The sequence below is a fragment of the Lissotriton helveticus genome, chromosome 7 (assembly GCF_964261635.1).
Source record: "Lissotriton helveticus chromosome 7, aLisHel1.1, whole genome shotgun sequence".
Taxonomy (NCBI): domain Eukaryota; kingdom Metazoa; phylum Chordata; class Amphibia; order Caudata; family Salamandridae; genus Lissotriton; species Lissotriton helveticus.
This window is the reverse complement of record NC_136068.1, coordinates 1,465,728,975-1,465,801,063: the sequence shown is the minus strand read 5'-3', so window position 1 is coordinate 1,465,801,063 and position 72,089 is coordinate 1,465,728,975. Positions and strand designations below refer to the sequence as shown.

General features: G+C 42.9%; 1 protein-coding gene across 3 annotated transcripts; it reads right to left on the bottom strand.

Annotated features, from left to right (window-relative positions):
• Positions 1-23,940: 23,940 nt before the first annotated feature.
• Positions 23,941-56,578, bottom strand: LOC144767475 (toll-like receptor 12). 3 transcript variants are annotated; one of them, XM_078650892.1, is made up of 4 exons: positions 56,489-56,556; positions 30,927-31,044; positions 30,721-30,800; positions 23,941-28,105 (listed from the first exon to the last, which is right to left on the bottom strand). In XM_078650892.1, exon 4 carries the CDS (start codon positions 27,737-27,739, stop codon positions 25,232-25,234), a length of 2,508 nt encoding a protein of 835 aa, XP_078507018.1. In that variant the 5' UTR covers positions 27,740-28,105; positions 30,721-30,800; positions 30,927-31,044; positions 56,489-56,556; the 3' UTR covers positions 23,941-25,231. The 3 variants fall into 3 exon arrangements, with proteins under 3 accessions (XP_078507018.1, XP_078507019.1, XP_078507020.1); XM_078650893.1 differs by lacking the exon at positions 56,489-56,556 and adding an exon at positions 46,364-46,453; XM_078650894.1 differs by lacking the exons at positions 30,721-30,800; positions 30,927-31,044 and having other exon boundaries at positions 56,489-56,578.
• Positions 56,579-72,089: the final 15,511 nt, after the last annotated feature.

Below are 72,089 nucleotides of genomic sequence, written 5' to 3'. Positions count from 1 at the left end.
ACTGCTGTTTATCTGTAAGAGTATTACCCGTAATACCAGGGTGTTCCATGAGAAGTTAACGGACACCGCAGCTAGTATGGGAATAGATATTGGGAAAACAAAGGCGTTGCAAAAACCATACAGAGCAGAGTTTTCAGACAAAGATTTAGAAAATATGAATGTGTCAGGAAAGAAGCTACAGATCAAGGAATTGTTGAACCTGTTGCAAAAATGGGGAGAATTAGAAAAGTGGAATGCCAGGTGGGCAAAGAAAAAGGAAGAGATTAGATCCAAACAGATGACTTCTGAGTTTGTTTTAAAAGAAGCAGACAAACCAGAGCAATTATACCCTATGTGAGAAGTGCCAGGTGGAAAGTATGTGCACGTTCCATGGTCCAGACAGGATATTGTGTCTTTTACTAATGACTTCCCGAAATTACGAGAAAAGCCCGTAGATTGGTACAGACAGGTAGAAAGATTTGTAAAGGTACAAAAATGCCTTTGGAAAGATCTGGATGGGTTTTTCGATATTGTAGTTCCCGTAGATTTGTGGACAAAATGTAAAATTGCTGTTGATTGGCCTAATAAGGAATATCCGAGGGACCCTGTTACAGGAGCTCCTTCTGATGATGTAATGAACAAATACAATCAGGTAATGTTACATCTGAAGGGAAAAGTGCCTGCAAAGGAAACTGATTGGACCAGAATAGATAGAACTACCCAGGAAAGAGATGAGACTGTGCATTCCTTTTATGAAAGACTGTTACAGGTGTTCAAAACATACAGCGGTATAGATAACATTGAGATGAAGGACATGACACACTTCATTTACAGGTTTGTAAATGGTTTAAGACCCGAAATTTGCCAGTGGATCAAAGACAATAAAATCTGTTGGAAGTCGAAGAAAATGAATGAAGTGTTAAGGTATGCCAAGTATTGCGAAGATGAGATGGCTGATAAGCGAAAGGCTGTAAAGGAAAAGGTCATGTGGGCACAAGTCAAACTAGCTGAACAGCAGGAAAAGCAATTGAGTAAAATGAACAATAATCCCCAAAATCAAGGTTCTGGGGGTGGAGGGAAGCCCAAAGTAAAAATGACCCGAGAGGAAGCTAAAAAGAAGTTCCCTTGTCACGGGTGCGGACAGATAGGGCACTGGAGAGATGAGTGTCCGTACGCACAAAATAATAACCCCCAAACTCATGATTTAAATCCACAGACGCAGAATGAAAAACCAAGAAAGACCCAGCAACAGGTAAAACAGAGTCCGCTGCCCCATGCACCTAGACCGAATTTTAAGGAAAAGACACAGCAGGGTGAAGACATAGAAATTTGGGGAGGAAAGGAGGATAGAAATGCAGCAACTTCAAATTTTTTGTTGAGTGATACCTTCCTCTGTGATGAACAATACTGACGGGGCCTGAGGGGGGAGGATGAGGAGTGCCTACTTGGCGCCTCCTTGCCGGTAGACCAGTCAGGGCCATACATTGAAGGAAAGGTTGAAGGGAATGATGTCACCTTTCTGTTGGACACTGGGGCTACCTGTTCTACTGTAAGAACAGCAGACGTTCCAAACCTACCCCTCTCGGGAGAAGCAATCCAAGTAGTGGGCGTATCTAATCAATTGATTAGTACCCCAGTTACTGAGCCCATGGAGATTACAATAGGAAACTTCAAAGAAATGCATAGATTTGTTGTTTGTGATTCCAGTCCGGTAAACCTATTGGAACGTGATTTGTTGTGGTCAAAATGAATTGTAACATCTTTTGCTCACCAAAGGGCGTCGAAATTCAAACCCCAGACGAAGATGGAATATACAAACTAATGTTAATAAGACCTGACTCAGTAATTAAAAGACTGACAATACAAGACTTACCTGAAGAACTCCAACAGACAGTGAAACCAGAAGTATGGGATTTTACTGGAAAAGATGTAGGATTAATGGCAAATGTAGACCCAATTAAAATAGCCTTAAAGGAAGATGCAGTTTACCCAAATACTAAACCATACAAAATGAGTGCAGAAGTGAAAGCAGGAGTTGCTATTGAAATAAAAAGATTGCTAGAAGCAAATATCATACAAGAAGTGTTGAGTAGTCCATGTAACTCACCCATAATCGGAATCAAGAAACCTAGTGGTAAGTACAGAGTAGTGCAGGACCTAAGAAAGGTAAATAAAATCGTTGTTCCTTGCTGTCCTATTGTTCCAAACCCAGCAGTGATCTTGTATCAAATCCCATGGAATGCTGAATGGTTTACCGTTATTGACTTATGTCACGCATTCTTTTCGATCCCATTGCATCCAGACAGCAAATTTCTATTCTCATTTGAATTCGACAGTCACGTGTTCGTCTGGAATCGCGTCCCTCAAGGGTATACAGAAAGCCCCTCGATTTTCAATCAGATTCTGAAAAAGTGCCTTGAATCTTTGGTCTTACCTGGAGAATCAGTTTTGGTGCAATATATAGATGACCTCTTGGTGGCGTCTAAAAGTCAGAAAGACTGTGTGACTGACACCATTGCCTTACTGAACCATTTAGGTGAAGGCGGACATAAAGTATCCCCTGACAAACTACAGTTCTGTACCAATTCAGTAAAATATTTGGGGCACCAGATAGAAAAGGGAGTCAGAAAAGTTACTTCAGAAATAATTAGAATAATTCGAAACATGCAATTACCCAATACTCAGAAAGAAGTCAGAATGTTCCTTGGAGTCGTAGGTTACTGCAGGCAATGGATTGTGGGATTTGCAGTCCTAGCAAAACCTTTGATAAAAATGACAAAGAAAGGAGCAAAGGACCCAGTGGAATGGGATGAGGAAAGCTTGACAGCATTTACGAAATTACGAGAGTGTCTGTGTACAGCCCCTGCTTTGGGAATGCCTGATTATTCGAAAGAATTTGCACTGTTTTGTGACACACGAGACAATTGTGCACTGTCGGTCCTAACTCAAGAGCATGGTTTGACTAGACGTCCAGTAGCATATTTCTCTGCTACCTTGGATCCAGTGGCTGCTGGATTACCTGGATGTCTGAAAGCAGTAGCTGCAACTTGCATGAGTCTTGAGCAGAGTGAATCCATCATTATGGGACATCCTGTAACTGTGTATGTTCCACATGCAGTTGTGATCTTATTGACCCGAACCAAAACTCAGTATCTCACACCTAGTCGGCTGACTAAATATGAGAGGATTCTTGTAGGTGCTGCAAATGTAATCATTACCCGGTGTAACATATTGAATCCAGCTACCCTGTTACCGGAGTCACTAATTGCAGAAGCAAAGGGAGAGGTCGAGCATGACTGCATTGACCTAACTGAGTTCAGTACCAAACCACGCCCAGATATCAAGGAAATGCCCCTGCCTGTAGAAGATTACGAGCTGTTTGTAGATGGCTCATGTCTGAGACACGAAAATGGAGGCCTAAGTGCTGCTTATGCTGTAGTCACGGTAGCACGCACTATAGAAGCATCATATCTATATGGAGTAAAGTCTGCACAAGTAGCCGAATTGGTTGCATTGGCAAGAGCCTGTAAAATTGGGAAAAATAAAAGAGTAACCGTATATACTGACAGTCAATATGGTTACGGAGTTGTGCATGACTTCGGCCAATTGTGGCTGCAAAGAGAGTTTCTGACTTCTTCAGGTACTCCTATCAGAAATGGAAAAGTGGTTCAGAAATTACTGGAAGCAATCCAGTTACCAAAAGAATTGGCAGTGGTCGAGTGTGCTGCTCACAAATCTGGCGATGACAATGTGACAGTAGGTAATCGATATGCTGACCAAGTGGCCCAACATTGTGCAAGACATCAAATGTCTGTCAATATCAAATTGGGGGGATACGGAAACAGCTGCCAACTTATGGTGTTTGAGAATGTACCGACATGGGAGGAACTGAGAGATTTACAGAGTGCAGCAGGACCAAAGGAGAAGAGAAGATGGAGAAAGTTTGGTTGTCAACTGAGAAACGAGGATGGTGTCATTGTTGGCCCTGATGGTATGCCTGTGTTGCCTGACACCTTGCTTGCTTCTATGGCCAGGTTAATACATGGAGATGCACACATTGGTAGGGATGCCATGGTTCGTGTTTTCAAACAGACATGGTTCAACTCGAAGTTCAGGAAGATAGCAGAGTCACTCTGCCAGAGGTGCTTGACATGTCAGCAATACAATGCTGGGAAGAAAACAGCAGTCGCACTAGGTAAAATTGGGAAAGCCGGAGGTCCATTTACAAGATTACAAATTGACTTCATTCAGTTACCCCTTTGTAAAGGAATGAGATACGTCCTTGTCATTGTTTGCCTATTTTCAAAATGGGTAGAGGCTTACCCGGCAAAGAAAAATGATGCCATCACTGTAGCCAAATTGTTACTGCGAGAACTAATACCAAGGTACGGGGTTCCAGTCACAATTGAATCAGACAGAGGTGGGCATTTTCAGAATGAAATAATTGGTCAGATCTGTGAAGCATTCAAAATTACACAAAAGCTGCACTGTGCATATCGTCCAGAGGCTTCTGAAGTGGTGGAACAACTGAATGGCACTATCAAGTCGAGACTAGGAAAGATGTGTGAATCTACTGGCATGAACTGGATAGAGGCTTTACCTCTTGTTCTGATGGGAATCCGAAGTATTCCAGACCAAAATACAGGCCTGAACCCCCATGAGATCCTGATGGGAAGAGTAATGAGACAAGCATGGGTACCAGGACACAAACTGATAAGCATTTCTGATGATTTGGTACTTGAGTACTGCAAGCAACTGGGTGACCAAGTGCGTTCTATCTCTCACCAGATTGGGGAAGATGCCGTCGCCATTCCAGCAACTCCAGTCCATAATTTTAATCCAGGTGCTTGGATGGTACTCAAGAAACACACTCGTTCAAGTTGCCTTGCACCGAAGTGGGGAAAACCAAGACAAGTGATTCTGGTGACCACAACAGCGGTGAAGTGTGCCGGTGTGCCAAAGTGGATCCATGCCAGCCATACCAAGAAGGTAACGGAAGACGAAGAAACTGACACTGAAGGTTGTCCAGCTGAGGGTTCTCCAGATGTTGGTCCTGAAGTAGCTGATGATGAACAACCGAGCACCAGTCAAGATGAGTGGATACCTATAATCGACCTGACATTTGATCCCATAAGAACCAGAAGCCAAACACACGCAGACAGAGAGTGGAATAGTGAGGAAGAGACAGGAATAGAAGGAGACAATCAGATTATCGAAATCCATGTCAAATCTGATGAAGAAGAAGAGCATATAGGGACAGAACAGGTGATCGACACACCTCCAAGAACTCCTGAAATTGAAAAGGGACAGATAGAAATTAGGGCTAAAGTTCAAGCGGAAGAAAATCAAAGGTTCGAAGTGCTTGAACAGGATCAGATAGAAATAGACGAAGGTGTTCAGGACACAGAAATTGAAAAGCCCACAAGTCAAATCCAGTCTACACCTGAACAAGGTCAGCTTAGCAACCAGGCAGAAGAAACTGAAATAAGACCTGGAACTAGTCAGATAGAAAGGGAGGAAGCAGAAGCAGAAGTGCCACAATCAAACGAGAATAAAAGAGCATTAGAAGAAAGCCAAACCACAGTGCCAGTTAAAAGATTCAAGAAAAGGAATAGAGAACCTAGATACAACAAAAGACTGAGATTGAGATTAAAAACAGTGGAAGAAAAACTTGAGCAAAGAAAACAAGGTTCCAGTAAAACTGAGCAAAATGGAGAGAACTCCAAGCGAAGAAGTGAACGAATAAAAAGACTGAACGAAAAGTATCAGGATCCTGAATGGACTTACCTGGTGTTGGAAGAATTTGAGGATCTTGATATAACTGACGAAAGTGACAAAGAACTGACTGCTGACCAGTCTGCCGAAGAAGAAGAACCAACCTGAAGTTGCCCAGTGTAAGCAACTTGTGCAAAGTTACAAAGAGGGGTTGGAAAGCTTCTTTTGAGCGAAAATGTCTGATTCCAATGTGAATGGAAGACCTAGACGTAATTGTTGTAAAACATGCTGTAAAGTATGTGTATGTAGTGTAGCCTTAGTTAATATTATGGATAGGACTAACCATTACTATTCCTTATATGATAAGTAAAGGTACTAATACTGACACTACAGAGACTGTGACGAAAAATACAGAAGAAGTGACACCACAAAGTGTAGAAGGACATGAGAAAGCACTTAGCATTAGACAAACTAAAATGGACTTAGAAGCACCAGATGAGGAAGGACTGCATTACCACTGAATCAAGAACAGGACTCATTTAAACATATTCGCTAACCTTTTAGTGCATTATGTAGAAACCATGGAAATAGAAGACTGTTATCTTTGCATGAAGCTACCTACTTCTGTAGCTGAGGGAGTGACATACCATCACTTGCCACTAACATATGGAATTTCCTGTAGTATTTTAGCTAGTTTATTTTACAAAAGAGGACCGTTACAGTACTATTACTCTAACTCAGACGTGATATTTTCGGAACTTCCTATACGTGGAAATCTGAACCCTGTACATACCAAAAGTGACGTAACACGTTATATGGGAGAATATTTTCTGACTATAGGTACCATAGATTTAGGTGAAGCACATAGAGATAACTTGACCTGTTCATTACATGAACAAGAGAAAATGTTTCTAAACATGGCGGAGAAAAGAAGAGAAAGTTTCCAAAGAAAAGCGAATAATAAAAGGCAGAAAACTCCTAAGTGGGCTGAAAACATGGGAAGCACCTCAAATGGTGGGGCTAGTCCTGCTTTGTTGCTGGATTTCGAAAGAAAAGGGAAACTTTGTCTTTACAGAGAAAAGACTAGTTATTATAATAACATTTTCATTGGTTCCAGTCAATGTGAACACAATTACAAGGTAATTGTAGGTTGGGGTTTCAAAAATGGGTCAGAACCTGTGTTTCCCGGAATTTATTACATATGTGGAAACAAGGCTTATTTCAAATTGCCGGATCACTGGTATGGAAGCTGCTATTTTGGAATTGTCTTCCCGAAAATATACCATGTGAATGAAATTGCTGGAAGCAATGAATACACTAACAGTTTAGTGCGTAGTAAATTTGGAAAAGGAACTCAAACCACTGGAGGTTGATAGTGCCTGGAAGAGGCTTACTGATGGTCTCTCCGCTGTAGGTCATTGGTTTTCTAATTTAGGTAAAGGTTTTTTGTTAAAAGTACTGATGCCAATTGCAGTAATAGGTTTTATCATATTCCTTATATTTGTCTGTTGCAAATGTCGCAAACACCAAAAGAAATATACTGTGAATAGGAGAGGTGTGAAACGGAATGTAGATGAACTTGAATTAGAGGAACTGAATGATCAGATTTATAAAAGGGTGACGAATTCTCACCCTAACAAAGAAGTTAAAGAAAAGTTGAATCGAATGTTGGAAGAAATTGAAATGGGCCAAGTGTGAAAAAGTTGGCATCTGATTCCATTGTTTTTGTGATGATAGTAAATATCATCAAAGAGGGGATTGATGGAGCAAGGATTCGCACGTTACGCGACTTGCTTGTACTAATGAACCTCGAGTAACTATAATAGATTAACCCAACCTGTTTGTCTTACTAATTTCCCCTTTATTTTGACACTGGGTATGTCCAAGAGAAGCTTGCTTATGTGTTTATTAACATTAACAATGCTTGTCATTAAAATGGCCGCTGCTTGGCGGGATTTTCTACAGCGCATGCGTTGGTCACACTCACGTGACGTGACATACTCGCAGTTCTGGTGGGAAATGTTTGCTCCTGCGCAGTATAGCTAAAATGGCCGCTTTGTTTCTCATATGCTCCGTGCTTGCAGAGCTGCTTTCGCAAAGTCGTTTGTTCCGCACTAACCATAACCCTATAGATATTATAAAGTAAGGGGTATAGAGTAGCTAATTATGGTATACAGTGTATTCATTTTTTCTATATTTCTAAATTGTTTTCGCTTACTTTACATGTATCGTACTCTATGGGGCCTGAGGGACACGCGTGATTCCATATTGAACAGCCTTTCTGCGCATGACAGTCTTCTGCCGGTGGCATTGAAAGCCTGCCAACTGGAGGTCCCAGCCAAGATGTGCCTGGGAAGATGCACCTTCGCCTAGCAGAAGAAGCTGAACTGTTCTCAATGTATCATAATTCATAGATACTCTATTGTAATGTAGAAACTTAGGTCATGGGAACCCCAAATCCAATAGGCGGTCCCATAATATATAAATATAGGCTTGTAGAAATGAAATATGATTGGTGTGTTGACCTATCCTACTTGGGGACCAATCGAAATTGGGGATTCTGACACAACATTTGGGGGGTGGTACACTGACTCGAAAACAGTATAACTAGCCTAGGTTTAGCTAGAGAAATTGTCCGACTTGTCCGACTTGTCCGAATAGCTGACCTGTCACTGCCCCAACACACTCAATAGGTGACTGATACAGAGGGCTGCGGAGCACTCTGTCCGTAATTTCCATAGACTCAAGGGATTTTGTTGAGAAACCTTAAGTGCTGGCGGAGCACTTTGCTGGGGAAATCGATAACCCAATCGGGGTTCTGACTGATAGCTGCAGATAGGGTGGAGCGCAGGCGTTGCTTCCGAACTGCGGTTGCTGGTCTTACCTTGGTGGGCCTCTCCTGATCCTAATCTGGGTTTCCTGTCCCGTCCTGGGGTGTCCATTCTGCACCTGCTGTCCTATTGGCGACTGTCCTTCCTTGGGGTTTTTCCTGTCCTTAACTGACCCGTGGCCAGGGTTGGTCTTCACACCATACTAGGTAAATATAGTGCTGAAAAGTCTATTCTGCACCTTCTATTTTTCTGTCTTTTGCTTTAATAAAGACATACCTTTGCATATATTGATTTTCCATGCTTTTCGCAAACTACTAAATGAAAATTCATACAATTATTTTTCTTAGCATGTTCCTATGTTTCCCTTCCTTTAAGCACAATTCTCCATACCGTTCATGAAATATAAATGTGTTTTATAATTTTCTCCTATTAAGCTGACTGAAATGATGTTTCTAGAATTTTACCGTGTCCCATTTTTACCTTCCCTATAGATGTATAGTAATACAAAATTTTCACAATATAAACTAAAGTTCCTTTCCCTACCCATCACTCCGTAGTGTTGTTCTAGTAGTGGAACTCTAGTGTGTTTCGTAATTTGCCCTGTCTATAGTTATTCAATTTGAAGTTCAATCCCTGAAAATTCTGATTAGCATGTTCCCTGTTCTTACCTTCCTTTAGACTCGTAAATGGTTAGCTTTATCTATTTCCTTTATGGTTACGTGCTCTTTATTATCTTGGTTATTAATTGCTTACTTGTTGTAAATCTTATGCTTTCCGAATCTGAACTTTAGATAAAGGTTTTAAAACTTCTTGAGTTTGTGTTTATTACCTGAGTGCAAATATAGAAAGTATTTTGGTATCTGCCTTTCTTTTACAGCTAGCTCCCTGATCCGTCGTGATCATAAGTACCCATAACGGTGGATTGGTAAGTCGGGTACAGTAGAAATAAATAGGAAGGAACAAGGGTTGCTGGTAGTAGAGTGTAAGGTCGCCTGATTAATAAACATGGTGTATTGAAATATATGAGCCCGATACGTGTATGGTAAAATGGTTAGTCGGGTGACCTGCGCGCTCTATCACCACTACAGAGCCTGTGTGTGCAGTTTTGCACTGCCATGTCAACCTGGATAGACACCTCTCTTGCCATGCACAAACCGCCCCTTTTTATGCATATAAGTCACCTGTAAGGTAAGCCTTGTATAAACCACAGGGCAGGGTGCAATGTGTTTAAAAAGCAGGACATGTGCTTCTACGTTTTACATGTCTTGGTAGTGAAATATCACTACTGCAAGGCCTATCTCTCTCATTGGATAACATTGGGATTACCTTATTATATATTTTCATTGTAATTCTGAAGTGTGAAGAGATGGACTTTTGAAATTTGGTGTCACTGGACTCAGGATTTAAAATCATAATTTATGGTGAAGTTGGATTTTAAATTACAGTTTGGTTAATTCAACTTTTAGAAATGGGGCATTTAATTACTTTAGCTATTTGGTGCCTGCTGCCTGCCTCTGTTTAGTCAGGGTTGGGTGGTAACTGGGCTTTGTTGATTTCCTCTAGAGAGCCACACACAAAGGGAGCTTTAGATGTGTCTTGATGGGCGATCCTGGTAGATGGGAGGGAAGAGCTGGGTACTTCCTCACACTTACACCTGAATTGGCTGTGTCTGCCCCTGTAAAGAGTCTGGGACCAGGACAGGAAGGGCGTAACTCTATGCACTTCAATGCTTTCTTTGAAGTCTCTCCACTTCAAAGTACTAAAATGTTGACACTGTGATGCCCTGCTGCCTTTCTGCCTGGGTGAGACGGACTGGACCTTAGGGACACAAAAGATTTACAACCCTCCCATTCCAAACCTTGGGATTAACTGTTTTTGAGTCTCTCCTGCCAAGTTGTGCCATTTCAGTCCTGGACCCTAGAAGGTGGACCTAGGGATTTGCTACAGCAGAGCTGATGCATCCTCTGCTGGAAGGGCAGAATCAGCGCAACACAGCTATTGCAAGAACCAGAACGGCACATTGAGGGGCATATTTACAAGCCCCTATCACCACAGGAACATAACGTTTCGTGACTTTCCTGTGGTATTAAGCCCTTCGCCTTATTTACAAGGCAGCATTAACCCTCTTACCATGGCTTAGCACTGCCTTGTAAATAAGACCCTCTATCATGCTACACTTAGCTTGAAAGGGGTGGGCAACGGGTATTGCGGTGGGCGGTCCGCCACCACACCCATTGATTTTGACACTGCCCCCTTTCTACAAGGGTGACATAAATCGGAAGAAGTACCAAAATTAATCATTTCTCCTTGTTTTTGTTATTTCTGTGTGCTGCTTTGTGCAGCACACATAGAAACAGCAAATCGCCATGAATGATTGTTTATGTGCAAGAAGGTGTCCCTTATTGGAAATAAACTATCATTTAAAAAAATGCTAATTTGCTACTTTTATGTGTTCTGCACAGTGTAGCACACATAGGAGTTACAAATCGGCTTTCTGGATTGTTTATGTACAGGAAGGGACACCTTCCTGCACATACACAATAATTCCCCCAAAAGCAGGCACCCTTGCACTATTGTGCAAGGGTGCTTGCCTTGGCGCTAAGCAGCTAGATTTATGCCAGAGCTAGGGAAAATGCAGGAGTGCACCAAATTCTTGTGAATACTTCGCATCCCTGCATTTCCAGAATGTCGGAGTATTGCATTAGCAATTTTTGCTTAACACCATGCTTCTCTATTCTGTTATAAACATGCCCCTTTAAAAATGTGTTTCTTGACTTCTATTCATTTAAATTTTTGTCGTTTGGCCTTGATTTGTTTATTAAGTTAAGTTCTACATTGCTAAATTGGCGTAGATTCTTTTTGGATGGTGTTTTCACTGTTTTACTGTTTAAATGTTGCACAAATACTTTATACATTGCCTCTAAAGTTAAGTCTAATTTCTCAATGCCAAGCTAGTAGAAGGGTGAGCACAGGACAATTTAGGTTGTGTAGTGTGGATTGTGGTGCCTGCTTGGACAGGGTGCATACCCCTACCAACCAGAAACCCAATTCATAACACCTGCCCACAAAATCGCATTAAAAATTGTCACCATTGGAGGTGTGGCCTGCAGCCGAAGGAAATGACTGCACACTAACGCGTCTCCGGAGTCCCCACACCCAATATCCTGCAAAATCCAAACAAATATCTAGGAATAAAGCAATAGAAAGATTATGTCTTTGAAATTACGCCACAGACACCAGCCTGAAACCTTAAGCGACACAAGACCATTGAAGAAATTCGCTGAATGGTGCGAGGTGAAGTGGCAGCGGTAAAGGGGAAAATGGCAGCTCCCTGATGGTCGCTCTGAAGCCAGAAGAACAACTGCGTTACTGAGGTTAGAGTGACGGGGTTAAACAGAAAATAAGGAGTACAGATCAAGCAGTGGGTACTCACTACGAAGATCCAACTCCCTGCTGAGAGAAAGAGGCACAGGAGTAGCCCGGCTGGAGCAAGAGCACCTGCCAGCGAGCAAAGACAGAGAGCACTGATTCTGAATCTTGCAACCCAGCACAGTGCCTTCCACAACACGAGTCCAAAAGAACTGGCTTCCAGTGGTAACCAGCAAACCAAAGGTGAAAAGTGGCATAACAGACAAGGAGACACGTGCGGGAAACCCAACAGGTCAAACAGGGCAAATTGCTCCGAAGCAGGTGGCAGAGACCACTAAGCACACTCAACAGACCAAAAGAAACCACATTCACGTAGAGCCATGGTGGGAGGGAAAAGTGAACGGGCGGCATTACAGGCTAAACTGGACAAATATGCTTGGCAAAAAGGAGGAAGGCCCACAAAAATGCAATTAATGTCACCCAAATGTCAGGCCCAGGCTCCCATCGAGCAAACAGACCTCACCATCCAATACATTATGTCATCAATAAATAATTTGCACACCTCACCAGGGTCGAGACTAGACTCTGTTAATATGGAACGCTCCTTGGTCAGGACCGACCTCTGCAACATGAACACTAGAGTAAAGGAAATGGGGGAGAAGACCGACTTAATGTCTACTGATACAACCCGTCTAAAGCAACAAGTACAAGCGCTGCTGACTAAAAACAAACTCATAGAAGCACAACTAGATGATTACGAGGGTGGAGCTCATCGCAACAATGTACATATCTTAAGAGTGCCAGAATGCTCAGAAGGACCAGCGATAGACATTTTCGTCGAAGGATTTATCACTAAACATCTCCAACCAGAAGGCCTCACACTATTTTTCGATAGAAAGATCCCATAGAGTTCCAGGAAGAAGACCAAAACCACAGGCTCCCCCTAGACGCTTACTTGCATGAGTCTTCAATTTCCATGACAGAGATGTCATCCTACAAATGGCTCGAAGACCCCCACCAACCAAGAATGAACACTGAAATATAACATTCTTCCCTGATTTTACGATCAGAGTGCAAAGACAAAGCTTCTTGGAAGTTAAAAAGTACTCAGAGAAAAAATCATTAAATACGCCATGTTATTCCCAGTAATATTAAGAGTAGAGGCAGAAGGCAAAACCTAGTTTTTCTCAACATCTGAAGAGACATGGGAATGGATGGATGGATGGATAGAGTCAAGTAAGAAATTGGAATCTATGACATAATATCGACAGACAGAATATCTACATACAAAAATATCGACACAAAAATATCGAAATCAAAAATATCGGAGTCATATCTTCATAAAGGTAAGTACAAAAATATCGAAAAATTAATATCGTAGTACAAAAATATCGAAATTAAAAATATCGTTTTTTTAAATGTATTAATAATAAAGTAAAAATAATTTCAAAATACATATAATTTTACAAATATTAAATAAAACATTAAAACATAATTACAAAATTTAAACTAATACATATACATTTAAAATAAATTAAAAACTCTACATATAAATTAACGCAAAAACTATTAAAACGCATGTATTTACAACGCATGTTTTTACAACGCAGGTACCTTTACAACGCATACCATTACAACGTAAGTATTGGAAAGTATATATTACTTTTTTTAATTTAAAAAAATTGAAAATAATATAATTTAATTTAATATAATTGAATGTAATTTAATTTTTTTTTATTTCATTTAATTCATTTAATTTAAATTTAATTTTATTTTATTTTTATCCTGTACCGCTGTACCCCAAAAACCCAAAACTGACCCTGAAACCTAAAAATTCCCCTGTACCCCAAAAACCCAAAACTGACCCTGAACCCTAAAAATACCCCTTTACCCAAAAACCCCAAACTGACCCTGAACCCTAAAAATACCCCTTTTCCCAAAAACTGAAAACTGACCCTGAACCCTAAAAATACCCCTTTTCCCAAAAACTGAAAACTGACCCTGAACCCTGAAAATACCCCTTTACCCAAAAACCCAAAACTGACCCTGAACCCTAAAAATACCCCTTTTCCCAAAAACTGAAAACTGACCCTGAACCCTGAAAATACCAAAAACCCAAAACTGACCCTGAACCCTAAAAATACCCCTTTACCCAAAAACTGAAAACTGGCCCTGAACCCTAAAAATACCCCTTTACCCAAAAACTGAATACTGACCCTGAACCCTAAAAATACCCCTTTACCCAAAAACTGAAAACTGACCCTGAACCCTAAAAATACCCCTTTACCCAAAAACTGAAAACTGACCCTGAACCCTAAAAATACCCCTTTACCCAAAAACTGAAAACTGACCCTGAACCCTAAAAATACCCCTTTACCCAAAAACTGAAAACTGACCCTGAACCCTAAAAATACCCCTTTACCCAAAAACTGAAAACTGACCCTGAACACTAAAAATACCCTTTTACCCAAAAACTGAAAACTGACCCTGAACCCTAAAAATACCCCTTTAAAAAACTAAAACATATAAAATTTTAAATATAACTATATACTTACCTATACTTACGTTATAATGGTATGCGTTGTAAAGGTACCTGCGTTGTAAAAACATGCGTTGTAAACACATGCGTTGTAATGGTTTTTGCGTTGTAAAAATGTCGTTGTAATGGTAGTGCATTGTAAAAGTTGCATTGTAAAGGTTGTTTCCCCGTTGGATAGCGTAGGGGTAAAAATTACTATTCCCACTCCAGAGGGTGCAACAGTAGGGAAAGCGTTGGATAGCGTAAGGGTTTAAATTACTATTCCCACTCCAGAGGGTGCAACAGTAGGGAAAGCGTTGGATAGCATGGGGGTAAAAATTAATTCCCACACTACTCCCCCTTTAACACACAACACATATAAAAAAGACAATTAATATAAATTTCAATTAATCAATTAATAACAATTAATATTACTAAATTGATGTAATTATAAATGAAATAAATAACACATATTAATTACTAATTAATTAACAATAAATACCAAAAAAATACAATCTCTTTAATTAATTACATTTAATTATATCACACCCTATCCCCTATAAACACACAACCCACTACACATAAATAAATCATATCATTTAATCACTTAATAATTATTAATTACCAATTAATTATTATTTAACAATAACAAAAAATTAAATATATTAGCACATTAACTCTAAATAATGTAATTACATAATTAATATTATTTAATTACCAATTAATTATTAATTAACAATAACAACACATTAAATATATTAGCACATTAACTCTAAATAATTTAATTACATAATTAATATTATTTAATTGCCAATTAATTATTAATTAACAATAACAATAAAGTAAATATATTAGCACATTAGCTGTAATTAATTTAATTTACTAATTAATAATATTTTATCCCAATTAATTAATTAACAATGACAAAAAATTATATATATAAAAAATTACTCTAATTAATGTAATTAACAAATTCATATAAATTAATTACCAATTAATTATTAATTAAAAATATGTACAAAATTATATTAATTAATTAACTAATTAATATTAATTAATTACCAATTAATTATTACTTAAAAATATTTACAAACATATATTAATTAATTAATTATTATTAAATTACTTCCCACCCTATTCCCCTATAAACCCACAACCCGCTCTGATACTAAAACGCAAAAAGTAAACAAATTTACAAATTTTCAAACATACATTACAAAACATGTTTAACAAACAAATAAACAACATAATAAAATACATAACACTAAACAAAATTTCGATATTAGTAAAATTCGATATTAGTAAGATACATACCTTAAAAAAACGATATTCTGTCTGTCGATAATTGGACATCGATATTCTATACTATCGAAATTAAAACATCGATATTATTGTATGTCGATATTTTAATTTCGATATTTTGTCTCACTACCAAGAAATTGAACTAAGGACGGATGTCTGAAGCAGAAATGGAGCCGTCAAAAATAACCTCAAAAAGCTACAAATGACTCAGACCCAGTGGAAAATGAAACAGAAAAGGCCCAAAATAACCATTGAGACTTTTGCTGTGATAAATGGCCGACCTGACATCATATCGACAACCTGGTAATATAATACACACTGACCCTGAATTAACTACTATGAATCAGGGGTTGAATAAATCCAATCCATGCCAGAACTGGAGTATATGCCAAGGCAGGTAATGGGAAATGAGTAAGCAGTACTGGTGGGAGGGAAGCCCAAGCAGGCCATTAGTGCCAAAGTTGCTTAAACTGTTAGTTAACTACATGAAGGGATGGGAGAGGGACCGTTGTGACCACAAACCCTTGATTTTCCGGGGGAAGGGCGACAGGCACTCTGCAATGTTTGGGAGGAGGGTAGTTCACAGACCGCCTTGCTGGGAAGCAGGGAGGGGGGATATGTTGGGGTTGGGAAGGGAAAGTTCTAAGTTGAGTTGTGTTTCCGTCCACAGGCCAGCGACAATGGAAGAGGAGAATTTACAAACACATATGCACCCCACCACACATAGGCTAATAATGAAGGCCATATATGGGGACATCACTGAGCCACCAAGGACAGCAACAGATGTATGACAAACACTTCTATAATGCAAGACCACAATGGGGGGAGATTGAACATAGATAAAGCTTATATAACCCACAATGACCGGAATGGTTGAGAACGCACTTAGAATTCTCACATGGAACGTAAATGGACTGGTAACACATGCGGAAGAAGAGGCAACATGGGAAGGAAAACCTGTGAACCTAATATCAGCCTACATCTCCCCGGCGCTCTACAAAACACGTCTCACTGATCTAAGTAAGCTCATCTTGGAATTACCACTTGGTGCCCTAGTGCTGGAAGATCTCTGCATGACCAAATAAATAGGCGGCCTTCTCGAGCGCACACCCGAGGTAACACACTCTTGTCTGACTTTCTCGCTGCACTGGACCTGGGGCATATATGCCATTACCTCAATTCCCAAACATTATAATACACATTCCAATCTGGGGACCATGACAGCCTGTCTCGTATAGATTATATACCTGCACTGCCAACTAAAGGTGGTAAATTCAGAGAAGCCCGATGTCTAGCGCAAGGAATCACTGATCACTCCCCGTTTTGAGGTAACTTCACCTTTGTCTTACACCGTCAAATGGACAAACATAACTCTAAACCCATGGTTCTTCAAAATCCCAAACATTAGGAAAATAAAGTAGACCACACAGATAACTACTTTAAAAAAATGCGGATTCAGTCGAATCCGCCCAAACACTTAGGGAAGCCTTCAAAATAGTGATAAAGGGGCAAGCACTCTCACTCATGGTGGGGCACAATCAAGAGCGAAGAGAAAGAATCGACAATCTGGAAATGGAAATAATAAAGGGGGAGGAAGTGAGCTTCAGAGCCCCAAATGAGTCAAACAGATGCACCCTAGACATTAAAAGACTTGAATATAAACCACTAGTGAAGGAGGCAGCCAAGGCTAAACATAAGGCTGTGCAATTCCAAATATTTTAAATGAGGGACAAAGCGGGCAAACTCCTGGCCTGGCTCGTAAAATGCAAACAAGCCCAGCGCTGGGTTTCGCTGCTAAAGGTAGACAAAGACACAATAACAAAAGACCCACAAGAGATAACAGAGGCCTTTGCAGACCACTTGGAACGGCTATATACACCAGCCACCAAAACCACAGCCGATTAATCCTGAGAGCTATTGGTTGACATCTCCCTTTTGGAAATGATGAAAGAAAATGCATTGATACTCTGCCTAAACGCGCAGAAGGCATTCAATACAATAGAGTGGCCATATCTCTTCGCCATTCTCGAACAAATGGGCTTTGGCCCCAAATTACATAAATGGGGCAAGCTACTGTACAAAGACCTTAGGGGACAGGTAATAGTGAATAACCTCATGGATGTTTCCATTGAGGAAAGGAACATAGCCAGGCTGTCTGCCATCTCCGTTAATCTTCTCCCTGATACTGGAACCCCTCACAACCTGGGTGAGAGGACCCCGTCTAATCTGAGGGTTAAAATGGGCAGAAGGCCATGAAGATTTAATATCCCTATATGCAGATAATATTTTCTATACCTGACGTCGCCATCAAAGTCAGTCAACAGAGTGCTCCAAATATACACTAACTAACTAACTAACTGTTTTACCATCAATTGGTCCAAATCCATAGTATACACTCTTTATGGCTCACTACCAAAACTACCACCAGATTATGCGGCAGAGTAATATCCCAGCTGAATGTGTGACTTTATCCCAGTCTGGCGCAACCAGATAATCCAAGTAGGTGCTTATTGCCTCTATCCTCTATTTTACAGCTTATTCTTTAAACATTCATATTGTAAGTTCTCCTTATTGGATCTTTGTTGTTTTGGTATTCTTTTATTTATAAAAAATTAAGCTCTATTTTTTAAATTTTCCTTGCCAACCGTACGTTCCAAATCTTCTCTACCACGGCTAATTCCAATTTTCACTCTTCACCGTATGGGGTACCCCAGGGCTCTGTTCTCAGTCCCTTGCTTTTTAATTTGTACGTTAGGCCTCTAGCGCACATTGCCGAACAAGCCGGCCTAACCCTATTCACTTACGCCGACAACTCCCAGATCACCTTTTCCCTTTCAAGCACTGATCCCGGCTCCACCTCTCTCCTTCAATCAGGCTTAGGGAAAATTGCTACATGGATGAATGACAACCTTCCAAAATTGAATAGCGGAAAGACCGAAGTCCTGATTCTTGGTAAAAGGAAAGACCTTTGGGGCCCGTCACACTGGCCTGCAGAGATGGGCGCCCTCCCGCTGCCCTCCAGCAACGCCCATAATCTGGGAATTACTATTGACGATGCCTTAACCATGCACCAACAGGCAGTCAAGGTCTCAGCCGTCTGCTTTACCATCTTGCGTTGGCTTAGGAAAACCATCTGGATACTGCCAAGTGATACCCAAAAATCTGTGGTCCATGCCCTTGTAACATCCCGGCTGGACTATGGAAATGTCCTTTATTTGGGTTCTAACAAGGCAGTAACCAGACGACTGTAGCTGGTACAAAATTCTGCCGCAAGATTACTGTGCAGAATTCCCAAAACCACCCAAATCTCCGGACATCGACGCAACCTACATTAGCTCAGGGTAGAGAGTCGTATCAAATTCAAAACCCTGAGCTACATGTTTAAAATCAAAATGGCACGGCTCCTCAATACCTACAATCCCTTGTAGGTCCCTACACTCCCACTCGCAATCGACAACTCACGGAAACTTTACTGTACCTACTTTCCAGGATGGGTGGGTGATCTTTCTCATACCTGGGTCCCACACTGTGAAATTCTCTCCCCCCTGACATCCGCAAAGAAACCATCTACACATGTTTTCGCAGAGCCCTTAAGACCTGGCTATTCAACCAATAACTCTGTCTATCTGTTTTAATTTACTATTACTTGCACCCTGCTCGTCCAGCGCCATGAAACCCTTTTTGGGTAGCTGTCGCGCTCTACAAGCTCAATAAATAAATAAATAAACCTGTTGTAGATTCTTTTTGTCCGTTATTTTCACTGTTTTTCTTTATGAAGTGTTACACAAATACTTTACACATTGCCTCCAAAGTTAAGCCTGACTGCTCTGTTCCAAGATACCTGGGGCCTCATTTATGAGGCCTTGCGTCAGTTTTGCGCTGCTGATGCGTCACTTTTTGTGACGCATCGGCAGCGTAAAACATGCGCCTTGTTGCCCCATATTTAAAAAGTGATGCATCTAGGTAGATGCGTCACTTTTTAAACCCCTGCGCCACATTATACCTGCGTCAGGTATAATGTATGCAGAGGGGGCGTTCCCCCGCAAAAAGCCTCGTAATAGTGACGCAGTCAAATCTATGAGATTTCACTGCGTCACTTTTAGGATGCTGTTGCGTCAAAATCTTGCGCCTGCCTCACAGCAGGCGTAAGACTGACGCAAGCCCATTCACATGGGGCTTTCCCCATGTGAAAGGAAGCATTGCTAGAGTTGCGTCACTTTTGTGACACACTCCAGCAATGCGTCACTTTTGCGCCTACAGATATGTCAGAAATACTGACGTATCTGTAACTCCTTGCGACATGATGCGTCATATTATAAATATGACGCATCAATCATGTCGCAGGGAGAGCGCAGTGAAAAGTGACGCATCGCTGTTTTCACGCAGCGATGCGTCACTTTTCATAAATGAGGCCCCAGAGGTTGAGCACAGGTTAATTTAGTGAGTGCTTGTGCTTACCACTTACTAGGATTGTGGTAGCTTCTTGACTAGGGCTCACACCCCAATCAACCAGTAAGCCTCCCACTGGCTAGAACATGCAGTCATAGATTTGGAGGAGTCAGGAGTTAAGTTAACTCTAGGCTGGAACTAGGAATTTGTCTCCTCCATGGTCACCCAGCAATGGCCCTTGCCTCGAATAGGCCTGCTATTACCTTTAGATTGGGGAGGAGCAAAAGCTCATTGATAATTACACATTTTTCCTCTTGAAAGAGGGCGAATTGGGGTGATATGATTTTCTGTTTTCTATATAATGTTACACCGTGTCCTCCAATTGGTGACCAAAGATTTTGGAACCCTTGGAGGGCAAATTTTTAAGGATACATTTTTGGGAGGCATTCACTTTTCAAACGCCTGATGCCTCTAAATATGGCGTCAGGCAGCAATGGATACCTGTGATGCCATTGAAACTGCACAGAAGTTGTCAACAGAAAGATCAGAAGGAAAGTGGGCATGAAGTTCCATCAAAGATAACTGGGATGAAGTTGGGCCAGAGCCTGACATTCTTTCAGGAGGGATTCTACCATATAAGTGGTGTAGGTGGTTGTCATCGTCAAAAAATTAGAAGCAGAATAAGACCTCTTAATTACTCCCTCCACCTTTTTATCTATCTGGTCCAAAGGTAGAGCATCTTCAAAGATGACTATGCCCTGTGAAGATATGCCAGCCATAAGTACAGGGGGAAATTCCTCTGAAAACCCCTCCACAGGGTACAGTTGAGAGAAAAAAATAGGAACGGCTGACTTCTTAATGTCTTTACACTAATGTTAAAGCACTTTGCGCACTGCACAGTGTAGGGGCAAAAAGTCTGGGGCAAAATGTAAATCACATCCTCCATTGGAAAAGAAAAAAAAAGAGTTCTCTCTGATGGGCCCGACTCAAAGACAAAATCCTAAATGTACCACCATTTTGGTATTCACAGAAGGCACTTACTCATTTTGGTACTCACAGAAGGCAATTACTCATTTCGGTATTCACAGAAGTTAGGAGTCCTAACTTTAGGACTCCTAAATGCCTTCTGTGAATACCAAAAGTCTCAAAGTTTGGATTTTTCTCCGTTTAGGAGTAATAAAGTTAGGACTCCTAACTTCTGTGATTACCAAAATTAGTATGTGCCTTCTGTGAATACCAAAATGGTAGTAAGTTTAGTATTTTGGCTTAAGTTAGTTCTGTGAATCGGGCCCACAGTGCCTAAATAGATGAGCTTGCAGGGCTTTAAATGCTGCTTCCACAGTCTCATTAATCAAGAGGTGCAGATCATACAGAATCAGGACCTCTGCTGCACCTGAGGATGTATCAGCAGTCTCTGTAAGGATAGACAATGGAAAATTCAACAGCGTGCACTTCCTGACTCCAACTCATTTTTTTAGAAAATATATAATGTGGCTGCCAAAATCTTGGAGGAGCTGACATGTTGGATGAAGGAAATGTCCTACACACTGGACGATAATGGGACAGGAATATGATTTGCACTTCCATGCAGAACTCTGCTAGAACAAAAGCCGCACAAAGCCACCCTGAGTCACTTTAAGTGACCCCATAAATCATGAGTAAGGCAACGCAGCACAAATCGCTGCATCGTCTTACTCTGCACCCAGGAGGCATTCCATGGACATTGCAGTGGGTTTTCACATGCAACACTCATGGAATTTGTTGCTGCCCCAGATTTTCTTAAGTGATATAAACCTGGGGTAGCACCAAATCCACAAGCCTCCCCAGGTGAGGATTAAATATGAGAAATGTGTTTATTTCTGATATGACAAATGAACATTTAAAATATTTAAAACAGAAAACGCTTAATTTGACATACCAGGTAAGCTATCCTGCAGCGCAGAAAAAGGAACCAGATCTTCTCATAACTTGTTGCCCCTTTATGCATGATGGGTAATCAGGAGCCATCTTTGGGGAATCTTTTGACTTAGCTAGGTAATTGGTTTCTGTGGAGCAGGAGAATTACTCATGGAGTAAGGATTGCTACAGGAAGATGGATGAGGTGGTAACGAGGGTGACTTTCAACAACCAAGGCGCTAGGGCATGTTCCCAGTCCTTTTATGACTTTTTCCAAGAGAAGTTTCAAGCAACTACCTATGTATTGCCACAGAATATGGGACCAGATGTGTCAAAGGGTTTTGCCCATTCTGTGTCTATGGGGAAATGTGTTGATACATATGGCCCACGGTGTATATGTTTCTCTTTCCATGGCCTGTATACCCCTTTCGACTGGTGTAATGAGATGCACGATGCATGCTGTGTCCGGACTGTACTGAGGCACTGAGGTTGCAATGCTGTACCAGGCAGGGAATACATGGGCTAGGTGTCATTGGGTCTATGGTGCTATTCAAAATTGAAACTCTATATCCCTTTTTAGGCTTTTTTTGTTTGTGACTCACACTTTTACAACTAAGACTCTCTCCTAAACAGGGTATGAACAAATTTCATAGATAATTAGATGTTGAACAATTTTCTGAGGCTAAACCCTGAGCAGAATGTATTCCATTACATTGCTAACACAACCCCCAATATTTACTAAGCATGACTATTGCATCTTCACAATGAACACTTTACCCCAAATGTTAGCCCTGGGATCAAATTGCTGGTATTCTGGTTAGATCCATACAGGTCCATGTGATCTCACATTGAGCCCACATAACATCTGCGAGGTCAACTCTTCACCCCTAAACATTTTTAAAGCATTGCTTCTACAAGTTGACTTTTTCAACATGATGATTTCAAGAAATCATCCTATCAAGACTGGAATATGGAAACAACCTACCTATAGGTATTTAAGTGCCTGCTGTGTCTCCGGTTAAATCCTTGATAAACCCTGTAGTCAGACCAGCTTCAGGACCTAAAAAAGATGCCTAACGTTTACACAGCACAAGAGTCCCCCAAACACTCTCATCTACTGTGCCTTCATTTTCACCCAGAGATATTTCAAGGTCATCGTTAACCATAGGGGGACTGTTGTTTTAAACAAATAAACTACAGTATTTGTAAAATGTAAAAAGAATGGACATGTCAGTCCTGATAGATCCCTTCCACTTCAACCCATGTCCAGAGGTTCTTTCAGATGAGTGGAGGGGGACGATGGCAAGGAGGAGACCACCAGGGCAGCTCTCAGAGCCAGAACCGTATACTGTGAGCCCCAGAGAAGTCATAGTAATATCCCAGGTGAAAGAGGAAAAGAGAAATATCTAAGAAAATTGCTGAAGTGATGGCTCAGAAGGGGGGCACTATGTGGTGGCTAATGCTTTCATTTACACATGGACAGGGACAGCTCGCTCAATGGATGCCCTGAGGAAAGATGGGAGATATGGGGGCTCATTATTTTAAAGGTCTACCACTGCAATTAGTGCAGCAGGTGCAGCATCTCTGTGGCCAGAGGTATGATCACTACACCCAAAGTATGTCTGTATTAGTAGAAAAAGGGGTTTGGGGTACATTTTCCTTACTTACATAAGGGCAAAGGTCACCTTTGCTGCGCAGGGAACAGGATCCAAGCAATGGAGGGCAAAATATTGGGTTTTTCTCGATGTCTTTTCTACATTGACAAAGGAGTAGGTGGCCTGCTTTGTGCCTCAGGCCTAGGAGTGATGGGCAAGTGTACATGCAAGTGTGGTACTACTGGCAATTGCTTAATGGAAACATACAATATAAAACCAGGTATTGCAATAATGGCGAGAGAGAGGAAAAAAAATCACACATGGGATTTTCAAAAATTAATCCAATTTATATTTTTCAAAAACTTTCTAGCAATGCATACATATGATAAGAAGTTTGTATCACGGTTGGATAACAGTGTGCATTGAAAAGTGTTCATAGAAATACTCATGTGCAACTTGATAAGGAAAAGAAGAGTAATGGTTGTCAAAGAATACTTTTATACAATTAACAACAATGGCTAAAGCACCTCAAATTAGCTAATGTAATATGCCTGTTGGAAGACTAATCTTCTGCTCAAAGGCAATAGCTCAGAGTTAAGAACTGGTGGTAACTGAATCCTAATACACCATTCATGAGGATCTCTGTATTCAATCCAGGTTTGAAAATCAATGTCGACGTTTCGACCAAATTGTTGCATGAGGTGAAATAAACCCATCAGGACAGTGGTGAAGAATAATATGGCACCCTAGAGTAGCACAAAAACAAGGTAGGTAACTGGGCCCTACTCGGATACAGCCGTAGAGAGGGCACAAGGCTCCTCATCCACAAATTGACCACGCGGTGAAGACTCCTCACAGTCGTAAGGATACTACTCCTTAAATTCCTTTGTGAATAGCAACAAATATAAACTTACTCTAAAGAGCAAGTTTACCTTTGTTAAACTAGCCCCTAGACAGTAGGTTATCAGCACTGAGTAAAGTAAAGTAAAGTCCACATTTGTAAAGCGCACAATCACCCGTAAGGGTCTCTAGGCGGTGGGGGCCGTCGGGAAGATTAAGCGAGCTATTGCCCAGAGTCACATGGTGCTGGGCTAACCTGCCGCCGGAGCCGGGGATCGAACCGTGGTCCCCAGATTCCAGCGTCAGTCGCCCTGGCCGTGGCGCCACACCTCTTCCAGTGTGGCAAACAACGACCCTGTGAAATATTTATGGCAGTGGAGAAAATGATCCTTGCTCCAGACACAAATACCATCGTACTCTGTGGAGCAGGCAGGGATGGCCTTGTGTGTTAGGGACAGCTTCTAGAGTACTGGTAAAAATATTTGATGCCTCGCAGTGTAGTAGAGGAAAATGCAGCTGAGGCCTGGTTAGCAGGCCTCTGCACATAACAGAGGTAGAGTCCGGATTGTTCAAAAGGCTGGAAAAAATGTCATAGGACACGAAGTAGGCATGTATTTCTTACTGTCTAATCTTTGCTAACCCTGAGCCAAGGTTAGTAATGTCTCTTCTGTATCATAGAGTAGGCAGTCTACCCAATTCAACAGTTCCTAATCAAGTGCCAGGATTGCGGATTATTAAAGTCAAACCAATTATTGTACCCATCTGCTAACTCACTGGGGGAGGGTGTACTGTACTTGTTAAGAATTCACTATGTCTTCAACTTTATTCTTCTCAATGGCCTTCCTCATATTCTCCCAAAATACCATCTGCTTGTCCTCATTTCTATCAGGCCATGCTATGTATGTCTTTTTCTTCACCATCTTGGCCAGCCTGTGATAGGCAGACAGCTGGTACTTTGAAACATGCTCCAAGAAGACCAAGATGAGGACATCCTCCTGCTCTGCAAGCAGCCGATAGGTCGCCATTCGCATCTCCAGAGAGCCCCATTCACTCCTCAGATAATTGTGGCTGATCACACAGATGGTCTTCCTGCTCCTGTAAATACTGTCTGCTATGTTATCCACAATGTCTTTCCCCACCTCGAAATCCCTGTTGTGTAGGCACAGTTTAAAGAATGGTGGCCCTTTCTCCTCCAGGTTCGGAATGAGATGCTGCAAAATCCAGCCTTGGTCACTGCTGCTGTAGGACACAAAAGCATCAAACTCATATTTTACAGGCTTGCCTTTTCTTCCCCTTATTCGGTTCAGCCATGCATAGAATATATACATCAAACTCAAGAAATGAGAGCTACATATTTTGTATAATGAAGTGACAGATATGAAAAAAAGAAGAAATATGAATGTCAAAAGGAATAACATAAACTCTATTTCTTGCTCACAGCTTTTACGTAAGAAAATCAAAAAGTTAAGCTTTGTACGCTCCTGAATGCAGATCAAATTGCTAAAATTGGTGACAAAGGTCTGTGGTGTACTGGCAGCCCAAGTGTAAAACCATGTATTGTCGCAATTGCATGGGAAGGTTACATCTTCTAAATACCAATATTTCAGCTTTGGAAATAATCGCTGAAGACCATTATCCAGTGTTGCAAAAGCATCATTACGATTTACAAAAACACGAAGCGAGACCATACTTTGGAACATGCCAAAAGTTAGGTATTTAAGCCCAGAATTCTGCAGAATAAGAAATTGTAAACTTGTCAAATTCTGAAATATAAATTCTGAATTATAAATTGGGTTGTCCATAGCCGAATACAAATTCCATACTTCTAAATATTTCAAATAGATTAAATTAGAGAAATTTAATGCACTGTAATATCCTCCACCAATAAAATGATTATAAAACAGTTTCTCTAAAACGGGGCACATCTGGTAAAAAGAGATCTGTTTACCCATAGAACTGATATCAGAATTATAATATATATTAAGTTCTGTGGTGTTGTGGAAGAGAAATGCATTGGGTGTATTAATGATTATAAAAAAGGCACGCAGAGACACTATTTTTACAGAAGAGAGTGCTATAACACTTTTACTTTTGATGTCTATATATTCACTTGCTTTGCATGTTAAAACGGTTAATTGAGGAAAATTCTCAGGTATAACATACATCATGTTTGTTTCCAGTGTGAGCTCTTTAAGGGACTTTTGCTCTCCCCATTGATACCCTTCAAATGTTTCAAAGGAATTTTCACTAATATCTAAGGTCAGCAAGTTGGGCACAGGTTCCAAAATGAGGCTATCTAGATGCTTGAGTTTGTTGCCATGCAAGTCCAGATGCTTTAGGTGGAGCAATCCGAAGAATCCCAGAGTTTCAATTGTTTCGATCCTATTTGAATTGAGATCCAGCACAAGTAAATGAGCCATGCAGGCAAATTGTTTGTTTTTGACAAAGCTTACATTGTTGAATGAAAAGTCCAGAACCTGTAGTCCAGAATAGAAATGCATTTTTTCATATGAAAGAGGACACAGGTCTAGTTTGAGGTCAGTAATTTGAGAGAGAATTAAAACTCGCAGATGAGAAATCTTGTATAAAATATCACTTGCAAGATATTTAAGATGATTGCGTCTCAGATCCAAGGTTTCCAAAGACCCACACTCGAACAAGTCCTTTCCTGACAACTGCTCAAGGTCACTATTGGTAACAGCAAACGACAATAGTTTAAATCTGGATGCAATGTAACACATGTTAATGGTAGATGGAGTTTCCTTCTTCACAAACCTAAGAAATAAATTGTCTAATGTGCCAGCTCCACAATGCAAAAGATCATTTAACAGCAGGGGCGGAGGGCTAAGAATCAGCGAGCGAAGCCCCATCCTACTAAAAGCATCCGGGCTGAGTTTACTAACAGGATTTTCTGATAGATCCAGCTCAAAGATCGCTGGAATGTTATCCCATTGCTTGAACCCAAGTTTCATCCGTACGATCTCAATGTCATTGCTGCTTAGGTCTAGTCGGTGAACTGATTGCATTCCCCTGAAGACACTGAACACCATGGACAAGTCATTAATGTTATCATACTGTAGAGAGAGTTCCTGAAGCTGAACAGAAGGTGGCAGATCCACCTGTCCAATATGAGTAATACAGATGTTATTCAAGGTTAGAGTTTTTAAGGATGTCAAATTAAGAAATACATCTTGCGCCAATGATATGTTTTTGCATTTAGGAGTTAAGGGATCATTTAAAATGGTAAGGTTTTGAAGGTGTGGCAGTCCGTGGAACGCTCCTGGGAGCACAGTTTGAACTTCCATATCCAAATACAAATACTGTAGCGCCTGGAATCTACAGAGTGCATTCCTGTGAATGGTTGATACACTTCCAGTAGCACACAGAGCCGGGACATGTCTAGGAACATCAGATAGATCTTCTGGTAAAGCAGCGATATTACTGCAAATAGCAAATAAGGTTTTTTTTTTTTAAATGAAGGCCATGAATAACAATATGGCATTCTGTACAGGTGTATAGCATCCTCAGCGAGTAAACATTTTCTACTGGTCCACCCAAGGCTGACGTGAGTACTGGTGGAGAGGAAAAATAAGACACCGCTCCAGGCAGAGAAGATCACTTCCTTCATTCTTTTAATGTTTGAAGTCACCTGGATGCAGGTCTTTTCTTCTCTGAAAAACGAAATAAAATGCAGAGTTAGCCAGAAACTACATTTGGCCTACTAATAGTTATTATTTTGCTAAGGACCAATAATCTAGAAATGTAATACTTTGTAGGTCATGAATGACAAGAATGTGCACAAACGCTCACATATAACTTTTATGACATTTTTGTGAAAAAGAGAAAACAGAAATCAGTGTGATTCAGTAACAGGCAAAATATGTTAATTAGGCCCTCATTCGGTTATTCGGTGGAGGGTCCACTGACATCTATTGATGCGATCCGACCACCCGATTACAAACTGGGGAGAGAATGACCGCTGCTGTTCCAAAGGGCTCGAGGAGTATGTCAGAGCCGCAGTGATACCGTAATCCCTAACATAGGGGCAGTGCCTGTTCATCCACCACCATAGGTATTATGATGTCTCTTTCTGTCTGCCTGTCTATGGCGATCCAATGCCATTGAAAAGCAGATTGAAAGGTACCCTGGGGGCCCCTAGCAAGGCCCCAGTCCTCTCTGGGCCTTTGCTATGGGGCCTGTCTCCCCCCAAACATCCATGCGCTGTGTGGCAGGCACCACATGGTTCATGCCACAAGGTGTATGCATGTTTGAAAACATCCAGTTTTCTGTTACAGCACGGGCCACCCAAGCTGCAATGGAAAAATTGATGTTTCCCAATTCAGCAGGTAGAACCGCTGGGTTAAAGTCAGGTGAATTCTATCCCGCTATGGAGTGTGCCGTATGCCTGTCCGACCGACATCGTAATAGGCCCCTTAGAGTTTGGTGGCTGAAGATCATCCATCCAAACTTGGAATCTATCACATCCACCTTTGTGTACAGTGTATATGTTTGTGCTGTACAGCAGTAGACTGTGTTTTGGTTCTCAAGTAAATTTCACTGTACTGTGTTATTTAAATGTATTCTGGACTATGCTGTATGGTACTCAATGTGTGAATGTCCATTTATCATTTATTAGTACATTTGCTCCAAGTAACATGTCTTAGAAGGTGCCAGAATAGGTGCAGAGCGAACAAACAATTGAAAACATATTAGGGACGATCTCCAAAAAGGATTTATTCACCAAAGCCACGAAGTTTACCCTAGGAAAATTGTGTGTGCATAACTAGAAAACTGCCAAAACGAATCTCACCAAATAATATTGGCTCTGCGGCAGTGCATGCACAATTCTGAGTGCGTTTGCACTGGTCACCTCCAAGTCTTTTCCCGGGGTCATGAATTTAGCAAAATGCCAGTGCTGGTAGAAGTGATATCCCATTCCTTTGGGCCAATGGATGACATTTTGCGAAGTGACATCACATTGAGTGAGTTTAAGATTACATCTGCCTATCTACCCGTGTGTGATTTGCTAGTCCCTGGACTAATGCACTGTATTGCAAATTATGAAGAAGGTATGTGAAAGACATACTCACTCTCAAGTTTCCCTTATTTGTGAGGTATGGCCTTCATCCTGCCGACACTTACCGTCACTTTTACTTAGAAAATGAAGGGGGATATTCTCAAGAACGTATGATAATTATCACAAAATTAGCATAACGCAACTTTGCCTATTGCAGTCTATCATGGGAAAATAACACTGTGTTAACGTTGTATTCTGAACATGCAATAGACTCACGATAACGCATCAAATGACAGCGTTAAAATTAACGCGATGCTTAAAAAGTGAGTAAAACAAACGCTAAAAAAGCGTCGATGTCCCAAATCGCGATACAAAATCAGCGATAACCAGATACAGGCCTGCAATTCTCATGCGGGCAAATGCTCTATTAAAGCAGAGAAAACAAATTATACATTTTTTTACTACGTAGGACCATGTACGCACCCAGACCGAGTGCAGAGACCAACGCAAACCCCATTTCTTTTTTTTTTTAATACAAAAAGAGAAAAAAAGGAAAAAAGATAGGGGAAAGAAGGATATTATCTTTAAACATACATTCTTACAATTTATACAGTGTTGATATATCTAGTGCACATTTGTTTATATTGGATGAATTGTTTTTATGTTATCCATTCCTTGTTTCCATAATGCATTTATAGAGACATAAACTGTACACAAATCAATTGTTATAATACATTATAAAACAATCAGTTCTTGCATGGCTGTTGAGTATCTGTATCCTATGCACATTTCAGCGATGAGCCTTCATCAGGAAGCCATGTAAACATTATGATTGAAACATAACAGGGTGCATATACAGAAAAATATATAGATATGTAAATCGGTTCTACTCAAATTTACGCTCAATGACAGAGTCAGAATAACTATTAACACAAAAATTACAAGTTAAAATAGACTTGTCACAAGTAAGCAAAAAATACCTTAATGGTGCAAGAAAAAAGAAAAGATTGTGATGGACCAAAGTATGTCACAAAAGTAACCACCACCATGAGTCTTATAAGCTAAAAAGGATAGGAATGAGAGACCAGGGCGAAAATGAAAACACAAAGATAAAGGGCCACGGTATAGTGACTAGAAGTACAGACAAGAATTGTATTTGAGTGGTTGAAAGTTGCATGTATTGCATGATCAAGCGGAGAATGGATCAAATGAAAAACCCAAACGGCGGGATGATGGGACAATACAAATGTGGTAATGAGATGCAGTTACCTGGTATTGCCAAAGGGTAGATCTAACCAGGGTCAAACCGATTGATATAAAATATGATGGTTGCGTACTTTGTAAGAGACCTGTTATAAAAATAGGAAAAGGTTAAGGGTAAAGGTTATTATTGTCCGTATTGTTGCTACAAACAGGAATGACCTATCTATAAACTGCGATATGATACTATAATGTCTCATTCTTAGAATTTTTACCTATAGGTCGATGATCATTTGAGAAAATGGTGAAGAGAGAATCAATATCCAGTCCGTGGGATTCCAAGTCTCGCAATGGTAAAAATATACAGATCTTCGGGTGAAATTGTTGTCCACACTACAAAGGAAAAATACGCAAAGGGCAATTTAGATCAATGCAGTTTAGAATCAAACTGAAGATATAAGCGGAGGACGTACATATTCTTCAGTTGCTGTGTTCACCACAGTGTATTTATATTTCTTTTAGAGATGGAGGTAATATTACAGTGTCGCGAGCTGCGAGAAAGAATAGAGACTATGTTTAGTCCCAGTCGAGTAAGTATGGGCATTTAGTAAAAACACTTGCATCTATTGATGAACTAATTATCGAAGTAAGGCCGAGAAAATGGTGGTGTGATTCTAGATGTGAGTGGTAGATTAATGACCAAGCCTCTCATTATGGTTACTGTCTAGCGTGCTATTCTGCCTAATACCGGGAAAGATTAGATATGCATAATGTGATGCCTTACAACAGCTCATGGACATCTTAGGCAACCCACCTCCAGGAGCAGGGCAGTCCAGCTGCATCAGGGAGACCCCGCCCCCTTCACAGACCACACTGCAGGAAGCACCCAACACCACGGCTGGCTCTCAGTGCCTCACCGAAGCACACTTCGCATTCCAAGGCCAGGTGTTAGACTGCCAGAAGGAGGTGGCTTAACAGGTGCGTGTGGGGTCCGACCTCATGGCAGCCAAACTAGATCACATACGTGGGTGTCTAATTCCGATCAGGGACCACTTACACTCCCCAGCGGACACCCACACTGTGACAGAGACACACACATTTGCAGATTTCCAGTACTGAATCATGCCCAGAGCCCTGGGATAATCATTCACATCCCTGTGCTGGACTTGCATACGCCGGCCCAGTCTACTCCTCTTAGGTATCAATCAATCAATCACACGTTTGTTAAGCGCTACTTCTCACCCATGAGGGTCTCAAGGCACTGGGAGAGGGGGTTTTCACAGGTTCCAGTCCATCAAGGAGGGGATCTGTCGAAGAGCCAGGTTTTGAGGTTTCCTGTGAAGATGGGGAGAGATGTTGTCTGTCTGAGGTGGAGAGGGAGGGCATTTTAGGCTCTGGCTGCGAGGAAGGAGAAGGAGCGGCTGCCTGATCTGGTCTTTCTGGTGCGGGGGACCACAGCATAGGAGAGCTGGGCTGATTGTAAGGTCCTTTCGGGTGTGTGGAATTTGAGTCGGCTGTTCAGGTATGCTGCTCTGGTGTCCTGGAGGGCCTTGTGAGCGTGGGTGAGCATCTTGAAGGTGACTGTAGCTTGGATGGGGAGCCAGTGGAGGGTGCGCAGGTGCTGGGAGATGTGGCAGTGTCTTGGCAGGTTGAGGACCAGTCTTGCGGCGGCATTCTGGATGCTCTGTAGCTTGCATGTGAGTTTTTTGTTTATTTCGGCGTAGAGTGCGTTGCTGTAATTGAGTCTGCTGGAGACCAGGGTGTGAGTGACGGTCTTTCTGTGTTCGAGGGGGATTCATTTGAAAGTCTTGCATAGGAGGCGGATTGAGTGGAAGCAGGAGGATGAGACAGCATTGATGTGGCGGTCCATTTTGAATTCGGAGTCCAAGATGATTCCCAGGTTGTGGGGGTGGTCCGTGGGGGTGGGCAGACTTCCGAGGGCAGGGTGCCACCAGGTGTCGTTCCAGGCGTCGGGGTCTGGGCCCATGATGAGTACTACTGTTTTGTTGGTGTTTAGTTGAAGGCAGCTATTTTTCATCCATTTTGCAACGTCTTCCAGGCCTTCTTGAAAATTGTGTCTGGCGGTGTTTGGTTCATTGGATAGGGAGAGGATGAGTTAGGTGTCATCTGCGTATGACACAATGTTGAGTCTGTAGGTTCTGACGATGGGGGCGAGCGGAGCCATGTATACGCTGAAGAGCGTGGGGCTGAGGAATGACCCCTAGGGGACTCCGCAGGTGGTTGGAGTAGGGTCCGAGAGGAAAGGGGGGAGTCTGACCTGCTGCGTTCTGACGGAGAGGAAGGAGCAGATCCAGTCTAGGGCCTTGTCTTGAATCCCTGCGTCGTGGAGTCTGCATATTAAGGTGTGGTGAGAGACTGTGTTGAACACCGCTGAGAGGTTGAGGAGGATGAGGGCTGCTATTTCTCATTTGTCCAGTAAGGTGCGGATGTCGTCTGTTTGCGGCGAGGAGGGCGCTTTCCGTGATGTGTTTTTTTCTGAAGCCAGATTGGGAGGAGTCGAGGATGTTGTGCTCTTCGATGAATGTGGCGAGTTTTCTGTTGATGGCTTTCTCAATGACTTTCAGTTGGAAGGGGGGGCGACAAAGCTACATGTCCAAGGTCTTACCCACTGCCAGAGGTGACACGGATGCGTCCGCTGTACACAGCACAATGTAATGAGGTAGGTCCCGGGGCCATCATGCATACGTAATGAGCACACAGACACACTTTGATAGTTCATTGAACTGGCTACAGGCAGGTGCACACGGCCACTTTTTATTACCAGGGTCACCTGACCAGTGACACCTTTGCTGAATGGGTGTGGGGTGAGTGTGAGCCAGCCCTCAGGGAGTAGTTGGTGCTGGCAACAACTTGAACAGCGATCACTATTAAAGCGGAAACAGAAAACACCAACATAACACAAACAACTGCCAAGCATCATGGTGGTAGCCGGAGCAAGTACAGAGGTCACCCAATATGCAATCAGAAGGGTCCGTGAATTCCAGTGCACTGAGTTAGTGGCACCTGAAGAGCTGAGCAGGGTATCAAGCTGATGATGGCATCCAAGACAGGCGTGAGCAACTCTGATAGTCTGGGTGTAAGACTCTTTCGACACTGGCAGTTGTTGGTTGGTGGTGGTCCTGGCGGTGGTGGTGTGTGCAGTCAGCGGTGAAGCGTTGATTGGGCAGGTCAGGACTGGATTTGATGTGTAAGCCCTGGTGGACTGCAGTTGAGGCTGGAAGCAGCTATCAGCGCAGGGCCACAGACAAATGGCGTTGATGACCCCCAGGCCATCGACTCAGAGGCCATCCAATATTCAATCAGACAGGGTCCATGCACTGCAGCCAGCACAGGCACACCGCCACAGGACTGTGACTTGCGGTGCACTGAGGTAGAGCCACAAGAGCTGAGCGTGTCCTTGTCGATGTCCAAGGTGATTGTCACGGAGTGTTTCGGGGGACAGTGGAAGGTGTTCTTCCAGGGCATGATGCAGATGGCAGAACCAAGCTGAAACAGGCAATATGGAGGAGATGAATGCTACAGACTCATTTTTAATACCAAGTCAGTATCAGCTACATGATGATGAAGACAACCCCCTGGCCATATACTCAAACGCCACCAAAGTTCAACCAGAGAGTGTCCATGAATTTTGGGGCACAGATTTAGTGGCACCGGAGCTGAAAGGGGATGCAGTCTGCGATGAGGCCTGTACAATGGTATAAACTCTGCCATAAATAAATTAAGACTCAGTTCCAAATGTGTGACCTACTTGACCACAGTCTAGGCCGGAGGCAGCAGTTAGCAGGGACCCACAGCCAGATGTTGCTGGCTTGCAATGCACAGAGTTAATGGCACCAGAGCAGTTGTTGGTAGTGTTCGATCACCTCCATAACAATGATCCTTTTTTCCTCCGGACTGAACCGCGTCTTCCTCTTACTGCTCTCCTTGTGTACAATGATATGAACTCTGCCATAAAGAAATCAAGACTCAGTTCCAAATGTGTGACCTACTTGACCCCTGTGTAGGCCGGAGGCCGCGGTGGAGTACGTCAATGAGAAAGGAGTGCTGTGGGCCTGTGTCGCGGGGCCGTGATGGTCTGAGGAGGCTACCAAGGTCACAGGCCTCGGGCTTGGAGCTTGCACTGGCACGTGGTGGGCCCTCTTTGACACACGCCGGTGTCGGCAGGTGAGCAGTGAGGCCTGGTTGCACAGGGGCAGCCAAGAAGGGTCTGAGGAGCAACGGCCTGGGGTGCAGCAGGATCGTAGTCACCAAGCTCACAGAGTCAGCCTCGTGGCCCTGGCTGACATGTAGGCCGTACCGGAAGAGAACCACGCCCAGAGCAATGGGCTTTTTATTCACATTTGTACGCTGGCCTAGCATGCGCCGGGCTAGCCCACTCTGCTCACGCTTACAGGGGAGATGTAGCAAGCTACATTTCCACGATTTTCCCCACTGCTTGGGGTAACATGGTTGCATCCACTGTCCATAACACTCCAAACACCAGCACTCTATGTCGACATGGACATGACTGTGGTCTACATACTGAAGTCTGGCCAGCACATTCACACCACACTTGGAGTTGTGTTCATTCTCATTCATGGGTCACTTGCCCCCTTCGCCCATGCCTGGTTCCCATCTCGCCCCACATTCTGCTATTGTGTGGCTGAGGTGCCATGCCGTTGATGGGTTGTGTACATGGCTAGCCCAGGTTACCACAGTAAGTTGTGCTGTCGTGGCTGGTAGGTGGGCATGTAGTTTGGCATGTTGTATGAGAGTTTGTAACTTGTGCATTCCCAGAGTTGTGAGTTGCATGATTGTGGAGATGAGGTGTTTGGTGTGTTCATTTGGTACTTACCAACTTTCCGTAGGTGCCAGCCTCAAAGCGCTGGTTGATGATGGACTGTCAGAAGATGAAGGAATCATGCACACTGCCTGGGTAGTTGGCGACGACATTTGTGAAAAGACCCTTGTGGTCCACTACTGCCTGCACATTGATGGAATGTGTGTGCTTTCTGTTGCGGTAATTGTGTGCAGTGTTGGCAGGGGGTACAAGTACATGTGCAGGAAGCCATCTATGGCGTAGAAGCCTTGCTTGGTCTCCAGCTGTTCCTGCGCAGTCTGGGGGAAGTAAAGGTGCTGGGGTACCAAGCAGATGATGGCATCCACGACAGGTGTTAGGAACTTTGATAGGGCTGGTTGTGAGACTCCTCCCACTCTGGCGGTTGTTGGTACAAAGGTACCAGAGGCCAACACGTGCAGCACAGCCATCAGCTTTATCCGCGAAGGGATGTTGGTTGTCCGCTGTGTTGGTACCATCAGCCTGTGGGCAATGATGGTTAGGATGCGGAGGATGGTTGTCCTTTTGAACCTGTAGTGGGCAATGACTTCCTCTGGCGTTAAGTCTCTGAGGCTGGTGCGTTTTCTGAAGGTCCGCTGTCTTTGTCTGTGCTGCCTCTGTGGTAGTCCGGGGATGGGGCGGGGGTGTCATAGGATGGGTGGTGGGTCTGGGGGTGGTGGCGGTGGGTGTTGTGGCGCTCTTGGGTGTCCGAGCTGCATGATCAGTAGCTCCATGGCATCTGTTGTTCTTCAGGTGTGGCTCTGGGTTGGGCTCCCTTTTATGGTGCAGGTTGTTGTCTGACTTAACACCAGGTAAGAGCAGGTGTTAAATCCCTGCTGCTAACTCGACTTATCGCATGTTTTGGGATCTTATCGCCAATCTGGCTGGTCATTGAGAATGTTGAAAGTGGTGTTGTTGCGGCTTTTTCACGGGAATGCCTACTCTGCATATCATTAGCGTTAGTTGACGGTGTCATCTGTGACGATCTTTTTTGCGGCTGCTATCGCAGGAAAACTGGTGATAGCGACTGTTAGCACCAGCTTGTGAATAGGGTGATAAAGTTATTGCCACTTTGGCTGCAATAAAGTGCCGCTAACGCTGTGATAAGTCCTTGAGAAAGTGCCCCAATGTGTGTTTTGTGGTGACCTTTAAATGGTTATCCACCAGGCCAAAGTTCAAATTGAGCAAATAATTCAAAACAAGAGCGATCCTCATTACAGATCACAAATAGAGAGAGCCGTGAGTAGTGCCCTGTTAGTAAAGTGCATAAATCAACAAGCAATTACTTAATACATCACACAGATTCAAATAAAGGCAACCGTTGATAGTCAAAGACCAAGACGATTAGTGACATACTTTATGATTAATGCTCCAGGAATTCTGTTTTTACTGATTTTGACATACAAATATAGACAGAAAATAATGTTTTCTATCTGTATTTACTTTTAAACGCCGAAAAATACAGAAAATTGTGCGTCTTGTGAGTTACTTTCGACACTGTCCTTCTTCAATTCCAAGTCAACATCTGAGCAGATAGCCAGCATGGGGAGTTAGAAAACAGAATGAGATTTCCTTAAATGTAGGCACATGTTGACATACATTTGCATATATTGCTTATATATACATGCAAATGAGGTGTTCTTCTGTATAAACTGCTTAATTTGCTGAGTATGAGTGCATATTTATCAGTTAAATACATTTGGAAATACACCATGTTACCACTCCATTTAATCCTAAAACACAAAATAAATATGTATAAATACCAATAAGCTGGCCAGAAAATGATGTGGATAAATACAGATGGAAATGTTGAAAAAAATAAATACCATAAAATCGGGAGCCCTATTTATGATATATATTTATGGCATTGTAATGAGCAATTATTTAAAAACAAGCGGTGTGATGGGCCTCATACGAGGTCAATATATTACAATGTAATGCCTCTGCACGCAGTAGGCTCCTTAATCGAAAATTGCAGTGCAAATTCCTAAGCACAATATATTAGCTCTCAAGTGGCCATTATTTGGATTGTTGATGTGGTGGACTTTCAAAAAACAAAATATCCATTTCACTGCTCTTCATATGGCACCGCAGAGAATGCACATTGCAGTGCCCAGCTCCCAAACAGAAGCAATGTTGTCTGAGCTCCTTTGGTTTCCAAAGTCATGTGTTATTAGCTATGTGACTTTTAGAGCGCAAACAATTACCCAGGGCTCGCTTTAGGGCAGTGCGATTGGTGTATTCGCACTGGGCAATGAGCTGTGGAGGGGACGCTGGCAACATGGGAGGGTGCTGAGTTTAGCAATAATTTGTGATTAAAGAGATGAGAGGCACTTTTGCCCAGTGGTAGTGAAGGAATCCGAGGAGGGAGTGGGGGAGCCAAATATAAATATCGTACCCGGTGCCACCAGCACTAAAGCCAGCCCTGCAATTACCTGTAGGTGACAAAGCACTAGCTCTAAATGAGAAACATGAAACCTTATCCATGATTCGTTAGCTAGGAAATAGCCAAGGGGCTGATGTAAAAGCCCCTTTTACCTCCAGGGCGTCACTTTTAAAATGGGAAAAAGTGACACACCAGTGGCGCAAGGGGATTTTAAATAAGCCCTCACGTTTTTAATACCTTCCTGAACATAAATAGATTACGAATGACCCTGATGTGTGAATTTTTTCGTGTGATTAATTATCTTTCCTAGAGATCCAAACTTTTCCCAGCCCTGACTTACGGCCACCATGGTATCGAGGGAGAATCCTTGATCAGATCCAACGCAATGCACATAGAAAATGGTTTCATTTTCATGAAGCGCTCTTCCGGATCTCAAGGTCGCACTGATCTCGGACTCCTATGACTCCTTTACGCTGTTGTTCAAAGGGGAATTCAGATAGACTAGCTGCACTGACCATCTTTTTGACAAATTGACTAGCTGTCAATCTTTTTAACACCAAATAGATTTCTGAACTTTGTCGCCACATAACATTTTTAGAATCCTTCTTTAAAAATCATTTGCACATGACTAAATATAAATCTTACATTTTATGTGCTATATACCTATTCCCTGCACGTGGTGAACTATTATGTTATTATATTTCATGGTTATGTTTTCGTTTCTGTAACAATTGTAACTAATCAATTACAATAAATACATTTTCTCTCACCTTCTCTATCTTGTTTTTGTTCTTTCCGGTACTTGTAGTCATGTTTGTACCATTATATATTCTAGACAAGTCCCAGAGTCTAAAGGACAAAACCTTAGCTAGATGAGTTATTCATGCACAGAACCAAGAAACTTGAATACGCTGCACTCTCGGGCAAAAACACATATATGGGGGTGTGGCCAACCATCATGGCTAATCGGACATGATTCCGACAGGTTCCATCCCAGGCCCCACGGACGATCAAATAAAGGCCACGAATATCAGCACGAATTGCCTTCTGGAAGGCGCAAGGGGAGTCAGGGGCTTGCTTGGTAAGGCAGTTTTGAACCCCCGGGTGGCATCAGAATATCGGCATAGGAGCCTGCATGCGAGGCGACTGAAGTGCCGCAGAACTCCCTAAAATGGTTTTGAAAGCCCCTGATAGCCACGGCTGGAAAAGAGAAGCAGCGGGACGAGTCTGAGACAAGCAACGCTGCTTTCACTCGGGTTGAGCCGTAGACACTGCCTTTATGCACCCCTGGCAGATGCAAGGTCCTCATGAGACGTGCGACGTGCAATGGCCTCTAGCGAGGCGGCCTAGGTGAGGAGAAGTCGGCGCTGCGGAGCATGTAGACAGCTGCTGTACGGTGGGTGATGTCCGGTCCCCCGATGAGCAGCAGGGCCCCCTCAAATTGAACAATGCCTGATCCCCTATTGAGCCTGCCTGACCCTATGATGGCTCTGAGTGTATGTAGATTGAAACCATCTAGAAGCTGAAGATGATGTCATAAGGGGGGGAAAGGCCCTTATGCAGACAATATCCCTGATGTGGTGGGTGTTGACCCCCTCCCCGGCCACCCCGACGTCACAGAAGCTCATCTGAAAATGAGAAAGAGGGCATGGCTCTGAGATCTTGGCGAGGACTTCAGGCCCTGTTTGATGACCCCAGTGATAAATTAAGTCTCCAGGAGAGGAAGGTTTGTGGTTTTGTGCTGGCCCCTCCGCGAGGCGCATTCACATTGGTCAAGAGTTGGACAGCAGGTGAGTGGCCCCAAGCTGACTGGACACCCTGCCCCCACATGCCACCCAAAAAGGCCACTAACAACAAGGTCTCCCATTACTTTGCTCCGCCTGGCGAAGGGACAGCTAGGGAAGGAGAGACGCATTCAAGTTTCAATATGACTCTCACTAGGTAAGATTTGCTGGCCTGCCTCAGGGATTTCAGGAAGGAGCTGCGCGAAGATATCATGACAGACATGGATGCTTCCTTTGACGCATTCAGGACAGAGATGAAGGTGAAGCTGGTGGCCTTACAGGCCGATGTAGATTTGGTAGGAACACACACCCTTGACCAGGAAGTGAAATGCCAAGACTGGAGGATCGCATGAAGCCTCTGGAAGAGAGTGCAGTGGAGCTTTGCAACCAGCTACGAGCATCTGTGCTCAAATGTGAAGATTTAGAAAATTGCTCCAGATGGGACAATATCGTTCATAGTAGGCCTCTTTACCACTGTCCTCTGTGAGGGAGGCCCAGAGGTGAAACTGGAGCAAGTTCATAGAGTGGGGCTGGGGCTGCCTGGAAACGACAGGAGACAAAGAGATGTTCTTGCAAAATTCAGCTCCTTTAAAATGAAAGAATCGCTCCTTCAAAAAGTGTGGAATACAGACAAGGTAACCTTCCAGAACGTCTCATGCTCAATCTTCCAGGATGTGGCCAAGGTCACTTTAGCGCGACGACAACAGTTCCGAGCGATCACGGAAGCCTTCAAGGACTACAAATAAAGTATCGCAGGACCTACCCCTTTGTCATCGCATTACAAATGGATAATAATCATCTCCACTTCACAGAGATGGAATAAGCGGCGGCCCTCCTAGGAGTCAGACTCCCCTCCCTGACACGAGAGACAACATTGAGAAATGATGAAGGGAAGCAAACAAAGGAGCGACAGGGTGGCGGCCCATAGTGGTCGACTGGACGAAGGGGCAAAACAGCACCGGACTGAAGTTGGGAGTGCTTGGGGTGGGGAGTAGTGCAACAGGTGGAAGGGCTAGTGTGGGATCCTCAGAAGTGGGGGGCACACAAAATGTCTTTCCTGGAATGTCAGAGGTCTCAACTTCCCTAATAAAAGGCAGAGTTTGTGGAAATTTTAAACCGACCACCAGACTTTTATAGCTGCCCTACAGGAAACCCATTTAAAGAAAAGTGATGAGATGCCACTGAAACACAACGATACCCACAGATGTTCCACTCCTTCGCCCCCGCAAAACAAAATGGAGTGGCGCTTCTCTTCCACTCATCGATCACCTTCATTCACCAAGCTACTAAAACAGACTCGTCAGGGCGTTATCTGATGGTCCTGGAGGAGATTAGGGGTAGGACAAGCACCATTGCCTCGATTTATGTACTTAACACAGGGCAACTGGACTTCCTAGAGACATTTTTAACAACTCTGGAGGGGTTTGCAATGGGAGAAATCCTACTGCTGGGGGACATCAACTTAATTTGGGACCCAGCTCTGGACACGACCCACCCGCACAGGGGAATTGGAGGGACCTTAACTAGGGTCCTTGAAGCCCATCTTGAGTGTCTGGGCCTACTAGACACTTAGAGGGCAGTTCACCCTGAGACAAAGGACTACTCTTTTTTCTCTAACTCCCACGGAACATACTCCAGAATAGACCACATCTTCCTCAGTCAATTCCTTCTGTATACAGTCTCGGGTACTAGGTTCCATCCAATATGCCTCTCAGATCATGCCCCCCTGGAGATAGTACTAAACTGGCCAGCCCCACACCCGAAACACAAGAGATGGTATTTCCCCAATTTCCTTAGTAGGGACAGACTCCTCAGGGAAGAACTCAGGAAGGCGATCACAGGGTACTTTAAGATCAATGATCCGGCCCTCACATCTCACGCTAACAATTGGAATGCCTTTAAGGTGGTTATTAGGGGCAGGTGCATAGAGCTAGCCACCATGCTCAGAAATCAGCAGAGAGGGGAGAGATTATTGTTAGAAGGGGAACTCCAAGCGGCAGAAAAAGCACACCAAGAGAGTCCGTCGATCCAAACTCACAGCAAAGTCACCTCCCTAAATAGGAAATTAAAGGCCATATACACTAACAGGGCAAAGACATCTATTCTAAGGCATCAGGCCTGGACCAACGATAGTGACAACAAAATAGGCATCCTACCAGTGCGGCAGCTGAGAGCAAAGCAAGAAAAGGAATATATCAAACAAATAGTGGATGACGCTGGCATATCCCATTTCAACGAGGAGGATAAAGCTAACGCCTTTAGGAGTTTTTATCGCAACCTCCATGCCAGTGACTTGATGGAGGCCCATGCCCAGGAGTATTACCTAGGGACTACCAATCTGCCCCAGGTCCAAGCTCACACCAACGAAGATCTTAGTTGCCCCTTCACCGGGCAAGAAGGCAATAGACACCTTGAAACTGCATAAGGCCCCGGGCCTGGATGAGCTAAATGCTCAGTTCTGTCGTACCTTTGCACCTGAGCTGGCTCCACATCTGGTGACCCTCTTTAATGACATAGCAAAGGCTCAAAGGGTGATGGATTCCATGGGGAGGCATTGGTTACCGTTATACCTAAACCAGGGAAGGACCCTAAAGCTTGCACCTCATACAGGCCCATTGCACTTCTGAACGTGGACGCAAAATTATACTCTTAAATACTGGCCACTCGCCTTGCAAATCTTCTTCCAGCTCTGACTGATCCTGATCAGTCGGGGTTTATTAAGGGAAGGCAGACCCATGATAATCTGCAGAGAATAGCTCACATAATTGAGAAAGTACAGAAGAAGGGCATTCCCGATGGGCTCCTCTCACTAGACCTGGTCGACTGGCATTTTCTCCTGTGAACACTAAGAAGATTTGGCTTCAGTGAAACATTTATTGGTATGGTGCGAGCCAACTATCACTCTCCCAGGTCTCAAGTCCTCATAAACGGGGTGACCTTCAACTGTTTTGCACACTCGCGGGGGATAAGGCAGGGCAGTCCTCTGTCCCTCATGCTCTTTGCTCTTAGCATTGAACCTCTGGCGGAGCGGATCAGGGCAAACCCAGATAAAAGAGGAGTTACATTTGGCACTGATAACCGTAAGATCACTTTCTTTGCGGATGACTTCCTGCTTCCCATCACAGATCTGATGAACTCGCTGCCTGCCATTCAAGAGGAGCTTGATCACTTTAAACTAGTCTCTGGCATTAGGGTAAATCTCTCAAAGTCATTCTTGCTCAACTTAACTCTTTCAGGAGAGGTGATGGAAAGGATAAAGGAGACCTCACCTTTCTGCTGTACAGGCAAAGACATTACAAATCTAGGGTTCAAGCTCACCCCAAAGATTGCTGACTTTTATAAAGCTAAGTACCCACCCTTGCTGCAACAAATTAAAGCAGACCTGAATAGATGGAAAGCTGCCTATACCTCTTGGATAGGGAGAATTAATGCAATTAAAATTATATAAATGTCCTCCCCAGGTTACTTTACCTTTTTCAGGAACTTCCGGTTCCGGTGGACCTTTTTACAGACCTAAAAACGAAGATCATAAAATTCATTTGGCAAGGATAAAAAGCTGGACCCTCCTATCTAGTATTAACCAGATTGTGAGCAGAGGGTGGCTTAGCCCTTGCAGACTTCTGGGGATATTACAGAGCTTCCCAGCTACAGGTGCTGAAGGAATGGTCCCTCAGAGAGCCCAAAAAACATTGGCTTAATATGGACCGTCATATAACAGACAGGACCATCTCGAATCTCCTGTGGGTACAGAAGCAGCATAGGTCCCCAAACGCTTACCTCAGGACCCCCACGGCCACCACCCTGCGGGTCTGGGACCTTCTTACAAAAACATTATCCCTGACAAACTTCCCTTCTCCCAACGCCCCCATTCACTTCAACTTGGAGTTTCCTGCGCAATGCGGGAGGGCCCATTTAGACATTGGCGTATAGGAGACTGTCTTACGATCTATCTCCTATATTGTTAATTTGTTATTATTAATTTTGACTTGTAGAGAGCTTAATACCTGCAGGTCTCTAAGCGCTGCAAAAAGATCAGCGGAAGTTCCAAGGGGGAGTTGTATCACAGAGGGCAGTGTAATGCCCAGGCTTCTGTAAATAATACAGTCTTAAGTTTCTTCCTGAATGGAAGGAGGCAGCTTTTGGAGCAGAGCTGACCAGGCAGCCTGTTCCAAAGTTGCGCCATAAGGACTGAGAAGGCTTGGCTGCCTTTAGTGGTGTAGTTGAATTGTGGGAATTTTAGAAAGCCCTCCATGGAGGAACTTAGTGAGCGGCAAGGGGCGTATTTCTCCAGGCGTTCCTTGATGTAATTGGGTGCCTGTCCACATAGGGCCTTGTGTGTAATGCAGAGGCCTTTGAATTTAGAGCTCTGCTTGATGAGCAGCCAGTGTAGTTGTTGCAGTAGGGGTGATGCCCGAGTGCGCCTAGGTAGCTTGAAGATTAGCCTGGTGGCATCATTCATCACCACCTGGAGATTGCCCAGCAATGAGTCTGGTAGTCCGATGTAGAGCGAGTTCCCATAGTCAAGACAGGCCAAGATCAGGGCGGCCATCACTGCCCTCATGGTTGAGAAGGAGAGGATAGGGGAGAGTTTCCTCAACTGCCTGAGTAGGCCCACACAAGTTCGAACACGGAGGAGACTTGATTGGCCAATGAGAGTTTGGCATCTATTTTGATTCCCAAAAGTTTTACCACCAGAGCTGGGGATGGAGTACCACCCAGCTCGTGCGGCCTGTGTTGGGAATTCCAAGGGTTGCTATCATTGGTGATGACCAGAACCTCTTTTTTATCCGGATTGATCTTGAGTGAATTGGCCATCATCCAGTTTACCACAAATCGCAGTATGTCTTTCACCCGTGTGTGGGCCTGTGGGGTGTGTTCTATTTGTAGAATGATTTGCGTGTCATCTGCATAGGTAAATTACTGGCAGTCCATCAAGGCTAGGTCCTTTATTAAAGGTCTGAGGTATATATTAAACAGGAGAGAGGACAGTGCTGACCCATGTGGAACTCCACAGGGAATGGAACCCCTCTCTGACACCCAGTCGCCCATCTGGATTTTTTGGGTGAGGTCTGTCAGGAATCAAGTACTCCATTGGAGGACTAGCCCTCCAATACAGATGTCCTGTATTCTTTCCAGGAGTTGGGGATGGTTGACTGTGTCGAACGCTGCTGACAGGTCTAGGGGGACTAGGACACATGGCTTCTTGTTGTCTGCTGTGATCCTGATTTCATCAAGTACTGACAACATCACCAACTCGGTACTATGGTGAGCTCTGAAGCCAGCCTGCCTTTCTCCAAGGATATGGTGGTCCTCCATGAACCTAGATAGAGTTTGCAGGACATGTTGTTCCATGATTTTGGCCAAGAAAGGGAGTTGGGATATGGGTTTGTAATTTTTCATATTGGAAGTGTCAGCTCCTGAGTAGGGGAATTACTCTTCCTTCTTTAAAATTCCTGGGGACCTTCCCTGTTTCCAGCGAGAGGTTCAACATAGCGAGGATTTCGTCTTCCATTGCTGGAAGAGCAAGTTTAAAGATCCTAAGTGGGCAAGGATCTGCGGGTGAGCCAGATTTGATTTCGGTTGCAATGCGTCGCAGGGTCTCTAGGAGGAGAGTTTGAAAGGAAGAGATCAGCTCTACCCTATTTCCCTGTGTTTTCGCCTCTTCATTGAGGAGTTGCTTAAAGGGGGATTTTTCGATGTCAGCAAGGATTTCTTGTACTTTATTGGAGAAGTAGGATAAGGATTTATTACATTGTTCCTGGCTGAACGGCGCATCCAGCGATTGTTTTTGACTCAGTTTCTTAAGGATTGAAAATTTTTCTTTTTGTTTGTTCGTTGCCTCCAAGATCCTATTTTCATAGTATTCAGCTTTCCTGCTAAGAAGCACTTTTTTATAAGTGGAGACTTTTGCCCTGTAATCTATGAGAGCCTGTGGCTCATAAGCTTTGCGCCACAGTCTTTCGTGGTGGCGAAGCATGCTTTTCAGAGCCCTGATTTCCTCCGTGAACCAAGGTGCGCCCTTGCCCTTGTTTCCAGTTTTCATTTTCTTGACTGGGGCTAATTTATTTATGGCAGATGATAGCTGGCTGGAGATGGATTCAGTCCACTCTTCAATATCAGCTGTCTCTGGCCTCCTGACATGGTTTTCTCAAAGGGTGCTCTCTAAGCTGGGACCCTTGATTTAATTCCAACTTCGTACTAGTTTCCAGTTGGGTGGCGGGCATAAATCATGCATTGCTAGGGGGAGTAAAAATGAATAAAATAGTGGTCTGACCACTCACAGGGAGTAGTATCCACTAGGTTAACTAATGGGAGAGTTGCCCAAACCAGGTCAAGGGTGTCTCCATTCTCGTGGGTATGGATCGTTACTAGCTGTTTCAACCCAAGAGTGGTGAGCGTAGCCTATAGCTGTTGGGCCTGTGCCCCTCTGTGTTGTTGGTCCCAGTGGTAGTTAAAGTCTCCTACCACCAGAAGTTGTTGGAATCGTGAGCAGGGATTGGTGACACATTCGGTGAGGAGGTCCACGAAAAGCAGGGGTCATATAGGCGGGCTGTATACTACCGTGATTGCTATACTTGAGGAGCTGTGACAGACCTTAATTATTAAAATATCCCCCCCTTCCAGGTTTTCTCCTGACAAATTCTCAATTGTCAGTTGTTTTTTGTACAGAAAAGCACCACCCCACCTCCTCTTTTTCCCGCTGACCTGTTATGTCAGATGGCGTCATAACCATCAGGAAGCGATACAGTTATGGTAGGTCCGGAGTCCTCATCAAGCCATATTTCAGTCAGGGCAAGGATGTCAGAGGCATCCTCTTGAGTGTGAAGATTTCAAGGGCATGTTTCTGTAGGGTAATAATAACAATGGTAACGGTTATACTGGAGCGCACAGCGTGTATAAGAATGTACATATGAATTTGATCAATAAACCACTTGGTGCTCAAGGCGGAGTAGAGCAGGTTACCACTACTCAAAATTAAGCCAAGGCTAGAAGCAATTCAAGATTCCACCAAGCACTCAAATTGTAAGATTCCAATAAATCTGAATCAACAAGTGTCTCTGAATGATCAGGTAATGAAATTTTCTTCTTTATTCCAAATTTTCAGCGTAGCTTTTGAGGCACAGCCACAATAACATAATTCAACCACATTTCACCGAGTAATGTGAAGAGTGAAGTAAAAAGAGCCCTATACCAAGAAAAGAGCTAGAATCACCTCCGATGTATCAAAGGACCAAAGGATAATGTCAAAGTAAATAGTTCTAAAAATAAATATAAATCAGCTAGTAACACATACCATCAACGAAGGTTCAAATTATTCAATTCTCCTCATTGAATTCAATAAGCTAACCGCTGTAAAGTATTCTAGAATACACAAGAGAAGCAAAACAAAGCCCCGGTCACAGATATGCACTTTCGAAAATAACAAGGACAAGTATAAAAAGTATTAATCAGTGACTTACCATACAGGTATATGATAAGTCATGTAGCACGAATAGTAATCTTAAGTAACAAGGTCCATAATATCCAAGTGATGTAAAAGTAATAAGGCAGTAGATTCCGTAAATTCCAAGTAGTAATAACAAACTCCACTCTGTAATCAGATAAATATCATGTAACAGCCAAATACATATCAGGGTTTAAAGTCTCACTAGCCTTCTGAAAGCGTAATCTTACCCGAGTCAGAACTCTCAAAGTCATCCAATTCGCAAGTAATCCGTCAATAATTCCAATATCTGGAATAGTAAATAATAGGGCCCTTAGTATCATTTTCCCAACGCTACATTGCCATATAGATCAATGCTAACACCTACAACAAGAGCAAACTCACCGCATATCTGCTCAGAGTGTTCGTATAAAGCTCCGCGTGCTACACGGGCGCCATCTTGCAATGGCAATTTATAGTTTAGCCCCGTGGACGCCATCTTGAAACGGCAAAAAATTACTTCTTAATACAGAGCGCAGAGTATTGTACAGCAATGCTCAATAAAAGCATACATCAAGGTCACTAAATGTATATATATGATTCTTTGTATAACGCACTGAGCGAACATTGTCCCTCAGATCGCATTCAAATGAGGAAACTAAAGTAAACACCGGGCGCGTCCTGGTTGCGTAGCAACATGTTGCGTAGAACACCACGGCAGAGGAGAGTAACCAGTAGACATCCGCCATCTTAGAATGGTAAACAGTAACATTCGAGTTAAGGCTAAGTAACTTAAACAGGAGCGCACCTTCTTTTATATAGCCAGATGGACCAAATATAATGTTTCCCATATACACAACAAGAATTGTGCCATATTTAAATCGAAATAACAACGATAACAAATTCTTGAGTAGTAATAACGAATTATCCACAACATTCTAGGATAACATGAAACCAAGTATAAATCGCTCAGTCCACAATACGTAATAACAGAGGATCCAAAACCCTATACCATAATAAGTGTATTTATATATAAATACGCGACTAGAATACATCAGTACGCCGCAAAGACAAGTAATAGAGGCATAATAAACATCTTATCGATCTAGCTAAACATCACAGTATGAAGACGTCCTCAATAATCCAAAAGTGCACCTCTCCCCCGGGGGATGTCAAATAATATAGAGAAAAAGTAGGCAGAAAATCAGAGAAAGGGGGGGGGGGAAAGAGGGGGGAGAAGAAAAATAGGAAGGCAAGAAAGTTATAATGTGCACCTGAAATCAATTTAAAATAACAACAGTCAGTAACTGAAGATAAACAATATGAACACTGTCACATAACGACGTACTCACATTGATAATATCATTCATAATTACAATTTCATTCATTGGAGTCAGTTTAGACTAACAGCAATCAGTTGCTCTGGAAATACAGTATGGAAGCTGCCACATAATGATGTAATCATATAGATAATAATTCATTGGTAACAGTTTCAGTCATTTCCTAGATAATATTCCATCTCATGATCAATGTTCAATCCCAGTTCAACCGCTTTAAGTTTCATAAGCCAAAGTACCTCTCTGCGTCTCAGTTGTAACTGTCTATTCCCACCTCTTGGGTTTCTTTCGATATGATCAATACCATGGTAGCTGAACTTATGTTTCTCTTTCTCATTGTAGTGTCTAACAATGTGAGAAGCAATAGGATAGCGGGTATCACCTGTTTTTAACGCTCTGAAATGTTCCACCATTCTTTCTTTTAGTTTCCTAATGGTGCTGCCTACATAAATTTGTTGACTTATCATATACCTGTATGGTAAGTCACTGATTAATACTTTTTATACTTGTCCTTGTTATTTTCGAAAGTGCATATCTGTGACCGGGGCTTTGTTTTGCTTCTCTTGTGTATTCTAGAATACTTTACAGCGGTTAGCTTATTGAATTCAATGAGGAGAATTGAATAATTTGAACCTTCGTTGATGGTATGTGTTACTAGCTGATTTATATTTATTTTTAGAACTATTTACTTTGACATTATCCTTTGGTCCTTTGATACATCGGAGGTGATTCTAGCTCTTTTCTTGGTATAGGGCTCTTTTTACTTCACTCTTCACATTACTCGGTGAAATGTGGTTGAATTATGATATTGTGGCTGTGCCTCAAAAGCTACGCTGAAAATTTGGAATAAAGAAGAAAATTTCATTACCTGATCATTCAGAGACACTTGTTGATTCAGATTTATTGGAATCTTACAATTTGAGTGCTTGGTGGAATCTTGAAATGTTTCTGTAGGGAGCGCATATTGAGGACAGAGATTTTCATATTATTACTCACGCCTGGTTTGTAATTACCAGAGGTGTGTGTGGGTATAGAGCTAAGTGTCTCCCTCGCCTGTGAGATAAGGAGTCCTACTCTCTGGAGTATATTTAGAGTTCCTGGTTTTAGGGGGCTGGATCTAAGACCTAGGGCTCGTAATTCATTGCCAGAGTATGACCGGAATTGAGCAGGGTTCCTGGCCCCTGGATCTGTCCGGGCGCTGAAGGGCACTGACTGGCTTGCCTTTGGCCCACCAGCGGTGCACCTGCTGCGTGCGTCCGCTCCAGCGTGCTGTTTTTATGGCTCTCGTGACCCCTGGCCCCTCCCCGCCAATCAGCCCCGCTGTGCAGCAGCTGACACCCCTGAGGTCACTAGACCATGTTGGAGAGAGCGGAAATGGAGGGCAGGACCAGCTAAGAGAAAGCTGTGGTGTGCCTGGTGAGTTTGCGTGGCGAAGCGCAGGTTAGCATAGCAATTACAACATTTAAAATTGTTATAATCAGGGAAAGTGAGTGGATTACAAAAACAACATTTTAAAAAGTAATACAAGCACTGTCTGGGCTAGCGTGTCTTCTCTAACTGCGCGTCTGCTCCAACGTGCTGTCTTTATGCCTCTCGTGACCCCTGGCCCCTCTTTGCCAATCAACCATGCTGTGCAGCAGCTGACACCCCGGAGGTCACTAGACCATGTTGAGAAGAGCGGAATTGGAGGGCAGGACCAGCTAAGAGAAGCTGTGGTGTGCCTGGTGGGTTTGCTTGGTGAAGCGCAGGTTAGCACAGCAATTACAACATTTAAAATTGTTATGAAAAGGGAAAGCGAGTGAATTACAAAAACAACGTTTTAAAAAGTAATACAAGCACTGCCTGGGCTAGTGCATCTTCTCTTTAAACAACAAAGGGGAACTTATGATGTTTTCAGAATGCGCCAAAACATTCCAACTGCAAACCACAGAGAGCTTCCTTTACACACAGCTTAAACATTGGGTGCAGCAGCCCCAGGTGTGAATGGCCGCGACCAGGGTTCTGCTCCCAATTGAAAAGTTTGCACATGCGGGGCATCCCCCAAAGGGACAATCTCTGTTCTGTATTTCCTCATTAGGACGCTGAGACCACAGTCGACTCTGAAACAGAGGACTTTCTGGGACTGTACCCTCTCTAGGCCACTGGAAGAGAAACAATGGAGCCGCCTGTATGATGACATTGCTAAGCAGAAATGCTCTATGCATATGAGAGAGGCCCACAATAATATTATGTACGACTGGTACTTGCACCCCCAGAAATTGCATAAAATATTGCCTAACACTACGGACAGGTGTTGGAGGGGGTTTGGGCTCTTGGGGGTCTTTTGACACATTTTGTGGGACTGCCCCTCCATTCAGCCATTCTGGAAGGAGATTCTCTCACAGACTTAAATGATTTTAGGGTATTCCATTCCGGACACCCTAGACCACACACTCCTGGGGATTCGAGATCCGACTCAGAAGTGGCAAACATACAAGGATCGCTCCATCATGTGGTTGTGCCTGGTAGCTGCTATTATGGCTATTGCTTCATCCACCACGCAGTGGCACGCTAGATTGAGGCAAGCGTTAGCGCTGGAGCAATTTACCGACATAACAGAGGGTTCAAGAAAGGGGTTCTAGTATATTTGATCGCTAGAGGAATATCTATCAGAAGGACTGCCCTTATTTGCATGCAGCCCCAGACTGCGAGTACTTTACCTCTTTCATATTTAATTGGAGGGGGAGTGCTTTAGGCCACCACACGACGAGAGAGAGACAACCCTAGTCCTAGCCCACGAGACCACCCCACCACTTGGCCCGGTATGGAACACACTCACCATGATACATTAGTTTGGTTCACTCTTAGTTCTTCTTTCCCTTCTTTTTTCCCTTTCTCCATTTTATTTCTGGTTCGTGCCCAGCCTAGGGCTTAACGTTGGGGTGAGATATACTAGTGCATCTTGGCAAAGCTCCCGCATTAGGTAAATCGAGTAATCACTGCAACATACGATACTAAAGGTGTAGATTGTGACACTCTAGTTCGAATACTTCTGGGGACTGAGACCTCGTTAACAAGCTGTATGTACCTGGGAGATATCTGTAACTCTTCGCCTGTATGCTGTACTTGATGCAACTACAATATTTAACTCTGTCTTGGTATAAACTTAATAAAAAGATTTTGAAATTAAAACAGATATATGTCAGAGGCAGGAGGGAGACCTGCAGCTGATCCTCACCGTTGTTCTATCATTGCCTGATGCAATGTTACCAATTGAGGTTCTCACTTTCAAAAAAGCTGTGATGAAAGAGTTAGACACTCTGGACTTCACACATCCCAAAGGTTACCATAACACTAGTAACATAGAACAGGAAGCCATCAGACAGCTAGCCACAAACCGTGACATAACAATAAAACCAGTTGATAAAGGAGGTGCCATTGTTTTACAAACCGCCACAGCATACGACCAAGAATGCCTGAGACTGCTCTCTGATAAACGCAATTATACAATCTTAACAGTCGACCCGACAGAGTCACTGCGTATCAGAATAGGGGGCATGGTAGAGGAGGCTCTGGCTCATGTCTGGCTTTCTAAAAAAGAAGGAGAATTCCTGGTACAAAGGACACCAAAGATACCTTACTTCTACTGCACACCTAAGATCCACAAAAACCAAGAAACCCCCCCAGGGAGACCAATAGTCTCTGGAATCGGTTCTATCCTGGAACCCCTTTTGAAGTTTACAGACACCTTTCTTCGTCCACTTGTGCAAGCCACGTACACTTACCTCAAGGATACCAAGGCGGTCCTACAACTTTTGAAAGACTTACCATTCAACCCAGAGACCCAACTATTACTCAGCCTAGACGTCGAAAGCCTTTATACGAGCTTACCGCACGACGAGATTTTATGCATTATCGAGGAGGTACTGTTCAGTAACCCCTGGCAGTACCAGACACCCAGAGGCGTGATCCTTGAGTGCATTTCTTTGGCACTTACCAAAAACTTTTCAGGTATAATACCACCCTATACCTTCAAAGCCATGGTACCAGCATGGGAAGCACATTCGCCCCAAGTCTTTCTGGCCTATATGTTCACCATCTTGAAACCACCAAGATCCTTAACATGGCAAATCCCTTCAGGAACCAGATCCTCGATATATTGACGACGTCTTCGCAATCTGGGAAGGCGATTTACAGTCAGTAACAGAGTTTATTAAATGGCTCAACACCCAGAACACCTTCCTCAAATTCACAAGCTCTGTCTCTAATGAATCCCTAGTATTCCTAGATTGAACATTTTTCCAGAAGTGGGCAGACTCAAGACCACTACCCACTTCAAATCCACAGCCAGAAATTGCTTATTGAGGTATGATAGCTTCCATCCTCGTCATTTACCAGAAAACCTACCATATGGCCAATTTCTCCGACTAACGTGGAACTGCACAGATGTAGCAGATTTCAATACACAGGCTAAAGACCTCAAAACCAAACTGCAACAAAGGCGATATCCTTATCGCATCATCGATAAGGCTCTGAAACGGGCAAGGAATAACAACAGAGACGCACTCCTGGAAGACAAACAACAACCAGAAACCAACCAGAAAAGGCAAGTATGTGTGACAACATACAGCACATACTCAAATGACGTCACCAAAATCATTAACAAAAACTGGCGAATTCTGACATGTGGACAATTGAATTTTGAAAAGCCGATGTTTGCCCATAAACGCGGAAGAAACCTAAAAGACATATTAGTCCATACTCGTCCAAAAGAATGCCAATCGAACACACCTTCTATGCATGGCATACAAGGTCACTTCCCCTGTGGCAACTGTAGTAGTTGCCACCTCACACTTAAGAGCAAAAAACTAACCTTCAGAAATGGAACAACCTGGGAGCAAAGAAAACTAACAAACTGCAATAGTAAAAATGTAATTTACCTAATTACATGCCCTTGTGCTTTGGAGTACATAGGGATGACAAGCAGGACCATAAAAACCCGAATGAATGAACATAAGAGTAATATCAGATGCAAAAAGAGGACCACGAAGATGGCAACGCATTTATTGGAAGCTCAACACTGTGTTAATGACATCCAATGGACAGTGATCGAACAATTTCCATCCGAAAAAGGGCTGTTCCAAAAAGAGCAACAATGGGTTTTCCGTCTGGGCACCCATATCAATGGACTCAATGATGAGATTCCGTGGGGCCAATTTACCTAAATCAATATCCCAAAAAACCCTCACCCTAATTGAGCCCTTTTGAATTGTCACATACCTTCATGGATAACATTCTTTAATCACCAAAATCCAGGTTTAAGGCAAATGTGTACGTAATACTCTTATAACATTCCTCAACTGTTTTATCCCTAATTGGGGATTATGCGGCAATATGTGTTCATCTAAAAGGTTTTTATTCTGCAGCCACATTATGATAATAGCAGAAGCAAACTCCGCGCTGGTCTGTTCTTTCGATTTTAGCCACACGCTCATGCGTAAATCAGAGACACCGCCCCATGTGGAACTCAACACCAACGCGCATGCGCCATACTGAAGACACTGACAGGGCTTACACGCAAGCGCGATCTAAAGCCCCAGACGCCCATGCGCAATCGAAACAACAATCAGGAAGGACTACAAGTGCTCATAATACAAGAAAACAGAAACCCCATATAAGGACCTTCCGCCAATTATGCTACCAATCAACCTGATAATTGAGCATGGTTGCGGACTATGAATACTGCCCCACCGGCGCACTACCGCATTCACTGCGGAGGCACGTTCGGGGGAGCAAGGTGATTCCTGTTGCTATGACTCGTGAGTATACACTGCTAAAAGGAAGGCACCGTTTTGGAAGGTTCTAAACTGTAAGTACCAATTAATGGCTGTACTGTACATTACTTACAGGATTTGGGCTAGAGCATCAACCCCCAGCGTTCAGAGGCTCATGAGGCATTGTCCTGAAAATTCTTAAGTATGCCTTCATCATTTACATTACAAACCATTGTCTCTCCACATTTAGAGCTAAGTCCTAGAGGCACATAGGGTCTATTACCTCTAGAGTGTGTGCTTTATGTTGAGTGTTCGTTTGTTTAGTGTATGTCTTTTTTACAGGGTCACCTATACAAGTAGAATGACAGGAACTGTCAATTGACCCCCACTGTATATTTATATACAATTATTTTTTTACAGGTCACTTCACCATCTATAACTATAAGGAGTGGAGTACTACATTGCAATCCTTTATCTCTTTGTTTTTTCCTGTTTCCTATACAGGTTTTTTCCATATTGGCAGACAACTTTATTGAAATCTGTAGGCACATTATAGTTCTACTTCTCCACTCTATGTAAATACACTTTTTTTACCTAGAAAAACGTGAGTATGGTGGGGTGTGGTGCACCCCGTCCTGAAGACGGAGTTGATCTCCGAAACATGTCGACGCACCTAAGAGGTGATGTGCTTAATATCACATTAAAATACCTCGTCCTGCAACCTTTTTAATAGTACCAGCTCGGGGGCTCATTAGAATTATTTTTTACTTACCCTACGAGCCAGGCATCTTTTTAAACTCTCACTCACTTGTGTCACTCCACCACATACTCACTAACCCTCACACGCACCACACATAGTCTTCATTATCAGTGCTCCCACGTAGTCGTCGGTCGTAGCACGCCGCATCCCGTAGAGGGGTGCGAAGACCCCAATGATAAAGCATGACACCAAGGGTCCTTTTGGTGTGTGAGGGGTATTTTAAAAACACTTTGTGCTCCCCACCACAGTAGAGAGCACTACTGATCCGGTGGATTCTTGTTGTTTATTTACATTGCCCCGGAGAAGGAATCCACCATCCAAACTTCTCTCTCTCCCTCCTTTTGTTAATTATAATTGTTAGCAAGTTGTCACTGTGCTGGTAATGTTCCCAGCAGTTCAATGTCGGTAGCACGCTGCTAGTTTTGTGGTCATGGCCAGGGCACGGCACACAAAGGGCCCATGTGCCGAACACATGCCCCTTGTCTGTGGCTCCCGAGTCGCTCGCAGATGTCTCCGTACCCTAAGCCATTCTAGCACTCACGTGAAATGTTTCTGCAGCTCGACTCCCCCACCCCGTTTGTTTGGTTTCACATTTACACGTCTCCGATGCTGCAATTACCAGTGGTTCTCAGGGCCAGCTTCACCTGACCCCGGGTGCCTGAACACCGCCTTGTGGTAGGAACATGGTATAGCCGCCGGAGTGATAATGAAAGTCGGCCTTCTCACTGCGCAGTGGTCTTGAGCACTTCACATTAACTTATGTATATGTTTTTATTTGTGCAGATTAATATAAGGCAAACTAGAACCAATGGTATTGGGTACATGAAGGCCTGTTACATTATACAAGGTAAACCAAACAAATAATTGCACTCCAGGTGCACAGCCTCAGTTTAAATAATATGCTAAATAAAACACAAAATTCACAAAACTTAGGTGCTCATTGGAGCGTCTTCCGACCTGTGACGCTTTTTGTATCAGAACCTTAATCGTGCTTCCAATGAATCATTAGTTGCATCCCAAACGGCACATTTTCAATCTCCTCCCATGTCAAAAGAGGATTCCACTTCTTAGTTCGTTGACAATTAGATTCTTTTTAATTTCTTGAATTTTCATAAATTTAAATATAAGTTTTTTATGATTTTTCTTGTCTCATCAGAAAAGTCATTTTCAATAGATTCTCATTGCATCACTCACTCCTATGCATTTCGGGCTCTAGGACACCCTTCTTCAGGAAGTAGCACTGTAAATTCAGAAAAAACATGTGTACTTTGAAAAAACAATTGGTATAATACTCATAGTGTGTTGATTATGTACTGTAAGATGTGACTGTAAAAAAACGAGTGCAAAAACCGAGTGAATTCATGCTAAAACCGTGCTGTGAGTGAAAACCAAAAGGTAACCCAAGTACTCAAAAAGAAACACTCACATGAAATCCCTGTTCGCATCGCGAACGGTACAACCTAAAAGAAACCACAATGCTTCTATTATCCTCTCAAGTATGGAATATAAACCTTGTTAATCATAACGCTCTTCAGTCATAATTCAACTTGCACTAACCTCGTGTTCGATGAATCTCAGACGCCAGCTTCCAACTTTCTATATTATCTACGTTCCACAACTTTCACTCGAACCGGACGCTTTTTGCGCTTCCGTCTCTATTCTCCACTCGACTTTCTATTGGTTACTGCGCCGATCACATGACTAGAACAATATGGCTAACAGACTCTTGTCCATGGAAAAAAGACTCGAGCTAACATACTGTTAATCTCCAAAACTAGCCTGAAAGAATATTATTGCCCCTTCTTCCAAATCATCCATACTAAGTAACGAAATACCTTGCTAAAACTATATTCTCAAAAATAAACAAAAGTTCTAACAATACCCGAAAAACCGAAAATACAAAAACTGCAGTGGCAGAGATGTGTTATGATGTGCAATGGTTCGATAAAGTTATAGGGGAGAGATTGGCAAAGTAAACAAGCATTGGCGTAACCAATAGGTCTCACCTTTGGGACCTTATAAGTGCTTAGCCATGCAACAGTTTATGTTGTTACACCAAGGATATTGTGCTGCATAACTAAACACTTATAAGGTCCCAAAAGCGAGACCTATTGGCTATGCCAATGCTTGTTCTAATAAGGTGCAACACGAATGAATGTATTCTTTATTTAAAAGCATTTAGTGTAGATGGTCAAAGAAACACTCCTAATCGGTGCAGAGGAGCTTTGCATTTATAATGACATTGTTAGCAAGTTGTCACTGTGCTGGTAATGTTCCCAGCAGTCCAATGTCAGTAGCACGCTGCTAGTTTTGTGGCCATGCCCAGGGCACGGCACACAAAGGGCCCATGTGCCAAACACATGCCCCTTGACTGTGGCTCTCGGAGTCGCTCGCAGATGTCTCCGTACCCTAAGCCATTCTAGCACTCACATGAAATGTTTCTGCAGCTCGACTCCCCCACCCCGTTTGTTTGGTTTCATATTTGCACGTCTCCGATGCTGCGATTACCAGTGGTTCTCAGGGCCAGCTTGACCTGACCCCGGGCACCTGAACACCCCCTTGTGGTAGGAACATGGAATAGCCGCCGGAGTGATAATGAAAGTCGGCCTTCTCACTGCGCAGTGGTCTTGAGCACTTCACATTAACTTATGTATATGTTTTTATTTGCGCAGCTTAATATAAGGCAAACTAGAAGCAATGGTATTGGGTGCATGAAGGCCTGTTACATTATACAAGGTAACATTCATGTTTTAGACACAGGGAGATTAGGTGATTTGCCCACAATAATTCTGGTGGAAATTCAAGTTTACTTCTCCCAATCACTGGCAAAGCCAATAAGGGGGATCTTCCATTTTGAGTCCTAGCTAAACGATTTGAAGTTTGAAGTATATACCATATGGCACAGTGCACTCTCGCAAGTGAATCGCCACACGTTCATGCGTTGCCATTGAAGGTAATGGAACGCGTGCACGTTTTTGCTGAAAAGCCAAAGCGATTGCAAAAGGTCTTGTTGCCTAAGCAGCGCATGCGTGCTACGTAGGCGAGACCTAAAAAGGAGGCATGGGAGGAGCACCATCTTTGTCATGGTCGCCCGCCCAATCACAAAGAGAGGTAAAAAGAACAAAATGCAGAGGTCTAAGGGCTTTGCCCAAATTACCATCAAGAAGATCCACGCTAAGTGATATATGTTGTTCCTGAGGTATTGAAATGTGGTAATTTCTGTCGGCAATCAAGGATCATGCTATGTCTGAAGAAGAAGAGGGAGTCAGATCTAGGGCAGTTATCACCTAGGGCCTGCTCAACGCATCTCTGTGGTGCATACGTGTGTGCCATTACCTTTGTGTCCTAAGCCTCTTTGTAGGAAAGAACATGAAGCGGCCCTTTCAGCCCATTGGTGGTCTTAGTGCTACTTTGTGTAGCAATGCTTACTTTAGTGTATGTGTTTTGTACAATGATGGTCGGTCCAGGAGAGTCCGGTGGTGTGGCTGTAGTTGAAGTTCATGCTGGTGGAGGAGACGTGCTTGACCGTGTTTCCTGCTCTGTGGTTTGCTGCGGTGAGTACCTGCTTTAATCTGCTGTTGGGGAGCTTCCCCAGGAGGGAGTGGTGTTCTGGTCACTGGGTTTGTCCAGGTGCAACTTGAATGCACCAAGAAGGATGTCGTCGGTGGATGGGAGAGACTGGGTGCAATGAGGTCTATAATGGTATCGGAGAATGGGGCTCTATGGCACAGGGGCCTGCAGATGAGGGTGCTACAGACAATGGGCTAGGGGTTGGTCAGGATCTGGAAGTTGGGGTGGTCCATGGACACTGTTGGGTCATTAGAGTGTGTGGCCAGTCAGAGTGTGCTTCTCTAGGTGATGGCAATGCCTCCACCTGGATGGTCGGGGTGGTCCTTGCAGATGATCTAGTAGCCATCAGTAATGGTGATGTCTGGTCTGGAGCAGATGTTGGTCCTGGCAGGCGTTGTGGCATTCAAGGTTGATGATGAGGTGGATGCTGACGCCGTAGGGGTAGAGTGTCTGAGACGAAGGGTCCTTGGTGCTGAACGCGGTCCAGGGGCAGACGGATGCAGACGTGCTTGCCTATGGCTTGCCTTTGGCACGGGAGTCGACCATCACAACGCAGGCATTTCATCGTAATGCCTTTAGAACGCAAATCCAACAATGCAGGTGCCTTTACATTGCATTCCATTACAAAGCATTGTGAGGTCAGTAATGGGGTATTTTTAATTTTTAGGGTGTGTATGGGTTTCGGGTGTCGGAAATTAAATGTAGGGGGCATTATGGGGTAAAATTTGAAATTTGGGGTGTGTTTTGGAGTCAATCATGAAAATTGGGGTGTGCATTTGGCTCAATCATGAAAATTGGGGTGTGCATTTGGGTCAAATATGATTTTTAGGATGTGTTTTGAGGGCTTAAAGATGGATTTTAGGGGTCAGGGTTTGCTTTGCGGTGTAAGGGTCAGTTTTAGGGTTGCACCCACTGAAGTGGGAATAGTAATGTTTACATTTCCGCAATGCAACACCTTCCCTACTTTTGCAATATGCTTAGTATTAGTATGCAATGTATTGGAATATGAAAAAATGGTATGCGTTGTAACTCCATATATACCTTTGGCACACCAGTGGTATGCCCACTGGGCATGTCCGCACAGCGGCCACCATCGAGTAGTGCTTCGGGGGGACTGGCCAGCTGGGAGGTAGGAAACACCAGAAAGAACACTGGATGGGGCGTGGATGCTGGGATGTGTGTGAGCGGATGTTGTAAATATTTAAATTAGAGAAATCTTACCTTGAGGCCGGTTCCTGAATCTTTGTTGCTCCTGCTCTCCTGAGTCTGCTTCCAAGAAGAGGAAGTAGGCAGCCAGGCTCCCTCCCCTAAGCCAATCAAAACACTGCAATGCGGTGGTGAGATTGGTCATTTGTGCCGGGACGAGGCGTTCATCCAGGGGTTGGATGTGTCGGCATGTTCTCCATGCAGGCTGTAATACAGCCTGTATTGCAAACAGGACAGTGCGCGTGACTGCTTTGTGTGGCCCGAGAGGGCTGATCAAACTGTCACTGCATACTTGAGTGGGCATGCCACTCTGCCCCTGCCCTGCTCCCTGAGTGTAGCAGCCATACCCACCCTCCTGCCCGCAAAGGAAACATAGGACGATTACATCAGGAAGTTATCATCATGTGATGATTGTTCCTCTTCTTGTATTGCTTGGAAGCAATGCGGCGACGCTTTTCCGCCATAGCGGATGAGCCAACATCTACTGGTGCTAGGCCTGGGCGACTCGAACCCTGGGCCTCCTCTGCTACATGTCCCACTTTCACCTTACCTGGACATTGACACCATGGCGCACTCCGCTAATCTCTCTCCAAATCTGTGACTCACCCACCAGGAGCCTCAGCCAGGTAGGATTTCACAAGTGTGGGTACAGCAGTCCCCGCCAAGTCCGCTGGGGAACCTCCCAAAGCAGGTAATGCAGCAGGGTCCCCTTAGGCTTCAACTTGCAGTGCTCCCACAACACAAGTTTGGCGCAGCTCATGGGCCTCACCCTTCACAGCGTCCGGCCAGCGCAACCTTATCCGACCTGTGATGCCCACCATTGGTAATCTTCTCGGTGCACCCCGGTGTAGTGGTGGATCGTAGTATGCGATGCATTTCTCCCTACGTTGGTGCGCAGGAGCACCTCTACCATACACAGCTCCAAGGGGAGCAAGGTGGTTTTCTCACACAGGTCAACAACGTGTCTCTATGCGACCGGCCAGACTTCACCATCAAGTACGGGTGATCGCCGCGCCTCAATGCCTACCAGCATGGCTTATCGACTCCACAGCTCCTCCGCATCCAACTCCAGGCTCCAGATGCAGATCCAGAGAGGCATCCAGGCTCCAGACGCAGGTCCAGTTTTGCATCTAGGCTCCAGGCGCAGGTCCAGCGAGCCATCCAGGCTCTCATCCTGGTCATCGTAGATGTTGGGTGGCTTGAGGGGGTTGTTGATGTTTGCTGCGCTTGGCCCTTGCTGCTCCATTCTACATTTCATTATTTCTTTTGCCTATTTTCTATTGGAAGTCGACTGATAGGCTGTTTTTTCCATTAGAGTAAAAAGTGCGGGACAGTGAAACTAAGCACAGATTAAATCTCTTTTATTTTTTAGAAATTTTAGGCAAAGTGGGTTGGTTCAAAGTTCACCAAGAATTTTAAATAATACAGGGAACAATATTCATAAAAATGACATTTTCTTAAAACAGACATTGATAACACAACAATTTGTGAAAATACCTACTATCATACTACGTTGATCAACATATGCAAGCATAACTCACTCTCTCATACACACCACATACTCCAGACTTACTATACAGGCGTAATGTCACAAACAGGTTAATTAAATAGGAATGAATAAAGAACAAAACGGGGGAACACCATAGAAAAAAACTCTTGAAACAGTAAATCAGCTTCTTTTGAAAAATGACACAAAGAGTAAATTAAATTTTTCAGTCTTATGGTGTTGTAGAATGGTCTACGCGTTTCACACCCTTAATAATTGAATAGGGTTCTCATCAGGACCTCAAAACTGTAAGAGAAAGATATAAAACTCGATCAGAATTCAAATGGGGGGAATGGTTTTAATTCTAGCTACCTAGGCATGCCCTTGCATCCTACCTTGTATGAGAGCTCAATATGTGACTGATCCACCCGGACGATGGTCAACTGAAAGACAAATTAATTGTGATTATAGGTAAGCCTACCCCCAGACAACCAAGGCGTAGTCAGATGGTGTAATACCTAAATTTTACTTACATACACATGGAGGAAGGGAGGGTTTTAGCCGAGGATTTCTGTGGGAACAAAAATTGGCTTAATGAGTATTCAGAATGGATCTGAGAGGAGGGCAGTTGTTTTAAATATGCAACGCCAGGCTTACTTTTCAAGAGTATTGTTGTTTTCTTCGTGGGGGACACTTGTCGAGCGCAGCGAAGTTCTATAGGAATAAATCACGGGTTTGGGGCTGTGAAGAGAGAGAATACGCATTATTCGCGTGTTGCCTGCGGTGCAAACGGCGAGTGCAGCTTGTCTACCAAACTAGCTGCGGGTCTCACATACCTTCAAGTTGCAGCACCGGCCATTCCTCTGTATTGGGGTCAGCGAGACACCGTCTGTGTGTTCTGGCGATGGGCGGGTTGATTATTTCACGTATACTTCCGCGGTCATCAGGCTTCTGGGAGATGTAGTTCCACTGGCTGAACGCTAGAAAACTAGAACACTCACTCTATCGAGATGGTTTGTGGTAATAATCTGCCTCCATTGTTCTGCATTGTCCGTCCTAGACCCGATACGCTTTTTGTGTGTCTGTACCTCCATGATATACTTGGCGAAGCAATTTATTGTGAAGTTGCGCATGCATGGAATGATCGTGCTTGTCCGTATTACCAGAGTCGCGTGTCTTGTTCTATATATTATAGAGCGAACTCATGGAATACGGGTGGATGACATTGCCTCTCATCTTGCTGTGCATTATTGCCTAATTTTTCATAATATGAATCTCCATGTCGGAGTGTAGTATATAATATACATACTCTGTCGTGCTGTCTGCGGTGTGAGTAGGATGTTTCTGGAATGTCCCAGATGGCTTGCATCTGAATGGTCACCAATATCCCATGTCTGTCAGTGACTGGTTAGGGGTCAGTGTGTGATTTGTCCGACATGGACCGTGTCTGGCAAATTGTTGCCCATCCCAATCAGTTCAATTTATGTAATTCAGACATTTCATTCAGACCTTTGGTTACCGTGTTAAATTTCAGAATTAGCATCGCTTCGCTTTGCATCAAATTTTTGTCCAGATCTCCCCCTCTTTGGTCTTTGTCGACTTTTAGGATCACTGTCCATTTTAAATCAACTTCCTTGTGGTCCATCATTATCCAATGGTTGACCAATGGTGCTGTCAAGACTTTCAATCTTATTCGGGATTTATGCTGCGTTATGCGCGATCTTACTTCCTGGATGGTTTTGCCAATATATAACAAGTTGCAAGGGCACTTAATCCCGTATATCACATTGCGTGATTTGCAATTTGTGAAGGCAGTATGTTTCCAGAAGATTTTTTTCGTGTTGAAAAACTGAGCCTTCTTCTGTAGACGAGCAGCATACGCATGTTCCACATTTTTTATGTCCCACTACTGGCGGAAGCCCCATGTAACTTCTAACTGAGACAGCCTCTTTTTGGGGTAGGGCTGCTCTAACTATATGGTTGCCTATGGATCGATTTTTCTTGAAGGCGAATAGAGGTTTGGCATTGAAAGAAGCATGTCGATTTTTGATTAGATGCCAATTTTTTGCAACCGCTTTCTTTAATGAGTTGGAATTGGGGCAGAAGGTGGAGACGAAAACTATTCTGTCTGTTTCTTTTTTAGTTTTCCTCTCTAATAGCGCGTTTGACTGATCTCTTGAGGAGTTTTTTGGGATATCCCCTATCCATGAGGTTATCTGTCAACTTCGCTGCATTATCCATGAATTCCTGTTTAGAGTGGCAGTTCGGCCGAATTCGTAAATATTGCCCATAAGGTAGATTGTCCTTCATACTCTTTGGATGATTGCTTTTATAATGAAGCGATTTGTTCTTATCGGTCTCCTTTTTGTATAGGGTGGTCACAAGTCCTCCATTTGCTGGGTACACTTCTACATCCAAAAAGGGTATTTTTTCTTTGGAATAGTTCAGACTGAATTGGATCTCCTCCGTCCGATTATTGAGCCATTGATGGAATTTTTTAAGTTCTTCCTCCTGTCCTGTCCATACAAAGAAGACATCATCTATATATCTATTCCAATAACCAATATATTGGAGAAATTGGTTGTTTTTGTAGATGAACGTTTCTTCATAGACTGCCATAAACAGTACTGCCAACTCGGGAGCGAATGGGCGTCCCATCGCCACTCCGCTTATTTGGTAGTAAAAATCGCCATCAAATTTGAAATAGTTTTTCTTAAGTGCAAAACTTGCTAATTTAAGAATAAAGTCAGTTGGAACTTTATGTGGTCTTGTCCTCGACTCCAAAAAGTATTTCAAGACATGAAGGCCTTCCTCTTGGGGTATTTGGGTGTATAGAGACACCACATCCATTGTCACTAAGAAGTGACTATTTGCCTCAAATTCGATCTGACTGGTCTTAGTTATGAAGTCCGTGGTAACCTTAAGGAAGGATTTAACATCAGCCATAAAGGGTTTGAGGAAATAATCTACAAATTTTGAAGCTGGTTCCATAAGGGATTCACAACCAGAGACGATCGGTCTCCCAGGTGGTTGTGTTTCACTTTTGTGTACTTTTGGCAGTACATAGAAGAGCGGGACTCTTGGGTTTTTTATTTTCATATACTCTGTCTCCTTTTTGCCAAGAAAGCCTTGTATGTGGCCTTCATCCACAATTGCGTGAAGGACATTTTTTAATTCACTGGTGGGATCATAGTTGATTTTTCTGTAGAAGCGATTATCACCCAATTGGCGTTTGACTTCCGTGACATATAATGTCTTATCCCAAAGGACTAGTGCGCCGCCTTTATCAGTTTGTGTGTAAATAACTGACGTATCTCTCTTTAAATCCATTAATGCCATGTATTCGGTTTTGTTATGTTAAATTTAGTCAATTTCCTCTTTTGTTCCATATCTGAAATTGATGAAAGTAAAGTCCTCTCAAACGTAATAACTTCCTTTGAAATGTTGTTATTTGAAGGGACGAATGTGGATTTATTTCTGAGGCCTGTATTCTCTAGAGTTGGATCGAAGGCATTTTCTAAGAAGAATGCCTTAAGTCGGACTTTTCTACAAAATTCAAGATTTTCCATCTTGAGTTTGACAAAATCTGTGAACTGCGAAGGCACAAACGAAAGGCCCTTTTCCAGGATTGTTGTTTCGTCTTGTGTTAAAACCTTTTTCGACAGATTAACAATTGAAGATTGTTTTAATTCTTGTAATTCTGTCTCCTGGTAGACATCTCCCATGGTTGCTGGTTGAAGCGAACTTTTCCTCTGGGTTTTGTCTGGCCTCTTCCTAAAAAAGATGTTTGCTGATTTTGATGGGATCCTCTTCTGTTATTGAACCTCCGGGGTTCTGGGGTCTCGCTTTCACTGCTTCTCTCTGAGGAGGATGTTTCCGAGAATGTAATATAATTATTAGACGACCTACCCTGATACTCCTGTAGGTGTCTGCGGGCCTCAGGTCTTGAGTAGAAATCCGTTTGTAGATAAGGATATACTTTATCTATATTAAAATTGTGTTTGTCTTTTTCAAACTGGGAGCTTTTTTGATTAATGGTATAATCTTTGAACTCTCCTATTTCTTTTTTGACTTTTTCTAAAAGAGTTTTGGCATCCGTGATAAGTTGGTTAATTGCAATGGCCTTTTCTAATTTAAATATTTCTTCTAGTTGAACTTTAGAAAGTCTTTGTGCAGTCTCCACTGTTAGGACCATTAGGTCCCGACTGCACTTTGTTTCTATGTAGCTGTATCCTTTTTTGTAGATAGGATCCTCCGTAAAAATTACTGGGACATTTTTTATTTGGAGTCCTGCTGGGATTGTGCCTGCTCGAAGATGTTGTAATAAAAAATGTCCGTGTAGATCGGTCCGTATCTGTTTCTTTTTCAGTCTTAACAGATTGTCGGTTTCGTTCTGATTCTGGGCAGTCACACTTAGGGGCCTATTACGATGGCGGATTTCCCGCATCCACCGGGCTGGCGGAAGCCACCGCCGGCCCGGAGGATGCGGGAAATCTGCCGCGGAGCCTTGAAAGACCCACCGCCATATTAGGATGGCTGGTGGGTCTTACAATCTGTCCTCCGCTTTTCCGCCGCGGGCGTATTCTGCCCGCGGCGGAAAAGCATTAACATGGCTGGCGGTGTCTATCAGACACCGCCATCTATATTATGATGGAGTACAAAGTATGCTTTTCCACGGCGGCTTTTCCGCCGTGGAAAAGCATACGGAGCTTCACTTTGGGGGCCCGTTGCGGGCCCCCTGGGTGAAGGGGGGGTGGGGGGTGCACATGGGTGGTACCTATGGTACCCCCCTGCATTTGCGTGGACAAAGCGGCAGGCACCGCGCGGTGCCTGCTGCTTTGTGCACGCAAATGCCGTGCATGCACTTTTAACATTGCGGTGGGTGCAGCTTGAAGCTGCACCCGCCGCAATGGTAAAGATTGAGGATGTGACCGCGAGGGTGGCGGTCTCATCCTAATTGAACAGGAGGGAACTCAGCAGGCAATGCGGAGGTTCCCTCCTACGCTATGGTGGCGGACGGACTCAGGTCCGTCTGCCATCATAATCGGCACCTTAGTGTGGCAGAAGCAAAGAGGGGCAGGGCAGCTAGAAGGTTTTTCATATGTTCTTCGCTATAAGCGAAGGTTTCTGTGTCAGACATACCACGGGTGCTAAACAAAACGTACAGGACAATGTTACAACCAAGACAACGATTAGTTTTACGGGTGCCAACAAAAACCCGTAGCAGGACCTTTTTACCTGTGAACACTACAACACTTATTTCAGAAACGACCAAGTCACCAACTACAGCAACCACACAGGCGTGCGCCTGCGAAATCAGTGAAGAAACAACACTGGGTGTGGGCTTCCCACAGCAAGGCCAAGCCTCATCAAAGTAACAAAACAATCAGAAAGCCAATCCTGTAACCTCTATTCAGCTAGAGTTACCTACGCGCAAAGAATTAAACTAAGTTCGGGACAGTGAAACTAAGCACAGATTAAATCTCTTTTATTTTTTTGAAATTTTAGGCAAAGTGGGTTGGTTCAAAGTTCACCAAGAAGACATAATTAGGAAACTGTAGATATGAAAGAGTATAGCTACACAGATAATAATTTTTTTTACAATCTCGTAGATAGTTTTTTTCCCCGCTGTTCAATGATGATACTACATTGAAATCACTGTGTGTGGTAAAGTTCAGTAAAATCTGAGAACAGCAAAAAACGGAAATTAAAAATGTTATGTGATTCTAAAATTATGTTGTGTTCTTAAAAATATAATATAACATTTTCTGTAATACATTACATTACATAGCAGTTTTTCTTCTCCTTCTTTACAGTAGGTAATGGTAATGTTCGAAAAGAGTTTTAATGCTGTTTATGACAATACTACTCTAAAATAGTTCAACATAGTTATGAATCTAAATTACTTTAAAAGGTAAGAATACATAACATAATATGCATGATAACGTGAAGCAATAATTAAAGTTCATTTATATGTCATTTATTTCTAATAAAAATAATGTTGACCCTTTACACTATTTAAACATTTATGTTGTTGATGTCGTCAGCCAGGTAGTCATCCTTTCACACAAACACTATCCATGCTGTGATCTAATCTCTGTAGCACAACTTTGGCACTAATAGGATAACCCAAGCATTTTCCTTACAATTGTTTAATTTCACAGAGGCAAACCCCATGCACTCATGCAATCACTCAGATACTACCCCTGCAGTTATGCAATCACCAATGCACTACCCATGTACTGATACAATCCCACATGCACTACTCATACACTCATGCATTCACTCAAGTACCACCCATGCACTCATCCATTCCCTTAAATACTACCGATGCACTCACCCAACAGACATTACCCTTGCACTCATACTTTCACTCAGGTACTTCCTATGCACTCATTCAATTACGCAGGCACTACTCCGGGACTCATGGAATCACCCACCGAGCACGCATGGACTCATGCAATCATTAGGGCACTAGTGTTGAACTCAACTATTCACTCACGCACTACCCATGCACTCATCCAATAACTTAGGCATTATCACTGCATCAATTCATTTACTCAGGCACTACCCATGCACTCCTCCAAACACCCCGACAGTACCCCTGCACTCATGCAATGATCCTAGCACTACCCCTGCAATCATGCAATCACATAGGCACTACCCATGTTCTCATACAATCACTCAGGCTCTACTCTTGCACTCAACTATTCACTTAGGCTCTACCCACACACTCATCCATTCTCTCAGGCACTAACCATGCACTCTTCAAATGACCGAGGCATTAATCATGTAGTCATCCTTTTACTCATGCAGTACTCATGCACTCTTCCAATCACTCATGCAGTACCCCTGCACTCATGCAATCACCATAGCACTATCCATACACTCAAGCAATCACTCAGGCACTATTGTTGAACTCATGCATTCCCTCTAACACTACTTCTACACTCATTCAGTGAGACACTACTCTTGCACTCATCCAATTACCCAGGCATTTATGTTGCAGTCATCCTTTTACTCAGGCACTACCCATGTACTCATCTAAGCACCCCAACATTACCCTTGTACTCAGGAAATCAGTCAGGGAGTACCCATGCACTCATCCAATCACTGAGGCACTACCCAAGCACTCATGGAATCAGATAGGCACTACTCTTGTACTCTAGCATTTATTCAGGCAGTCCCCATGTACTCATCCATTCACTCAGGCACTACCCATACACTCATCTAATGACCCAGGCATTACTCTTGTACTTATATTTGCACTCACAAATGACCCAAGCATTACCCTTCCACCAAACCTTACACTCATGCACTAATCCTGCACTGATCCCTTCACTCAGGTACTACCAATACACAAATCCAATTACCCAGGCATTACTCTTGTAGTCATACATTTGTTAAGGTACTTCGCATACACTGATGCAATCATCCAGGCACTATCCCTGCACTCATGCAATCACTCACACACTACCCATGTAGTTATATAATCACTCAGGCACTACTCTTGCACTCAAAAATTCAGTCTGGCACTACCCATGCACTCATCCATTCCCTCAGGCACTACCCATGCACGCATCCAGTGACCCAGGCATTACAGTTGTACCTATTCTTTCACTCAGGCAGTATGCATCCACTCAACCAGAAACCTAAGGACTGGTCTTGAACTCATGCTATCACTCAGCCACTACTGTTTCACTCAACCATTCACTCAGGCACTACCCATGTACTCATCCATTCTCTCAGGCACTACCCATGCACTCATCCAATGACCCAGGCATTACTGTTGCACTCATTTATTAATTCAGGCAGTACTCATGCACTCATACAATGAAACAGACATTACCCTTGCAGTAATTCATACAACACACACAAGTTTGTCTATCTTTAACCTAATAGGTGGTTCTAAAAAGAACATTTTTTTCCTGTTTATTTTGTTTTTATTTTTTAACTCTTTTATTTATATTTTTGGTGTTGTGTTTCAAAAAGAAAGATTGAAAGAAACAAGGCAATGAACTGTAAACACTTTTCAAAATATTTGACAATTAGAATGTCATTGCAAAAACAAAACAAAACAAAAAAATTATGTTTTTTTGCAACAACAACTGCTGCAACAGATTGTTCTCCTGCACAAAGAAGTTTCTTGCACTTTATGCAGTGCTGTTCCAGTCCTGCAAACTCTGCAACAATTAATGTTGTTTGTGCAGTTGCAGTGTATCCAGCAGAAGTACTAGATTCTGCGATTTGATTATCATGTTGTGTGTCTTGCATTTGTCAGCGCTGTTGTTCATGTGCAAGACGGTTTGGGTGCATGGTCTGGAGATGCTTCATCATGGACGAAGTCGCACAAGAATACTGTTTCTCGGATCTCCAAGATAACACATTGTTACACACAGTGCAGGTGACCTTGCGCGCATTTACTTTCTTCTCTCTAGGTGGTATTGAGAAAAAAGTCCACACAACACTTTCTTTCCTTTTCTTAGTGGGTTCTTCCAGATACTCTTCATCTTGAGGAATATCATGTGGTGGATTTAGAGTGCCATTACTTCAGTTGAAGAAAAAAACACCCAAAAATTAAATAAAACGGCACAGAAAACACAAGAGGTATTTCTTGTAAAGATGCTCCCAGAGGAATGAAAAAATTGGGTGGGGTCCTCCAAGTACTATAATAGAAAGCTTTTTAACCAATCAAATGCTTTCTTTTGAAGTTGTATGGGATTTGCCTACCGGATGTGTTTTCACTGTGCACTGTACAGGATTCCCCAGAAATATGTTTAACAATAATATGTATTTATTTCAGTTACACATATAGTAAATGTATATATTTGAATGTAAATCTCTTGGTATAATATTTAACATAAAGTCATATATATATATATATATATTTAGAACTAAATAATTCGCGCTGAATTAATGTACCTATCCCGTATCCGCTAATACATGTGTGAGGGTACGCAGGATTGTCGCGGCTCCCAGACCTCCATTATAAGAACTCAAATAAGCAAAATATTCATGTTAATATCATTTTGATAAGTCTTTCAATAGAGCACATACGATTGATTTAAAAATTGTATAGTATATATCATGCATTTACATTTTTTCAAATGAAAAGTTTGGGAACCACGCACCCATCACTCACAGTATGTGCATCCTTCGCGACCTAACAAATATGGTGGCATGATGCTCGGATTCGCGCATTCACCATGACCTGAAAGCGATCAGTACATGAATCACACAGTTTAAAAAAATATATATATATATTCATAAATATAAATTAAAAAAGAGATCCAAATTTACATTAATGTTATGAATGCAAAAATATTTTGAACAATGCTTTTTAACAAGTAATATAACTTGTACACACTGCAATTCTTCAGAAATTGGTGAACATGTAGTGCCATTTTTGCTCCACTCTAAAAATTTCTGAACAAGTTACAAAACCTAAAATTTGCATTGACAAAAAAATACACACTTCAGGGATGTTATAGTTAGGAATTAGCATTAAATAAACCTAGAAAATTCAAAGAAAAACCCACAGGTTTCAGCTATGATATAGTTAGGAATTAGCATTTAAAAAACCTTAGAAATTCAATGAAAAAAACACAGTTTCAGGGACGTTAATCAGACATTTCACTCGTACAAAACCAGAGAAATTTGGCAGTTATAGTTATCTGAGCTAACTATAACTCAAGTACCCTCAATGCACTGCTGATGACATCATATATCGGTACAAAAGGGGGTGGTGATGGACGGAGCATCTGAATCAATCAAACACTCACACCCAGTCAAAAGATCTGGGTTTAATCCATCACCGTTCTTTAGCCCACTCTGCCACCCCAGTTCAGACATGGCTATATGCATATCAGTCTGACCCTGTGCCTCATGGGAACAGTCCAGCCCGAACTGCCAAGCCATGTCTTCCCCGGACCGGAAACGAGCTTCCGAGGACCGGTTTCTGGCATTCCAGCCGTCTTCAGCCCGGCTTGCTTGATTCTAGTGGAAAGTCAGCAAGGGACATCATATATTACATCACTCATGACATGGCCAGTGACATCACTGATGATATTGCTGATGACATCTCATATATGTAAGGTTTTTTAAATGCTAATTCCTAACTATAACGTACCTGAAACCACAGTTTTTTCAGTGATAATATATATATACACACACACACATGTATATATATGTAATATATAGCCCAAGTAACTATACCTTGTGCCTATATATATATATATATATATATATATATATATATATATATATATATATATATATATATATATATATATATATATATATATATATATATATATTTATATATATATATATACATCCAACCACCAACAATTTCCAAGTCCAAAAATCACATGGACACCTTGAGTGGATTGTAGGTAATTTATTCCACAACTGCACAGCAACGCGTTTTGACTTTCGTCTTGATCACGCCAACAAGACCGGCAGCATTAACACACATATACATAGTCTTTTTAGAAATCAAAAACGGACTTTCAATCACACCAAGTGAAAAAATATATACCAAAATGTAATGAGAATGCGGCGGCCATCTTATCACTGTCATGTCAATGCGTAATTTAGCATCACAACCCTGATATTTACATAATTGGTCATCATCACCTTTGATTGATCAATAATTTAAAACCAAAAATTTGAAGAATATATACAATGATTTTAAACAAATTTTAAACAAATTCAATCATGTTAAAATACGCATTAAATTCCCTTATATTGTTACAATTTAATTCTAACGTAACAATTTTTGCAATTCAGCACGATTTGACATTAAAAGATTAATAATTGATCTTCATATTGATAATATATTTCATCGGATTCGAAGTGCTTTTTTCAGCACAAAATGCGATGACAAGCATACAC

Coding starts and splice junctions, on each gene's coding strand:
- LOC144767475 (XM_078650894.1), bottom strand. CDS start 27,739: ATGGAAGTTCAAACTGTGCTCCCAGGAGCGTTCCACGGACTGCCACAC.